Genomic DNA, 69,808 nt, shown 5'->3' on the forward strand with positions numbered 1-69,808 from the left:
GAGGCCGGTCGTAGACACTCACGCTGGCTGGCAGTGCCTGCAGAAGCCAAGCTTGTAGTCTTCCTCCCTGAGGAGTGTGTGAGGGGCTGCCCTGGGCCCTCCAGCTCGTGACCCTCATTGCACTGAGGAGTTGTTCAGAGAAGTCCTGCGCCAACTCCTTGACCCCAGAAACATCAGACGTGATAAAACTGTTTTTATCATGATAAACATCGTGAGGAAAATGATTTTTATTACATTCTGTTGCTGTAACTATCCTGTTTTATTTTTAGCTGTTGTTATCTCTTACTGTGCCTGAGACATTAAAGTTCATCACAGTATTAAAGTTCAACACAGTCCACACGGCCTTTGGTAATCTCCATGGTTTCAGGCGTCCGTGTGGGCCTTGGAGCAGATCTGGGGTGGATTGGCAAGACTCCTGTCCTGTGTCTTCTTGGGTCTGTGTGCCCCTCCTGGCAGGAGGGTTGGCATTTCAACCAGAAACACTATCTGCAGCCAAAGGACTCATTGACCTGGAAGAGGGATTTTTCACACAGCAGGAAACTCTCTGGGAAATGCACAGGGAGTTTGTGGGGAGATCTGGAGTCACGCAAAACTCAGGAGGCGGCACCAACATGGCTGGCATGGAGCCTTCTGCGGAGGGGTCTTAAATAAATGTTTGTTCAACAAATTAACTAGGAAGGAGTAAGACAGGTGGTGGATTGGAGCATGACTGGGTTAAAATTTGGAGAGAGGTTTTCTCGCCATCTGCTGGCTGTTCCTGGAACAACACTTTCCTCTCCATGGCAGAAGATGGAGGTTCCTTTGGGGTGGTGGGCTGTATGTGTCTTCGATGGGGCAGCACCATTATAGACTGGGGGGGGGGACTCCCCCCCAGGGCCAGACCCCTGGAATCAGCACCCTCCCAGCCCTGCCTCCCCCCAGATGTGCCTCCATGCACCCCCTCCTGTGCTCTACTGACAGGGGTAGCCATCCTCACAGTGGGCAGAGCCTCACTCTCCTCACCTAGAAAAATCCATTGCACAAAGGACACTGCAAAGGTAGTGGTCGATCTGACATGTGGGCTCAGGCCTGCTGCAATGGCCAATGGGCTCCCATGCCCCCGTGTGCCTCCCGCCCCAGCCCTGCACTGCCAGGCCTCTGCCTGCTTAGGCTTTGCCCCACAGCTTCCCTCAGCTTCCCCCAGTCCCTCTGTCTTAGGCCCCAGGAGCAGGTAAGAAAGGCAAGCTTGAGTGGTTGGTAAGAACAGACACTTTATTGTACACCATGGTGAGGGAGAGAGGAAAGAGGGGCCCTGGGGGGTGACAGTGCCTCGTCCTCTCCCCTGGGCTGAGTGGTTCTGACCCAGGACTCTGATCAGCCATGGACTTGATCTGTTCTGAACCCAGAGTGATGGCCTGGCAAGTGTGCTTGGGTCTATACAAAGCAGAGCTTGTGATGAGAAGGGAGCCCGGGCTCTCTGCCCCCAGTACCAGGCATCAGGCCCCAGTAAAGGGACACCTGACCCCTGTGTTTCAATGCTGCACGCGGGGCAGGTGCAGTCCAACCTGTTCAGTCTTGCTTCTCTTTTCCACAGTGGGGAGTCCTCGGGCAGGGCGTGTGCAGCTGGGAGCAAGGGCAGAGAGCAGCCCCCTGCCTGGGGATACTGCAGGCCCGCACAGGGCCCAGGACCCCCAGCCTGTGGCCTATGCAGGCTGACTCAAGGGGCGCCCCTGGCACTAGGAAAGCAGCAGTCCGTGCAGATTTATTGCTGGAGGGTAGAAGCCACCCTCCCTGGCATTATCTAGTGTGCCCCACCTGTCTACTCCCCTTACCTCTGGCTCCCTGGGCCAGAAGCTGGTGACTGGGGCTGGAAGGCAGGCAGGGCCAGGGGTCAAGGGTCGGGGCACCCTTTTAGTCCTGGCCCTGTCCCTGCCCTGCCCATGTGGGGTGACACACGACCATGGCATCCCCTCTGCCTCCTGGTTTGCACTGCACGGACAGCACCAAAGCCAGTGGGGCTAGAGGGGACTGGGACAGGGACACAGGAGCCTGGCCCTCCCCGGCCACCTCCTGCCCCTCCAGGATCGCAGCAAGTTGGGTGCCCCCATCTGCCCTGGGCTCCCCTGAAGAACGAGTAGAGCTGTCCACTGAAGGGTCAAGACCGACCCTTTCCTCCCCAAGGGCAGCCTGTGAGTCCACTGGGAACAGCCAAAGGCATTTGGCCACTGCCTGCCAAGGCCCTCCTTCTGGTTTCTGGCACCTCCAGCGAGGTGGAAGGGGACTGGGAGACACTGAGTCACCAGCACAGAGTTCATGCCTCTCCCCATAGCAGGAGCTCCCCCGGGGGACCCCACGCTGAGGTCTCACCCTACCTGGCTGAGAGGAGGAAGAAGGGCAGGAAGGTGGTGAACACAGGGAGTCACAAATCAGCACCCTACACGTAGCCACACCCACATGTGCACACACCATACGCGCACACACACACGCACGCACGCACCCCAAGCTCTGGGCCCTACGTCTAACACATGGCAAAGATGCAGCCAGGACAGGGCCCGGCCCACGGCGAAGGCCTCAACAAGTGCAACAGAGCCCACAGTGAGCAAGCAGGTGGCCCCCGCCCAGCCTCTCCTGCAGGCTGGCGGCTGAGGCCCGGCCCAGCACACGCTACAAAATTAAAAATATATCAAATATACAATGAAAATAGATCTGTACAGCACTGAGGATGAAAATAGTTCACCAGCCACAGTATAATATTGGGTTTGTCATTTAACAGCATTTACACCCACATGTACAGATTGAATATACAATAGAAATAGAATATAGCGAAGAGTATACATAGCAGAGTCTCTCCCGCTGCCTTGCTTTTCCTGTTGCTAATTCTGCCGGGATTAGGCGTGGGGCCCGGTGGGAGGTGTTGGCAGGTGAGGGAGGGGCCCACAGCAGGAGACAGCGCTCCAAGGCAGTGTGGTGACCCTTTTCCCCTTCCCCAATACTCAGGATGGACAGGTGAGGCTGAGAGGGCTGGAGGGGGGAAGGAAGGTATGGGGGAAGGAGGAGCAGGGTGATGGGGGGGCACAAACCCTCCCGGGCTAGGCGAGTGGGGCAAGGGACTCTGGGCTGGGCCTCGTCTCTCCCTCCTGGTGCTGACAGAAGTCAGAGCCACAGCTGTGCCCTTAGTGAGGAGCCCCGGCCTGGCACTGGCCTGTGCTGGCCCTGCCCACCAGAGCTCTCAAAGGTGGAGCTGGCCTGTCTCCCCTCTCCTCTCCTTCCTTCTTCCCTTTTTAACTTCTTTCCTTCCTGTCTTCCTTCCCCCATCCATCCATCCATCGATCTATCCATCTACCTACCTACCCATCCATCCATCTACCCATTCATCCACCCACCTGTCCATCTGTCCATCCATCCATCCATCTGCCCACCCATACGTCTATCCATCCATCCATCCAGCCACCTGTCCATCCATCCATCAGCCCACCCATCCATCAACCCACCCATCCATCTGTCCATCCATCCATCTGCCCACCCATCCGTCTATCCATCCATCCATCCACCCACCTGTCCATCCATCCATCAACCCACCCATCCATCTGTCCATCCATCCATCAGCCCACCCATCCGCCTGTCCATCCATCCATCTATCTCTCCACAGATGCTTCCTCTCAAGTCAGGTTCTGAATCTTCCCAGACGCTCTCCAAGGGCAGCCCCTGCCCCAGGGGAGGCCCTGAAAGTATGAGTGAGTGAAGATGCTGCTAAGTGTAGTCCCCTGCAGGTGCCAGGCCTCGGGGCAGAAGCTGAACCTTTGGCCTGGGCAGCCTCCTGAGCACACAGCACTGCCCAGCGCAGGCGGGGGAGGCTTGGGAAACATTCCCAACGTGCTCGTGTGTCAGGTGCACACCGGGGGTCTGTGCTTGTGCAACAAGAAGAAAGGATGGGACCCCAAAATCTGTCTTTCCCCAGGAGTGAGGCTTCCTGGGATGAGCCCCTGAAAACTCCAGGACTCCCTGTTCCAGGGGAAGCTGCCACTAGAGAGAAAATGGGGCCTGGTGAGGGCAGGGGGCGTGTGCTTCACAGTTGTGCTGCAAAACATCTATGCTGTGCTCGGAACCATCACTCTGTGCTTTGGAAACCTCTCCTCTCTTGGGCTCCAGGCTGGGGGCAGGGACGGGGAGGAAGCCAAGCCCCCACCGAGGTGGGCAAGGACAGAACCTGGCTTCTGCACTCTGACTCTCCAGCCTGAGCCCCACCCCCTGGCACGCCCATCCCCACCCTCGGCCAGTTAAGCAGCCTCTCGGCCCAGGAGTAATCCAGCCAGGTATGGGCAGGGTGATGGTCCCTGTGCTCATCCCGGGCCAGCGGACACCTCTCTGCACCCCACCCCCCATCACAATGGCAGCTCAGGGGTCCCCTCCAGATCTGAGAACCACAAGTGGCAGGTGCAGGGAGAGGGAGAGGGAGAGGGTGGCGTGGCTCCTCAGGGGCCACTTGGAGCCCCGCCCCCACCTCCACTGGGAGCCAGGACTGCTGGACTGCCCACCTTGCATGGCTACAATTTGGTGAGAGGCCCTCAGTGGGGCAGATGGGTCAGGGGCCTGGATAAGGAACGGAGCTGCTCCCTGCCCCTGCTCAGGATTAGAGAGCAGGGTCTGCCAGAGCTGGGGTGGGCAATGGGGCAGGACAGCCCCCCTTTCCTTGGGCAGTGGGCCTGGTGCCCACATTGGAGGAAGAGACCAGGCCCACACAGGGGGGCAGGTTGGGCACGAGGGGAGAGGCAGTGGGGGCAGGATGGGGCAGTGGTCACAGCTCTGACTCAGGGGTGCCAGCCAGGAGGTAGCCGCTCCCGTAGCGTCCGTTGGGGTTGCCGCTGGTCTCCAGGGGTGACGCGCTGCCAGGCCCCAGATAGGAGCGGTGGGTGGGCATGGGGGAAGGCGCCTCGCTGGGCACCTTGCTGAGGATGAAGCGAGTCTCGTCGTTCTCCTCCAGGTTGGAGATGTCCTTCATCATGCGGCCCTTCTTGTAGGACACCGAGAGGGTGTTGGAGCCATCGGACAGCAGGTGGAAGTGCCGCAGCACGAACGCCACCGGGATGGGCAGTGTCGCCACGACGATCAGGGTGATCAGCAGCGCCATGGCCCAGTTGGGGAAATACAGGTAGCGCTCGGCAGCCTGGGGTTGCGGGGGGCGGTGGTGAGGGCTGCCCTGCCCTCGGTGCTGGGCCGGCCTCCACCTTCCCAGCCCCTCCGTGGCAGCCCCTCCCTGCCCTCACCCACACCCATCCACTCCCCTCCCCTCTCGCCATCCTGGCCTGGCGCCAGCAGACGGCAGTCATCGAAGGGGACCACTTGAGTTTAGCTGGTCACTTTGGTCTCTACACCTGTAAGACGGGCAGGCAATTCCTTCCTCTCTCTCTCTCTCTCTCTCTCTCTCTCTCCCTCCCTCCCTGTGTCAATCTTTCTGAGCCTCAGTTCCCCCACTGGAGCTACAGGAATAATGCCATCTCTCTGTGAGTTGGTAAAAGATCACAGATTCAGTGTGCAAAGCCTCTGGCAGGACCTGCCATGTGGCAGCTGCCCTGTCCCTGCCCCCGTCGCGGAGAAGCCTGGGAAGACGAGGGTCCCGGTCCTCACCTCCTCCCTGATCCAGGCACTGTAGCCAGGGGGTGTGACGCCCAGCTGGATGATGCTGGCTGTGGTGAGCACAGCCATGCACAGTGGAGACACAAACTTCCACATGTAGTAATAGAAGCGGTAGGGCCGGAAGCCCAGCATCTCCGTCAGCTCCTGCATGAACCTGCCGGGCACAGCAGAGGGACCCACAGTCAGCATCTCCACCATGCACCTCACTCTTCCCCTATAGCCTCCTCCCGCTGAAAGCCTTCAGTGGCTAGTCCCTCCCACCCCAGCCTCGTCTGTTCCTCGCAGTCAAGTTGTAGAGCCTGGCTGGCCCCGGAAGGCTCTGCTATCCTCCCTGGCCTTCTGTGACTACATCACACCCGCTCTACCCAGAGATGTGATAACCACAGGTCAGACCCACCAGGTCCTCAGGCTCCCTCACAGCGACCTGGTGCGAGACTCCCCCTGCTGGAGAAGGGGTAAAATTGCACCTTCCAAGTCTGCAGCGGTTTCTAACCATGGGGTGGGAGGGAAAAGTCCTGGGGGCATGCAGGCTGTGTGCACTTGAAGAGCAAAAAATAATGATAATAACAATAATAATCATCTTTACCTCAATTACAGCTAACTGAAATCTAGCATTGCTCTCCAAACTATGTACAGACAACCACAGTAGTAGTAACTGCACCTGCAACTTTGTCACCAATACATCAAATCACAGGACAATTGTTGAACACCTAGAGACATCATGTATGCACATCACTGTTTCAAAATCCCCATTGTTATTAGACCCACACCTACAAATTGTCGCTTTAGCCAGTAAAAATAAAGTACCATATCTGGGTTTTTAAATGGCATTTTGCTACTCGCTTCACTGTGATTGGTATCCATGGGAGTTGCTTCTAGAACCCCCAGGGGACATGAGAATCTGAGGGTGCTGAGCCCCTGTACAGACCCCCACACGTCCTCCCAGACACTTAGTTTAAACCGTCTCTAGGTTGTCTGTGGCACCTGGCACAAGGCCAAGGCTCTGAATCGTTTGTTCTGCTGTGCTGTCGCAGGAGTAGCAACCAACCAAACAGTCCATGCACACTCAGAACAGATGCAGCGTTACGATTTGGACCAGAGGACCCGTGGTTGGTTGGATCCATGGGTGAGGAGCCTGTGGATGGAGAGGGCAGGTGCAATTCTCCGTGTGCTCCTGCATACTGTGCCTCATGCGTTCACCCTGGTGTTCTGAGCACAGGCACCGGGGCTGCAGCAGGTGGCTGAAGGTGTCTTTCAGGGAGCCAGAGCCCATCCCAGCAAGGTGCTGCCCCCCACCCCGGCTCCCAGGGTGCACTCAGGGGACAGATGGTTTTCTTAGCACTCCCTGTCCTGCCTGCTCCCTCCTGGGAAGCAGGGAGCTCCCATGGCCAGCCCTGATTCCAACACCAGGTTCAGACATCCTGGAGAGTCACTGGGCCAGTGAGCCCCCAAGAGGCCAAGGACGGCCCAGACTGAGTGAATTGGTGAGTTGGAGGGGCCTGGGCCTTCAGCTTCCAGAGGCACAGATTTGTCCTTGAATGAGGCAAGGAGCTGATGGCGAGTGGAGGTCTGCCCCACGCTCAGGCCATGAGAGCGACCCCTTCTTAGGGCTGAACCCTCCTAGCCTCCATGGCCCCAAACCTGGGACAGAGGCCACGCCTACAAATTGTGACTCCAGGGGCAGGTGCTGCTTGAGACGCCAGCATCCTACATTGGATTCCTGAGTCCTGGCTGCTCTGCTTCCAACCCAGGTCCCGGCTAATGCCCCTGGGAAGGCAGCAGAGGGTGGCCCAAGTCCTTGGGCCCCTGCACCCATGTGGGAGGGACACCTGGATGGGGTTCCTGGCTCCTGGCTTTAGCCTGGCCCAGCCCTGGCTGGTGTGGCTATTTGGCGAGTGAACCAGCAGGTAGAAGATTCTCTCTCTCTCTCTTTTAAATCAACAAATGCTTTTTAAAAATTGTGGGGGCCAGTGCTGTGGCAGAGTGGGTAAAGCCGCTGCCTACAGTGTCAGCATCCCATATGGGCACCAATTCGAGTCCCACCTACTCCACTTCCACTTCTGACCCAGCTCTCTGCTATGGCCTGGGAAAACAGTAGAAGATGGCTCAAGTCCTTGGGCCCCTGCACCTACATGGGAGACCTGGAGGAAGCTGTTGGCTCCTGGCTTCGGACAGGCACAGCTCCAGCCATTGCAGCCAATTGGGGAATGACCAGTGGATGGAAGACCTCTCTCTCTCTCTCTCTCTCTCTCTCTCTGCCTCTCCTCTCTCTGTGTAACTCTGACTTTCAAATAAATAAATAAATAAATAAATCTTTTAAAAATTGTGAATCTCTGGGGTTGGCTCTGTGGCATAGTGGGCCAAGCCTCCGCCTGCAGTGCTGGGATCCCTTATGGGCTCTGGTTCAAGTCCCGGTTGCTCCACTTTCGATCAAGATCTCTGCTGTGGCCTGGGAAAGCAGTGGAAGATGGCCCAAGTCCTTGGGTTCCTGCATCCACATAAGACCCAGAAGAAGCTCCTGGTTCCTGGCTTTGGATTGGCTCAGCTCCAGCCATTGTGGTCATTTGGGGAGTGAACTAGTGGATGGAAGACCTTTCTCTCTCTCTGCCTCTCTGTAACTCTGCCTCTCAAATAAAATAAATTTAAAAATCTTTTTAAAAAACTTGTGAATTGTGCTGCCGACGTCTATGAGATCTTTGAGGGCAGGATCTTCTTGCGCAGCTGCCAAGTGCTCAGCGAGCGCTACAGAATTCTGCAGGGAGCTGGCACCTGGGGCAGGCGCCCGGTTATCTACAGCGATTTGAGATGATGCCAGAGCCAGAACCCAGGATTCCCAGGCCCTCTCGCTGCCTCTCCTTGGCCTTGGCCAGTCGCGTCCGCTCTCCAAACCTCAGCTTCCCGAAGTGATCTAGAAGGGCACTTTGGGCTCGGCCTCTCTGATTCTATGGCTGCCCGTCCCCTTCACAGGCAGCCCTGTGGACACAGGGCCCACCAGGGAGTCCTCACGGGACGACCCCTCCACCGGCCCCTCCTCCTCGCTCCCTGCGCCCCTTACTTCTTGGTGCCGTAGATCCAGGCCACAGCGATGTTCTCAAGGATGACGATGACAGTGAGCGGCAGGGTGGCCGAGTAGTCGTCAAACATGGTGACGAAGTAGTTTCCGGAGCGCTGGACGAACAACAGCCCCACGAAGAATGCAAAGACACAGCAGCCCACTACAGAGAGCCGGGGAGGCCGGTGTAGGGGCAAAGGTGCGGGGTGGGCGGGGCCCCAGGACAGCCCTCCCCCAGCAGGCCTGCAGCCCACCCTCCAGCAGCCGAGCCCTGCACAGGGATTCCCAATCGGCTGGGCAGACAGCACCCTAAAGAAGGCTTTGTCTCTCCTGTCTTCTCCCATGCCCCCCTGCCCCGAGCACAGGGCCTGGCCCATAGCAGGTGCTCCACTTCATGCTCCATTTCATTTAAATGATTCATCTGATGGTTTCCAGTCTTTTTCTCCACCTGGAGAAACCAGTCCCCGACACAGGTGAGGGGCAGCCCCACCTGGAGCCCAGATCAGCCCATGTGGGGCTGCCTAGGCCTGGGAGTGATAGAGGTACAAGGCTGGTGCTAAGACAGGGCACCGTGCCCTTGGAGAGAGGGCGAGTGAACCCTGGACCAAGCCCTGTCTCCTGGCTCCGATTTGGCTCAGATTTCCAAGCGGCTTCCTCCCCCTGGCTCTGCAGGGCTCGTGCCAAGGGGGCCCAGCCAGTTCTGGGGCATGGCCCGGTCAGAACCCAGTCTTTCTACAGGGAGAGCCGCAGCCTGGCCGTTGCCCAAGGGGGCAGCCTGCAGGGAGGGGTTACCTGTGAACATCTCCTTGGGCACCTTGAAGGTGTCGATGATGGGCGTGGTGATGCCCGCCATGGTCCCGATCATGCTGCCCAGGCCCAGGTTGATGAGCATCAGGAAGAACATGACTGACCAGAACGGGGAGGCGGGGAAGTGCGTCATGGCCTCGGTGAAGGCGATGAAAGCCAGGCCTGTGCCCTGCACGGACTGAGGGTGGGGCAGAGTGAGGGCAGCCCCTCCCCAGGACCCTTGCCCCTTCCCTCGCCCTCAGAGCTTCAGAAGTCAACACTCCCTCTCCCAGAGGGAGCCCCACCTCCACCTGAATCCCACTGGTTTTGGCCAGTGGGTCTCAAACTCCGGCGGGCAGCAGAATGCCCTGGGCAGAGCCTGCGCCCAACTTAGGAGTCTCCCAGAGGGGCCGGCGTAGCAAAGCAGGGTGAGCAGCATCCCATGTGGGCACCAGTTCGAGTCCCGGCTGCTTTGCTTCCCATCCAGCTCCCTGCTAATGCTCCTGGGAAAGCAGCAGAGGACGGCCCAAGTGCTTGGGCCCCTGCTACCCATGTGGGAGACCCAGATGGAGTTCTGGGCGCCTGACTTCTGCCTGGTCCAGCCCTGGGTTCTTGTGGCCATTTGGGGGGAGTGAACCAGCAGATGGAAGAGCTCTGTCTTTCCCTCTCTCTGTAGCCCCACCTTTTAAGTAAATAAATACATCTTAAGAGTCTTCCTGGGGTATCTGGAATCTACAGGTTGCACAAAGACCCTGGGATGACTCAGAAACCTGCTCAGCTCAAAATCTTCCTTCTCCAGGATGTCTTCCCTGATTGCTCCAGCCACACTGCGCTCACTCCCAGCTCTGAGCTTCTGAACTCCAGACAGTACTGCAGTGATGGCTCCAATAACTGGGTCTCTACCACCCCTGTGGGAGATCTGGATGGAGCTCCTGGCTCCCGAGTTCCAGCAGCCCCTGGGGCCCCTGGGAGTGAGCCAGCAATAGGGAGTGTGTGATTGCTCTCTCTTTCTCTCCAGCTCTCAACTAAATCCATCACATTCCAAACACAAAAGTGATGCCTGGGTCTCATCCCTAGAAAGTTGATTTGGTGGTTGTGGGTGTTGAGGTTGAATAAAGCACAGCCAAGGTGGACGGCCACGGCTTCAACACTTGGGCCACCACGGCCCTCCCTGCCGTCCCATGAAGCCAGTGACCTTGGGGGACGGTGTCCCAGCCGGGTGAGTGTGGAATTCCCGAGGCCTTGATGCAAAGCAAGGGGACCCTGGGATGGGCTCTTCTGCTCTCGATCCCCTGGGAAGACGTCAGGGGCTCAGGGTGCAGCCCCCCAGCACAAGGTCGGTGCTGGGTCGGTGGAGCTAACTTGTCATAGCACTCAAGCTTCGGCTCAAGGACAGCAGATTCCCCCGGAACAATGGAGAAGGGTGGGGCTGGCCCAGTCTGATGTGAGCTGGCTCCGCCCCCTGTGGGCCCTGGCTCCAGCCAGGTCTCCAGAACCTTCCGGGTGCAATACAAATAGCAGGTGGCCACAACTGGGCCTAGTGTGAAAGACAAGGCAGCTTCTTCTGGCCCCAGCTCAGGGGCTCAAGGTCACTGGGGCAGTGGGTACGGCTGGGGGAGGGGCAGAAGTATGAAGGGGACCAGACTGCCTGGCCTCGAGCTCCGGCCCCTCCACTGGAGACTGTGATCGAACCCCTCCACTTCTAGGCCACTCATGTGTCAGACAGAAAGAACTGAAATGACAGAGCCAGTTGTCAGGAGGGTCAAAGGGCAGACACTTTGCGCATAGTGACCATGGCAGTGAGTGACAGGTGCACAGGAAGCCAGTTCAGTGAAAAGGGTGGTCACTGCATGCAAACTGTCACTCCTCGTGAGACCCACGCGTACCTCGGGCTTGGGCTTTGGCCGGCACCTCGCCTTCCTCCCACCCGCCCTCGGGACACACAGTAGTCCCGTGGGACTCCCTGTGAGTCAGCGTGGCCTGTCCTGTGAAGGGCGGTCTGTGCCCTCACCTTGTCCAGCTCGTCCTCCAGGAGGCAGGGGTCCAGGCCCAGGGCTGAGAACTGGCCCTCCTTCACGGTCTTGATGACGTTGTACATCTCCGCGTAGTCCTTGGTGGTCAGGTGCGAGAAGTTGACGTGGGGCGGGATGAGGTCCCGGCTCAAGACGTTGGAGTTGAGGTACCCCAGGATCTTCTCGGCATTCCTGCAGCGTGAAGCGGGACAGAGCCAGGTGAGACAGTGTGGGGCAGGGTGGGGGGAGGGAGGTGAGCCACCAGAGGTACCCCCAGACACCCAGGCGGGACCCCCACGGGCCAGGCACAGAGCCATCTCTGAACGTGTGGTCCAGGGCTGGAGACGGAGGCTGCTCCTGCAATGTCCACCTGTCAGCCCCACCCCCCCGGGGGGGGGCTCCTCCCTCCATGCACCGCCCACCTGAGCGTGGGGTGTGGGGGCACCTACTCGACCACACACTTCTCGTTCATGATGTTGGCCTTGAAGCCCAGCACAGCGAACACCACGAGGGTGGCCAGCACCGAGGTGAAGAAGTTGATGAAGGACACCAGGGCGGCGTCGAAGTGGCAGTTGTTGTCCTGCTTGTTGTAGCTGGAGAAGGCAATGACGCCGCCGAAGCCCAGCCCCAGGGCGAAGAAGACCTGTGTGGCCGCCTCCCGCCACACCTGCGGGTCCAGCATCTTGTCCAGCTGGGGGGAGGGGGAGGGAAGAGACACAGAGGTGATGGCCCTATCCCGCTGGGGTGGGGGTCCCGCCGCACCCCCTTCCTCAGCCTCAGCAGGGTTCAGAGGCAGCATGGCAGAGCGCCGAGCTCCGGCCGTGTGACCCTGGCTTTCACCTAAGTCCTCAGCTTCCCCCTGCGAGAGACACAGGGGACAGGAGTGCCAGCTGCAGACGCCTCAAGGTGAGGCCCAGGGAGGAGGAGGATACACGCCAAGTGCATACGCGGTGAGATCTCCACGCATCTCAACTGCCGTCATCACTGACTGTGAACTTGCCGCCCAAGGACCATGGTCAAGGCCATCACCTGTGGCTGAGCAGTGCACAGCTCTCGGGAGAGCCTTTCTCCTAGACTGTGTCATGAATGGTGCCTCCCGGAGTTGCACAGTGAGCAGCCCAAACAACAGTGCATGACAGCTCAGAGCCCAGACACACTGACACCTCCCTGCCCCAGATTGTGGGGTAATACACACACACCCTTCTCCCTTCTTCCGGTCTCATCTCTCTTTTCCTGGCACAAAAAAAAGGGGGGGGCCCAAGATTCATTCTCACACGTCCACATGCTCCAGGTCACAGACCCGCCCCTCCGACTCTGCTCCAAGCACAGAACCCAGACACTGCCAGAGAGAGGCGGCTGCCGGCCAGGCCCCCACTGCCCTCAGACCTGAGGACAGCTGGGGCCCCAGCACCTGTAGCGCATGCATTAGCTCCCAGAGCCCTTTTGCATCCACTTCCTTTTCCCTGCTTGTTCCTCGAGGGCAGCAGAGGCAGCAGGTGCCGGCGCTCCGGAAGTTCCGGTCTAGCTGGAGAGATGGACGCTGCTTAAATGATCCCACAAATAGACACTAAGTTGTGACGAGGGCTGTGACGGCCAAGCACGCAGTGCCCATTGTGGAGAGCCTGTCCGGGGCTCGGAGAGGAAGGATCCTGGAGCTGGCACCTGGCAGGTGATGGAAGCCGGGCCACCAGGGAGGGAAGAGGCAGGGGCCGGGGTCGCTGCAGCAGTGAGGATGGGTGGGGTGGCACAGAGGAGGCAGGGGAGGCGGAGGGAGGGCTTGCATGGATCCTTGTCTCCACTCCCAAAAAGACCACTTAATCCGGGAAACCAGCGAGGGGTCTGAAGGAGGGACACATTCAGACGTGCATTTCCTAAAGCAGAGATGCTGCAGGAGCGCAGAGGGAGGGGTCCGGGGGGAGACAATGGTGGTTTTGGTTTTGCCTAGGCTCCAGCAGTACTGAGGGAGAGGCTTTAGCAAGAAAAACCAAGAAGGTAAGGACTGGCACTGTGGTATAGGTTAAGCCTCTGCCTGCAGCACCAGGATCCCATATGGGCACCGGTTTGAGTCCCGGCTGCTCCAGCTCTCTGCTATGGCCTGGGAAAGCAGTAGAAGACAGCCCCAATGCTTGGGTCCCAGCACCCATGTGGGACACCTGGAAGAAGCTCCTTCTGGCTTCGGCCTGGTCCAGCCCCGGCCACTGTGGCAATTTGGAGCATGAACCAGCAGACAGAAGATATCTCCTCTCTCCTTCTCCCTCTGTATCTCTGATATTCAAATAAATAAATCTTAAAAAAAAAAAAAAAGAACAAGAAGGTCTTGGGAATGGGCTGGAAGAGAGGGATGCTGGGGAGGGAGGGGCCAAGGCAATGGCCACATTTCTGGCCTGCACACCTGGGCAGGTTTTGATGGGAGTAGTGGCAGAGGAATGGGTATGTGGACATGAAAGAGAAAGATCAAGACATTAGTTCTTGGGACCAGCATTGTGGCATAATGGCTTAAGCCACGGCGGCTTGCAGCTCCTAGCTGCTCCACTCCCACTAATGCATCTGAGAAAGCAGCAGAAGACGGCACAAGTACTTGGACCCCTGCCACCCATGTGGGAGACCCAGATGAAGCTCCTGGCTCCTGGCTTGGTCCTGGCCCAGCCCTGGCTGTTGTGGCCATTTGAGGAATGAACCAGCAGATGGAAGATTCTGTGTCTCTGTCTCTCTTCCTCTCTCTCTAACACTTTCAAATAAATAACTATTTTAGTTAGTTCCTGCAGGGTGAGCTGAATGGGTCTTCAGGACATTTGGAGGTGATGCTGAGTCTGCAGTGGGCTGGGCTACGGGTGTAACTGGCCAGCAGCGGGAGTGCTGGCGGGAAGAGAGCTGACTGCGGATGTAGAGCAGGGAGAAGCAGAGCCTCGGGCCCAGGTCCGAAGGGAAGAGGAAGAGTCTTCCGCAAGGGAGGAAGGAAGGCCGCAACAGGGGGCAGGAGGCAGCCCCGAGTGGGCTGCGCGGCGGGAGAGGCAGGGCTGCCCAGGCAAGAGCCACAGACAGTACAGGAGGGAGGGAGACAGCAGCCAGGAGGTCTCCGGCGGGCTCAGCGGAGGGGCCACGGTCAGAGGGGGTGAGGAGAGGATGCGAGCAAGAGGAACAGGGCGGGGGCCGTGCGGGCCAGTGCTGGGAGATGCCAGCCTCGTGCTGGGAGGGAACTGGGCGTGGTCAGGAGGCAGCTGTGAGACCCAGGAAGGGCTGCTCTGGCCGTGTTGTCTTGCTTTTAGTGGGGTGACAGGGCCGCATGCAAACATGGATGGAGGACAAGGACACGGTGGCGGTCGGCAGTGGTGGTGGGGGGTTGTCTTCCACGAGAGACCCTGGGGTTGCTCATTTGAGAGAAGTGGGGGCGGGGACAGGATGGGGTATGTCTGCACGTCTGGATTCTGTCTGGAGCCTGACTCTCAGGAGCTTCCGCTTGTGGCTTCTGTGTCCCCATGAAGCAGGAGGTGGAGTCATGTGCTGGGACAGGGTAGGGGGGGTGGGAAGGGGGTCAGGGAGCTCAGGCCACAGTGGCCATCTGAAGGGTCCAGCAAAGCCTGGGAGAGCCCAGCGGCCAGGGAAATGCGGCTGGGCTGACCGGCGCCACTGTGCAGGGCCTGAGGCCCCGTGGCTTGCACAGTGAGAGCTGGTGTTTAAGGTAAGGCGAGGGGCCGGTGCTGTGCTGCAGTGGGTTAGGCAGGTGCTGTGGACACCCACATCTCAAATCTGAGAGCGGTGGGAGTTCTCACTGCTCTGCTTCTGATCCAGCTTCCTGCAATGCTCCTGGGAAGGAAGCAGCTGATGGGTCAAGTGCTTGCCACCCACACGGGAGACCCAGGTGGAGTTCACACTTCCTTTTTTTTTTTTTTTTTTATTTATTTTGACAGGCAGAGTGGACAGTGAGAGAGAGAGACAGAGAGAAAGGTCTTCCTTTGCCGTTGGTTCACCCTCCAGTGGCCGCCGCGGCCGGCGCGCTGCGGCCGGCGCACCGCGCTGATCCGATGGCAGGAGCCAGGAGCCAGGTGCTTTTCCTGGTCTCCCATGGGGTGCAGGGCCCAAGCACTTGGGCCATCCTCCACTGCACTCCCTGGCCACAGCAGAGAGCTGGCCTGGAAGAGGGGCAACCGGGACAGAATCTGGCGCCCCAACCGGGACTAGAACCCGGTGTGCCGGCGCCGCTAGGCGGAGGATTAGCCTAGTGAGCCGCGGCGCCGGCCCGAGTTCACACTTCTGATTACAGCCCCAGCCGTTGTGGCCATTTGCAGAGTGAACCCATGGATGGAAGATTCACTCTCTCTCTCACTCTTTCTCACTCTCAGTCTTTCAAACAAACAAATAAATAATTAATCTTTATAAAAATGTGTAGTCCCTGGCTTCACACAGAGCAGGATTGTACATTCTGATTTTTTTAAAGAACTTCATCTGGGTCTCCCATGTGGGTGCAGGGGCCCAAGTACTTTTTTCCACTGCTTTCCCAGGTGCATTAGCAGGGAGCTGGATGGGAAGTGGAGCAGCTGGGACTCAAACCAGTGTCCATTTGGACTTCTAGCGTCACAAGCAGCATCTTCACCCATTACGTCACAGTGCCGGCCCCAGGGCTGTGCTTTTTAAGGTAAGATGAAAGCTATCGTCTTTACAAAAGTGACATGGGCCACAGTTCCTTATCTAGAAGCCCGGGAGCCAGACTGGCTTTGGAATGCAGGCTTTTGTTTCTAATTTTATTTTAGAATAGATAATATGGCTCATATGCCACCTGATTATCTAACACCCCCGGCGGGGCTGGGGCAGCCCCCGGTTATCAGACACATCAGGATTTTGCTGCGGATATGAATATTCACACCCAGTGCAGCAACAAACTCCATAAATAGCTGCACATCTGCACGGGTCATTTTGTTTCCAAATGAGTCCAGGGGTGGGGGGGAACCAAACCAAGCCAACTTGTGTTTTTTCAGGGTGATTTGGATTTGGCATTGTGGGTAAGGAACCAGGGGCCTGTACTGCATCTAATAGAAACGCGGAGACTATAGAAAAGGAGACAAACACAGTCCCACCAGGACAGAGGTTCTGTAACTTCCCTAAAAATTGTGCCCCCAGAAGGTCTCTAGAAATGGGCGGAGGGGCAACGCGTGCCTGGGTGCCACTGGTGATCACAGGTGCCAATCACGGCTGGGCCCTGGCCACTTCTCTTAGCCTGGACACCAGGACATGGCGGGAGAGCTCTGGGCAGCCGGGTGAGTCCCACCGAGCAGGAAGTACCGGAACTGGGAGGAGGGCAGGTTGAGATGGACCAGCTCTGATCATGTCGCTTGCACGATGAGAGTGACGGCTCCCCTCTGCCCTCTGGAAAATCACTGGCACTCCTCTGTGTTCTCCACACTCTAAAGGCAGGAGCTTCCTCCTCTTCAGAGGCACCAGGGTCCTGCACACGACTCGCCTCTGCCCAGGCTGTCCCCTCCACCTTGAATCCCCTTCCTCCAGCTCACTTCCAGTGAACGCCTCTATTTCTCAAAATGCAGCGGACTGTCACCTCGTCCTTGAGGCTTTTATCACCCTGTTTTTGAGGCTTTCGTGGACGGCCTCTGGCAGAGCTAGTCCTGGATCCCGGTCTCACCCAGCTTGACTTCAGCACTTACAGCACAGGTTTCTGTGTCTGACTTTTCAACACTGTGCTTGGGGGTGGGGCTTCTAGCACATGAAAGAGAAGGAGAGTGGGAAGCTAGAGAGAGAGACAGACAGACAGACAGACAGACAAAGCCGACCTGTGTCCTCAAGGTTTGAGCAGAGCAGGAAGGACCAGACAATCGGCAGTGGGTTTGTACACATGCTGCGCTGAGATCTGATCTTTTAGAACAAGATCTATAGCACTCTAAAGTTCTACTTTCTGAGGCCGGGGCTGTGGCGTAGTGGGCTAAGCCTCCACCTGCAGCACCGGCATTTCATTTGGGCGCTTGTTCAGGTCCCGTCTGCTCCTCTTCTGATCCAGCTCTCTGCATATGGACTGGGAAAGCAGTGGGAGATAACACAAATGCTTAGGCCCCTGCACCCACGAGGGAGACCTGGAAGACGCTCCTGGCTCCTGGCTTCAGATCAGCTCAGCTCCAGCTGTTTCAGCCATCTGGGGAATGAACAAGCAGACGGAGGACTTTTCTCTCTGACTCTCCCTCTCTGTGTCTGTAGCTCTACCTCCCAAATAAACAAATAAGTAAATCTTTTATTAAAAAAGTTCTACTTTCTAAAACATGAATACTTTAATGCTGGCTTTTCTCTCCTCTCTCTGGTAATTATTTCTTTTTTGATGTACATCAAACACATTGGAGTCCAGACTACCTGTGTGAGCCAAACACTTGCCATCACTGGGATGACTTTTTTTTTTTTTTTTGATAGGCAGAGTGGGCAGTGAGAGAGAAAGACAGAGAGAAAGGTCTTCCTTTGCCATTGGTTCACCCCACACACACACACAATGGCTGCTGCAGCTGGCGCCCTGCGCTGATCCAAAGCCAGGAGCCAGGTGCTTCTCCTGGTCTTCCATGCGGGTGCAGGGCCCAAGCACTTGGGCCATCCTCCACTGCACTCCCAGGCCACAGCAGAGACTGGCCTGGAAGAGGGACAACCGGGACAGAATCTGGCGCCCCGACTGGTACTAGAACCCGGGGTGCCGGTGCCGCAGGCGGAGGATTAGCCTATTGAGCCGTGGCGCCACCATCACTGGGATTCTTAGCACTACCTAAACCTAGAGCCAGGATGTGGATCCGATCCTTGGACCCACGGCTGCTCAGGGACAAAGTTCAAACATGGAGGCAGCCACACCAGGAAGAACAGCACAGCCCCAAAGCATGCCATCAGAGCTGGCCCCGCAGCCTGGGGTATTTCTCAGAGGACAGGGCGGAACTGCCACATCAGCAACGACGTGGGGTAGAAACAAATGGTTTTCGTTCGGACTGTTTTTCCACTTTTAAAAATTATGGACTATTTAGTGTGAAAAGTGAAAGGAGAAGGTAATGAACTCGCATGGGCCCATCACTCAGCTTCAACACCTGTCACACGTGGCCCACCTTGTTTCTGCCATGTTCCACCCTAGACTATTATGACGACTGTTCGTGGAACCAGTGGATCCGGATGTGAGATTAGTGAGGCCCCACCCAGGAGAACCCCCGAGAGCCCTCGCGCTCGGTCTCTGAGCGCAGCCCCTCACTTCCTGCCCGCATCTTGCTGGTGGAGCTGAATGCAAAGACCCAATGCAGTTGTGGGGAAAACAGAGTCAGGCACCCCTTGTTCCTCGAATTTAAAGGGGGCTCTTCCCAGGACCCCTGGGGGCACAACATCCACAGGTGTTAACAGAGGATGAACCCATGGCCAGACGTCGTGCTGCACGTCCCTTCCAGACATCGGGCTGTGACTGCAAGAGAAGCGATGGGAAATCAGCTTTGCCCACAGAAGGTAAGACGCAAGGTGCCCGCTCTGGAGCACCGCGGCGCTTCCTGCCATTTCTGGGGTGTGACGGCTGAGTCACTTCCTCCCGCGGGGGAGCAAGGTGCTCCACGGCATTTGACTCACGGGCCGGAAGATGCTTTTGGAATCCACCAGCAGCGGCTGGGCCCTCGCCCGAGCCGGCACGTGACGATGACACACACCTCACTTCTCGGCACTGCTGCAGCGCCTGCTAACGTACAGCCTTGGGCCACGAGACGCCAGACGGCACTGCAGTGCCGGGCTCCCGCTGCCCTTCACAAGGGACAGGATAAGAATAGCAAACGCTCATCACGCACCCTGCTGACAACCGCGCCGGAGGTGCCAGCGCTGCCATCCTGCACCTGAGGAAGCTCAAGCCCTGTCCACCGCCCAGTGCTGAGTGATGAGCTGGGCTCTGAAGAGGTGGGCTGGGCCACCTTACCCTCCTGCCCAGAGACCCTCATTCTGCCAGCTGGGAGTCCCAGAAGTTCCACCAGTAACCCCCACGCCTGAGGGAACCCACCTTTCTCTCCCAGGGTTAACGCACACCTGGCACCTTGCCCCTTGCCCCAGACACCCCATGCCCCTTCCCAGACAGAACCAGGACATCAGCAAAGCTGCACATGCCAGCAACAGATGCACATACATGCATTACATGTGTGTGTGTGTGTGTGCGTGTGTGTGGCTGCCACCTTGGGGGTGTGTCTCCAGCCTTGACACTTTCTTACATGCCGAGTGAAGGATGCACAGGGCCCCAGAGCTCCGGCAAGCTGCCTGCTCTGCCCTTGCCTCATCCCTGCAGCCCGACCTCTCTGTGAAATGGCCATGATATGAATGCCTGCCTCTAGGGTCGGTCGGTGGTTTAAATGCACTAATATGTGGAGGGTGCTTCTAACAGCCCCTGGCACACAGACAGCTCTATTCATTGTAAAACCAACGAGTGTCTAAGTACCTCGCTGCTTTCAGGGATGCTCAAATATGGACAACTGGGGCCAGGGTTGTGACACAGTGGGTTAAGCTGCCACTTGTGATGCCTCCATGCCATATATCAGAGAGCCAGTTTGAGTCCCAGCTGCTCTGCTTCCGATCCAGCTTCCTGCTAATGCACCTGGGAAGGCAGTAGGAGATGGCACAAGTACTTTTTAAAAAAGATTTATTTGAAAGGCAGAGTTGGGGTGGCGCTGTGGAGTAGTGGGTAAAGCCGCCGCTTGGAGTGCCAGCATCCCATACGGTTGCAGTCCCTGCAGCTCCACTTCCGATCCAGCTCTCTGCTGTGGCCTGGGAAAGCAGTGGAAGATGGCCCAAGTCCTTGGGCCCCTGTACCTACATGGGAGACCTGGAAGAAGCTTCTGGATCCTGGCTTTGGATTGGCCCAGCTCCAGCCATTGTGACCATTTGGGGAGTGAACCAGTGGATGGAGGACCTCTCTCTCTGCCTCTATGTAACTCTGCCTTTCAAATAATAAATAAATAATTATTTTTAAAAAGAACTGATTAAAAAGATTTATTTGAAAGGCAGAGTTATGGGAGCCAGGAGTTGGTGGGGAGAGATCTTCCATCTGCTGGTTCACTCCCCAAATGGCTGCAACAGCCAGGACTAGGCCAGGCTAAAGCCAGAAGCCGGGAGCTTCATTGGATCTCGCACACAGGTGCAGGGGCCCAAGCAGCTGGGCCATCCTCGGCTGCTTTCCCAGGTGCATTAACAGAGAGCTGGATTGGAAGTGGTGCAGCCAGGACTCAAACTAGTGCCCATAGGGGATGCCAGCACTACAGGTGGCAGCTTTATCCACTACACCACAGCGCCAGCCCCAATAAATCTTTTTTGTTAAAAACCTGTCACTGGGGCTGGTGCTGTGGCATAGAGGGTGAAGCTGTTGCCTGCAGTGCTGGCATCCCATGTGGGTACCAGTTTGAGGCCAGCTGCACCACTTCCGGTCCAGCTCTCTGCTGTGGCCTGGGAAAGCAATAGAAAGAAGATGGCCCATGTCCTTGGGCCCCTGTACCTGCATGAGAGACCCAGAGGAGGCTCCTGGCTTCTGGCTTCAGATCCGCTCAGCTCTGGCCATCGCAGCCAGTTGGGGAATGAACCAGCGGATGGAAGACCTTTCTCTCTCTCTCTTTCTCTCTCTCTCTCTCTCTCTCTGCCTTCCCTTCTCTCTTTGTGTAACTCTGACTTTCAAATAAATAAATAAATCTTTAAAAAAAAAAAAAAAAAAAAAAAACCTGTCCCTGACGTGTTAACCATGGCCACACAGGCTTTGCCTTCAGACTCTCAACCCCTGACCTCCTCGGGCCCTGACCACTGCCCCTGTCTCCTTGTCCCCTGGTGTCACGATTACATCATACTCACTCACCTGAGGCCCGCAGCCCCTCCTCCTCCACTACTGCCCTCAGCTGATTGTCTTGCGTCCTACTTCTTTGAGAAAAATGATGCGATCAGGCGAGAACTCCCCAATGGGAACTCCTCCCCAGAGCCAGCAGCGTGCCCGGGACCAGGCCTGCCCCAGCCCCTAAGGACCACCCGAGCTCCCAGTCCACGCCACCTGCCCCACTCAGCACGGAAGCCCAGGGCTCCTCAGCCCTCCTCTCTGATGGCATCAAGTTCCCCCTCTTTTTTGCGATTTCTTTTAATTCACAATTGAATTATTTTGAGTGTTACATAGAGATATAAAACTGTCACCACACATCAATGTTATAGCGTCCTCAGCACCTCAAATAGGAAGCCTACAGCCATGGACAGCCACTGCCCTGAGCTTCCCACAATCCCCTTCTGTCGCTAGGGATTGAGCTATTCTGCACCCTCCACATGGCTGGAATCCTACAGTGCGTGGTGGTCTCCTGTACCTGGCTTCTTTCACTCGGCTTAGCGTTTTCCAGGGTTCCGTACCATGGCACGCACCCGTGCTTCACTCCTCTTCATGGCTGCGTGATACTCCACAGGGTGGACACAGCACATCTGCTTATCCACCCATCAGCTGCTGGACAGCTGGGTCATTTCCACTTTGGGGCTGTTAGGAATCACGCTGCCCTGTGAACATTCGTGTTCAGGTGTTGGTATGAGCCTGTGTTCTCAGTTCTCTCGATGTGTGCAGGAGTAGAACAGCAAATTCCACCTAACCTTCAGAGGAACTGCCGGCTGCTTCCAGTGCCACTCACCGTCTTCCCTTCCCGCCCGTGGTATACAAATCTGAAATCCTAAAACAGCATCCAGACACCTCCCGGCCCCTGCAGCTACCAGTGCATCTCCCATTTCTGTGCTCAATTCTCAGCAGGACTCCTAGAAATACGTGGTCTCTATGGCGCGAGTTAATGCCTCACTTCCGGTTTCCCCTTCAACCCATCACTCTCATCCTTGTCCCCAGCACTCCCCCAGAGCAGCTCCCTCCCATCACAGTCACCAGCGGCCCCTCCGTTAGCAAGGAGTTGGTTACTTCTCAGTCCTCCTCACCTGGCTTCAAGCAGCTTTGGGCGCAGGTGACTACTTCCTCTTTCCTAGTGAGTTTAAGCACTCTGCCTCTGGGATGGATATGCCCTTCCTCCTCCTCCTCCTCCTCCTCCACCTCTCCCCCCCCCACTCCTTCCCCCTCCGCCAGCCGTCGCTCCCACAGCCTCTGAACTCTGAGCACCCAGAGCTCAGTGCTCCGTGCTCGCCTCTGGCCCATCCACTCTGCAGTGGTTATAAACCAATGCATGGCTTCCCATTCTAGAACCCCCATGCCCCCACCCACACCTCCTCCCCGACCTCCACACACACAGCCCCTGCATACTCAGTGCCTCCCCTCCAGTACCCACTTGACATTTCAAACCTGCCACGGCCCAAACAGTGCTCTTCCCACCGCCTGCCCCGCGTCTGTGAATGACAACCCTGACCCTAAGTTGCTCGGGCAAAGACCTCGACGCCCCGCCTGCTCTCACAGCCCAGGTCCACTCCACCTGCAGCCCTGTTGACACTGCCTCCAGGAAGCCTTCAGTCTCACCGCTTCCTGTCACTCCCACCGCCACGCGGCTCGAGCTCGGCCTCCGCTCGCCTCGACCTCCCAGCAGGTCTCCCTGTTCTGCCCTTGCCGCCCTGGGTTCTCTACGGCAGTCTCTCCCGAGGCTCCGCGTGATCCTCCTGGGTCAGCAGTCAGATTGTGCGGCAATGTCCCAGTCCCCCCACCCGGACCTACGGAGCCCCTCATGATCCGGCTGTCACCACCCCCTCCCCCGTGACTCAGCTCACCCCATCCCGCTCCAGTCACTCACGGCAGACTCCGTGCCTGTCCCAGACTCGTCCGATCTCGAGCCCTTTACGTCACTGCTCCCTCTGTGTGGAACCTCTGCATGCTGCCCCAAACCTCCACGTGCCTGCGTGCCGGCTCCCTCAGCTCCCCCAGGCCTTCGCTTAAGCCCCGCTCTCTGGGTGAGGCCTCCCTCCATCATGCTGTTGAGAACTGCGGCTCTCCTGCCCCAGCGCCCTAATCCCCTCTCTGCTTTACTCTCCTTGGCAACACCAGCCAGCAATTCCCTCCCTCCACCGGAACCTAAGCGGGTACCAGAAAGTGGGTCTCCCTTGTTTACTGCTGGATTGGAGGACCCATGACAGCCGTTCAGTGTACCCTTGCTAAATGATTGACTAAATGACTGATGGGCATTTGGGTTCTTTTCAGCCCTTTGGTACGAGAACAAATGCTCTGATGACAACATTGTACAGGGATCATTTTGCCTACGTGGAAATAGAATTGTTAGGCCAAAGGACACGAACTGCTGTTGTTTGGATAAACGTTCCCTGAAAGTTGTGGTGGGTAGAAAACCTATCGTTAAGGGCAGGCATTTTGCACAGTGGTCAGAGACACCGCTTGGGACGCCCACATCCCATATCTAGAAGCCAGAGTTCAGGTCCCAGCTCTACTTCCTATTGCAGCTTCCTGTTAATATACACCCTGGGAGGAGGTGGTGAAGGCTCGGGTAGATGGGTCCCCGCCATGCACATGGGAGGCCTGGGGTGAGTTCCTGGATTCTAGCTTTGGCCTGGCCCAGCCCTGGCCAAAGCAAGCATTTGAGTAAGTGAACCAGCCAACAGAAGGTTTCTGTCACTCTCTCTCTCTCTCTCTCTCTCTCTCTCATCTGTCTATACATCTATCATCTATCTCTGCCTTTTTTTTTTTACAGGCAGAGTGGACAGTGAGAGAGAGAGACAGGGAGAAAGGTCTTCCTTTACCGTTGGTTCACCCTCCAATGGCCGCTGCGGCCGGCGCGCTGCGGCCGGTGCACCGCGCTGATCCGAAGCCAGGAGCCAGGTGCTTCTCCTGGTCTCCCATGGGGTGCAGGGCCCAAGCACGTGGGCCATCCCCCACTGCACTCCCGGGCCACAGCAGAGAGCTGGCCTGGAAGAGGGGCAACCGGGACAGAATCCGGCGCCCCGACTGGGACTAGAACCTGGTGTGCCGGCGCCACAGGTGGAGGATTAGCCTATTGAGCCGCGGCGCTGGCCTATCTCTGCTTTTCAAACACGTAAAAATGAGTAAGTAGACAAACAAATAAATAAGACCACAACTTCCTGTAAAAGAGAAAGCCTATCACAGCCCAGCACTTTCTGTTGAGCAAATCCCAGGATTGGCTGCCTGGTACTCCCATGCTGGCCTGGGTTTTTAGCAGAAAGTAACCGGGAGAAAAGCTGCCCAGGGAATTCACAAATTCATTAGTCAGGAGCATGACTTGCTGCTGCATCGAAGATGCTCCTGGGTCATCCTTGTATCTGGACCACACTGCTCCCCTCACACCCGCTAACCATCTGCTTGAAGGCACAGACAGTCTCGGTCCCACAGCCTGAATTACTTCTGATGCTGGAAGACTTGAGGAGAGGGAGCCCTTCCAGGTCATTTAGCATAATTAGTAAAGAGTCTATGCTTCTCCCACATGGGTTTGGAGATGCTCTGGCCAAAAATTTGCTTGGGCTCTGCCTGGGCTACCAACTGGAATGAGCCCTAGGTATGGCATGCACACTGTGGTCCATCTGAATGGAACAGTGCACAGCTCAAGCAGCTGTGGGCAATGACCTGCCTTCTATAGCACCATTCTAGGGAAAAACTTGAAACAGCTCCCAGGGCCCTTCCTCCCTCCTGCCTCCCATGCTGGGGCAGTCACGGGGCTGCAACAGTGCCAACTGGCAGACCACTGCTTTGCAGAGTGGAGTCACACTTCATGCAGGTGACTTGGGGGATGGGTGAATAAGAGCCTCCCCCCAGCTTCAACACTGGCCTCACCAGCCTCAAGTGATGAGTGGCGTAAGTGGGTCAGAGGTTCCTCGGTGGAGGAGCTGGGCCTCTGAGGCCCCCTTAGCCTCCGTCCCTGCTCTAAAGATCAAGAGCAGGAGCCGCCCCATGGAACTGCCCAGTGAACAAGGTCTCAGCGGCTGTACCCAAACCTGAGCCTCAAAGAGCTGGACAAGCCTGGTGACTGGACCCCTCGAGGGCCTTGGTTTGTCACAGCCTCAGCTCCTGAAGACTCTGGCCTCTGTTCAGAGGCTAAAGAGGATCCACATGGCTCCTGGGACATCCAGGAAGAGCTTTGGAAAGAAGTGCACATCAACCATTTTGCATCCACCTGAGTGGTAAAAATTGAAGTCGGACAAAGGTGAAGCACCTGGGACTCCCATATAAACTGCTGGAATGTTAACGGATGCAACCACTGTGGAGAGCAATTTCGCCAACATCTAGTAAAACTGCATACCCTGTGAGACAGCAATTCCATCCTCATATGGGTGTGTGTGTGTGTGTGTGTGTGTACCCTAGTGAAATCTGTGCACATGACACACTGTGTAATAACGTTTATTGTGGCATTATTGGCAATGGTGAAAACTGGGGACAATGCAAATGGTCATCAGCTAGAGGCTGAATAAAGGAATTTTAGTTTAGTTTTGGAGTGGAATACTATACAGCAGTGACCATGGCATGTACTAGAGCTATGTATATCAATACAGGTAAATCTGAGAAAAATAGTGCTAAGCAAACTAAAACCAGTCACGGAAGGGTCCACACAATATGATGGCATTTATGTAAAGTTGAAGAGTTTACACGAATGCTGTACTTTGGATACACATAAACGTGCAACAAATGTCAAAATGTATTGGCAGGATAAAGCCCAAAGTCGGAATGGCGCTGTCCATGGCCTGAATGTCAGTGTCTCCCTTCAGGAGCTAATATATGTATGACAGTACGTGAGGGCGTGAGGAGGCGGGGCCTTGGGGAAGTGAGTAAGCGAAGAGGGTGGAGCCTCATGGACGGGGTGAGTGGCCTTATGAAAGAGGTCCAAGCCAGCTCCTGTGCCCTTCAGGCGGAACAAGAAAGTGCTGCCATGTAAGTTTTAGTATTCTTATTCTTTGTCTTATTCTTATTATTTGAAAGGCAGCACGAAACAAAGAGAAAGAGGGCAGGAGTGGGGAGATCCTCCTTCTGCTGATTCACTCCCCAACTGCCTGCAACAGCCAGGGCTGGGCCAGGCCGAACCCAGGGCACCATGTCTTCCACGTACTTAAGTCACCATCTGCTGCCTCTCAGGTGCGTTAGCAGGGAGCTGGGTTGCAAGCAGAGCAGGGATTTGAACCCACACCCTCTGATATGGGTTGCGGGTGTCCCAAGTGTCTTTGTAACTGCTGAACCCAGCACTCACCCAAGAAAGTGCTGTCTCCAACCCGGGGAGCAAATCACTGACACTGGCCTCCCCAGGCTCCCGACTGTGAGCAGCGCATGTCTCCATCGCCACTATTTGTAAGTGGTGCACGGCAATTCTGCTACAGCAGCGGGAGCCGACCCAGACAGTGCCCCCCACCAGGCACTTCATCGGCACCGGTGCTATTTTACTTCAGTGTTTCCTGTATGACTAGATATGGTTTTATGCCTGCGATATCCCATAATTGAACAGGTGTTTAAAGATCTGAATCCAGCAGGGGTGGGGGGTGGGGTGAATCTGCTCCGCTTGCTCCTGCAGTCACATTCTGAGGACTCCCGACAGTGCAGGGGCCCACCCAGACGCCTCTGCGCTGCTGCACTCCCGTGGGCATGGCCGAGCGTGCCGATTCCTCACTCAGCTCAGGAAGGCGCGACCCACAGGCCCAAGTGGCCCCTTCATACTCATCACGACTGCAGAGCACAGCCGAAGAGCAGCTGGCTTTCCACTCACGGCCCTCTCCCCCCAGACAGACCCAGGGTGCCTTTGTCCTTCTCTGCCAGACATCACGTGTTGACAACAACCCCACGGCCAGCCACGGGGCCGGGGATTCCCATGCGAGCCTTGGGAGACTCGCTGAGTGTGGCACAAAGAGGACTTTTGTGATTGTTCACGCAGAAACTCAGCTGCTCCACCCAGGAATGCCTGTGGCCAGTTCAGGCACTGTCTGCTGACCATGGCGTGGTATGCGCCAGGGCTGCTGCCGGCCCCCAAACACCAGGAGCCTACACACAGCAGCAGAGCAGGGCAGCCAGGCGGGGATGGGAATTCAAACTCTGTTCGATCTGTTTCCTCTCCCAGTGTCATCCTGGGGGAACTCTGTGCATGCGTGCGTGCTATGTACATGTGTGTGCACATGCACATGTGTGTTGTGCATGTGTGTATTTTGTGTGCCATGTATATACATGTATGTATGCATGTGCCTACGTGTGTGTACATGTGTGTACTGTGCATGTGTGCTTGTGTGTGTGTGTGCAATCACAGGTGATGTGACACTACTGAGCACCAAGGCCTCAGGCTGGCCTGGCCGAGCTCTGACCCCATGCCTGTGAGCTGGAGACCCCGCAGGTCCCTGCTGGTGGCTTAGTCATCAGCTGGCGTTCGGAGGTGGACTTCTCAGCCTGAGCAGCTGGGGCTGCTAACGTACACTGCCTGGGGCAACGTGAAGGGCATGTGGCTCTGCACTTGAAATTCTCTCATTTCTCAGGGGACTGATTCACGGCAGCTGTGCCCAGTGGTCTGTGGTCCTGGGGGTCAAGGCCATGGAGAGGGACAGACTCCTTGGGGAAAGCTGGGCACGCAGCTTTGGGACACTTGTGCCTCTGCTGTGCCCTCTGAGGCGTGAACAGAGATCCTGTTCAGGTCCCTCACTGAGCTACTAAGACAGTTGATGGGGTCAGGGTAGAATCAAATCCACATGGGGCCGGTGCTGTGGCGTATTGGGTAAAGCCGCTGCCTACAGGGCCAGCATCCCATAGGGGCACAAATTCAAGTCCCAGCTGCTCCATTTCTGATCCAGCTCCCTGCTAAGGCCTGGGAAAGGAGTGGAAGATGGCCCAAGACCTTGGGCCTCTGCACTAATAAGGGAGACCTGGAAGAAGCTCCTGGCTCCTGGCTTCAGAATGGCACAGCTCCAGCCGAAGCAGCCATTTGGGGAGTGAACCAGCGGATGGAAGACCTCACTCTCTGTGTGTCTCTCTCTGCCTCTCTGTAACTCTGCCTTTCAAATAAATAAATAAATCTTAAAAAGTCAGATCCACGTGATTCACCACTTCCCCCAGACTTGGGTACGAAGTGGGAATTCCAGGGGGAGCTTTCTTCTCTTGGGCATTTTCTTGGTTCCTGCTATCACAGGTCCACACAGGAAACCCCATGAATGAAGATCCCTGCCCCCACGTGCCAGCCACACTTGACTCCTCACCATGGCCTCAAGCACATCCAGTACTTTTCCACACCCTTGCTCACGCGGTCCCCTTTGATGACCACAGCCTCTGGTGCTCACTGAGCTCCTACCTGCTCCCAGAGGCTCATTTCAGAAGTCACATCCCCCTGAACCATTTTCCAGTGTCGCTCAACTTGCTGTGTGTCCCTGTCCTTGGAAACTTGAGGGCAGGGCCCGTGGGAAGCCCAACACACAGGTGCTGCATGTTTATCCCATTTCATGGGACCAGAATGGCCCGTGGACCCGTGCATGGGCCCTGGCGTGTATGGGAGTCCCAAACGCTTACCTTGGGAGTGAACATGTGCAAGATGCCGTCTACCGCCCCTCGCAGCAGCAGCCCCCGGACCAGAAAGCAGGCCAGCACCACGTAGGGGAAGAGAGAGCTGAAGTACATCACCTGCGGAGAGCACAGGGACCCACGGTCAGCAGGGCCCCTCCTGCAGCTGGCACCCCCTCGCTGCTCACAGCCGGGACCCCGGAGCCTCTTCTGATACCAGGCAGCAGAAATCAGAGCCCTGGAACCACCAGGCACGAGGCCAAACCCAGCATGCATCTGGGCGTCTGGCCCTGAGTCAAGACAGAGACAAGGGCAGGACACGCTGGAGCCAGCATGGCTGTGCCTGGGGTGTTTCCCTCTCCAGCTCCCCACCTCCAGGGGCTGCTGACGGGGTGAGGGAACACTTGGCTCTCCCCTCCTCATTTTCTCCCCGCAGGTCCTTTCCTGTCCCCAGAACTCCTTCAACAGAAACATGCAAGTCATGGAGTCAGGGCTGCTCACAGAAAACACCAAGAGGGTTCCAGCCCCCGGGGACCTCAGAGCGTGTGCTGTGCCCCAGCAGAGGCGTCGTCTGCAGCCCGGGTGCCTGATCCAGAGCCGCACATGCAGGAGGTGCTCACAAACTGTCTGCTGCACCAGGACTGACCCTGGGGGCTGCTGGGGCAGGATGGCGCTGAGGTGTGAGCGGGCGATCAGGCTCCTGCCTCTGCCAGCTGCCAGCCATGCGGCCTCGGGCTGTTAGCCTCGATGTGCCCCCAGCTCCTCATCTACTAAATGGAGGTCCTAATTCCTAGCTCTCAAGGTCAAAGTGGCCCAGATGTGTCCCCACGTGTGGCAGAACCTGCAAACGCCACAATGTGCCAGCTACGACTGGGCCCCTGGAGAGAGCAAGGCTCGTCACTGGAGGTCCCTATCTAGCTTGGCTTCCTCACTCGAGTGCTGTCATGCAGACCAGGCAAACAGCCGCGGTCTCCTGCCAGTGTGACGTCAGCACAGGGGCTTCCTCAGCCCTGGGCCTCGCCTTCCTCCTCCGTGCAAGGATGGGTGGGCTGCGGGCCCCGGGGCAGTCGGTGACACTGGTGAGTGACAACCAAGGAAGGGGCCTGTCTGCTGGGGAAAGGTGAGGGGGCCTTGGCAGAGTGCCCACAGCCGCCCCCGCCCACAGCCCCCTGTTGCAGGCCTGGGACGCTGCCGGTTTTCCCCACAAGGTGCTCAGAGCAGGCTCTGTAGAGCTTTGGTTTGGGAACTGGAGGGGCTGGAATCCACACAGACGTGCCTGGGTCGGTACCGTAGTTCTGAACATGGACAGAGCAGGCAGCTGGGGGCCAGGGCAACAGCTTCCCAGCAAAGCCACTGCAGGTGGGGCAGCCATGCTCCCTCCCAACCCTCCCTCTGGGGGCCTGTGTCACCGCCCTGAGCCACCAAAGGGCCCTGCCGAGGGGGGCCCAGAATTCTCCGCTCTCTGCCGTCTGGGCCTCCGTGCCGCCCCTCCCCAGCGTGGGTCTTGGGCGCGCGCCGCCCACTCACCTTCCCTGAGGACTGGATGCCCTTCACCACAGCCATGCCCACGATGCTCCAGGCCACGAGGAGGCACAGGGTCATCTTCCAGTTGAGGCCGCCGCTCTCGGAGATGGAGTCGGAGATATCCAAGGCCTCCCGGTACCAGAAGTAGGTGGTGGCTGAGCTCTTCTCACACTCTGCCTCCACCACTGAAACACCAGCGGCCGGGGCCTCAGCACACGTCCCGCGGGGCCGCCCTCCCAGGCAGCAGTGCGGGGGAGCGCGGGTGGACCGCTGGGAGGGCTGTGCTCACTCTAGATGACAGCCCGAGGAATCTGCAGCTCCCCACGGGCCTGGAGGCTTGGGACACACTGACCAGGCTGAATTCGCACCCATGGCAACCCCCCTGGCACCCTCTGCCACCGCCCATCACCGGAAGGTAGGAGGGATTAGTCTGAGTTGGCCTCAAGGTCCTTGGGGAAGGTCTTGACCTGGGAGCTGCAGACCTGGATTCTCATCCCAGATCACCAGTTAAATGGGTAGCATGGGTGTGGGTGATTGCTTCTGGGCCTCAGTTTTGCTGTCTGTGAAGTGGGCAATCAGCCAGCCCTCTATGAGCCTGGCACGCATGGGGAGATTGTTCCCAGACAGTGCAGTGTGAGAACAGCATGGAGTGCTTCGTAACAATTAAATAAAAGTGACAGTTTGCAGGGTTCTCCCTAGGCTAGCGATGTTATCCAACCCTGCAGGAGCGCAGGGAAGCGAGGCTCAGGGATGCCACGCACACATAGGCCGTGAAATCCCGCATCCCCAGGCTATGCCTGCCAGGCTCCCTCCTGGGCCAGGGCTGGCAGAGATGCCCGCTGGGGTCCCTCAGGCCCCCCGACTTGCCTGCCATGGTCCCGTTCCTGACAACAGGACACTCGCTCCAGGGCAGCGGGTACTGGAAGGACTTGAAGAAGTAGAAGATGCTCCAACCAATGATCACGTTGTAGTACAGCCCAACAAAGAGGCAGACCTGAGGACACGGCCCAGGCGGGGTCACGGCCGCTGCCCCCAGCCCCACCCACGCCCGGCTCTGCAACCCAGGCCCAGCCGCCCGGCCTTGAAGGAAGCTGCTGAGGGCTGCACGGAGCCTCCAGGCATCCCCTAGAGGAATTCTTCAGATACTGAAGTTCTGTCCCTTAAGCTACAAACGCTTACAATGCTAAGCCCTTCCCGCTGGAAAGGCCGCTGAGATACCCGAGGGCTGCCCCATCATCCCCTGATGACTCAGGATGGCGGTTACAGCGATGCCCTCACAGTGAGCAGCCCCGGGCTGCTGGGTGATTTGAGATTTGGGGGCTGCTGCTTCCGGCGTTCTGGGTCCTCCCTTCTCAGGATACTACTCTGTCTTCAGTACACTAGCAGCCTACCTCAAGAAAGACATCACTTTCATTTCTTGGCTCTGCAACAGCTAACGCTGACAGAATTTTAGTCAAAATAGGAATACATGGGGCAGGTGTCTGGCACATTAGCTAAGATGCCAGGTGGAGGGGCTGGTGCTGTGGTGTCGTGGGTAAAGTTGCCACCTGCAGTGCCGGTATCCCATATGGGCACCGGTTCGAATCCCGGCTGCTCCACTTCCGATCCAGCTCTCTGTGATGGCCTGGGAAGGCAGTGGAAGATGGTCCAAGTCCTTGTGCCCTACACACTCTTGGGAGGCCCAGAGGAAGCTCCTGGCTCCTGGCTTCAGATGCGCCCAGATCTGGCTGTTGCAGCCTTCTGGGGAGTGGACCAGCAGGTGGAAGACCTCTCTCTCTCTCTCTCTCTCTCTCTCTCTCTGCCTCTACCCCTCTCTGTGACTCTGTCTTTCAAATAAATTAAAAAAAAAAAAAAGATGCCAGATGGAGACACCTGCATCCCATGTCACAAGACCTGAGTTCGAGTCTTGGCTCTGCTCCCAATTCCAGCTCCCTGCTAATGGGCATCCTGGGAGAGAGTGGGTGATGGCTCATGTAGTTGGGGGTCTGCCACTCCTGTAAGAGACCTAGACTGAGGTCCTGCTTCATGGCTTTGGCTGGGCCAGCCCTGGAAATTGTGAGCATGTGGGGAGTGAATCAAACTGTCAGTCAGTCTCTGTCTCTCTGTCTTCCCCTCTCTTGCAGAAAAATAAATATTTTTAAAAATAATATATGAGTACATGGAGTCTGAGAGTTCAAGGAGCTCGTTGTGAATTTTTTATTATTTTATTGTTTCCTGAGAGAGAGGGAGAGTTCCCATTTACAGATCCACTCCCCAAATGCCCCCAATGGCCAGGGCCAGGCCAGGGTTGGGGCTGGGAGCCAGAGCTCTATCCAAGTCTCAACATGGGTATCAGGGATCCGACTGCTTGAGCCGTCGCCCCTGCCTCCCAGGGCCTGCATCAGCAGGAAGCTGGAGTCAGGAGCCAGAGCTGGGGATCCAACCCAGGCACCCTGGCGTGGGACGTAAGCTCCTCAAGGGGCTTCTTTGAAAGTCGTTTTCACACGAAGAGAGATTTGCTGCCCCCACCAGGGATCCTGAGAGCTCCCCCACAGGGGCCCGGCTGCCTCACACCCCACTGAGACTCCTGCACTGTGACAGCTGGGAGCCCTGGCTTCATCCGTTTCCCCCGAGCACCTGTGTGCAGGAGCGGATGCTCCGACATCAGTGCTTACGGGGAGTACAGACAGAGAGAGACACCTGCTTCCTGTTCTAGGGTACTTTCGGTCCCCCGGGAGAGCAGGCACACACAGCCAGCCCTGGCACGGTGTGCTGCCTTTGGCAAAGGTGATGCCTTGCACGAGAGCAGAGGGCTGAACCCCTTCTCCCAGTCGCTGCCTGGGGCGGGTGTGGGCTGGCCGGGCTGCCAGGCTGACAGCACTCCTGGTCCCTTCCAGGAGCAGGTGCCAGTCTTCTTCATCCCCGGTGTGAGCACAGGCAGTTGTGGTCTCCGGCCCAGCGGGTACTCAGTCGCCTCGCCCATTGCTCTAAGCAAGGCTTCCTCTACCTGTGCCCGGAGCTGGAGTTCCCAGCCAGGGCCAGTGGGTCACCCTGTCTCCCATTGTTCTGAAGCCCTCACCCCTCCTGGGGTTGACCTCCTGGGTGGTCTGAATCCTCCAATTGTGCTCATTCCCACAGCAAAATGTCAAGGAGACCCTGGGCCCCAGGACTGCCTTTACAAATAGAATGGCTACTTGCCCAATTAAAACACCCTCTGCCCAAGGAAAGAGGAAGGACGTCTCTAGTCGGAGAGCCAATAGGCTGGGAAGCAGAGAGCGGTGGCCACACCAGCTCCAGGGGAATCCTGGCTCAGTTGCCCTGGGCCTCCCTCGAGAGCATATCCCAGCTTTTCCTCCTCACACCACCTGCCAACATCACGCACCCTTGCAGGCAGTGCGGTCAGCTGGCAGCCTGGGATAGGTGACTGTGGCCCCGACACACCAGCTGGAAGCGAGTCTCACGTTGAGGGTCCCCTTGCTGCCCCTGTCCTGGCCCAGCCCCCTAGCCCGTACACTGGCAACCCTGTCCCTGGCAGCCACAAGGGGCCTCACCTCCCACCCAGCCCTGGACTCACAATGCAGCTGGAGAAGCCGATGCCACCCAGGCGGGGGCACACGTAGTGCCACACCCCGATGCTGCCCCGGCGGATCCTCTGGCCCACGGCCAGCTCCAGGAAGAAGAGGGGGATCCCGATGATGATCAGCAGCACCAGGTAGGGCACCAGGTACGCACCTGGAGGAGGAGGGGGGATATCAGAGGGTGTCTAGAGCATGCAACAGGGCGAGGGAGAGGTGGCTGCATGTCCTGCAGTCTCAGCCACATCTCGGATCATCCAGCCATTGTCACCATCCTAAGGCTCCTCCATGACGGAGCCAGATCACACACGTGACCATGCTACCCCGATCCAGGCAGACACTCGTCTCTCCCATGATTGCCCTGACATGAAATGCTAAGAAAGGAAGTGCATGACCGCCAATGGCTCCTGCCCACAAGGCTAAGCTCCAAGACAGACAGACATTGCACTGCCTCTGGAACCCACACGTTAGATCCCACGCAGGCGGATGTGGTCGTCAGTGAACACCTGTTCACAGCCTCCAGCCACCCACAGAGAAGCAGCCCCAGATGGCGTTGGCCTGGCCCCTGCCCCCGCTAGCTCTGCCTCCTCCACGCCTGAGCGAAACGCTCACACAGCAGACTGGGCAGCTCCATGAGAGAGGAGGTCTGACCAGCACCACCATTAATCCATAGCTAATTGGGAGGAACGGGTGAGACATTAGCGGTGCAGGAAAGCGTAGCCAGGAGGATCATAAAGGATAAAACGGATCTCGCTAAAGATTCCGGGTGATAAATGAGTCTGTCCTGAGCCTCACTGAGACACGGTCTCAAGTCCGAGTGACAGGGCATTTAGCAGGAGAATTAAAGCCACGCCTGGACACAGACGAGTGCGCCCCGCTGACAGCCATGCCAACAACCTAGTCCCGTTAGCAACACTGTCAGCACGGCCCTGCCTGCCTGTCAAAAGGCCAGCCCTGGCCACCAGGGCCCCGAGGCTCACCCGGCACCCCCAGGACAAGGCTAGCAAATGTGGGGCTCTGCCATATTCCCCAAGTGCCAGAACATCACATCCCACATGCCGCCAGGCATTCCTGGGCATGAATCCTGGCACTTAGCCACAGTGAGCTGTCCACTGCAGGCCTGCTTGTGCCAGACAAGGGCAGCAGTGACAGAAGGCACAGCCACCATCTGGGGGGGCTCACGATCTGAGGAGGCAGACCCTCAGCCTCCCACGAGCAGTGCACCTGCACTGCACCCACGAACACAGCCACACAGGGTGACTGAGCGCACGGTGCATGCCGAGGGAGGGGCTGGGCCCAGTGGAGCTGAGCAGGGTGAGGCAACCCACCAAACCTCACACCGAGCCTACTCCCTAAACGCACATGCATGGCCTGGTTCAATTTGCCACTCACAAGCAGTGCTCAGAGAGCGAGAGCCTGAGAGACCACATGCTTAGACCCCGGGGACTATCTCTAACTCCGCCTCCTGGTCTCACACGCGGGGAAATCTAAGAGGAGAAAAGTGATCTGCTGCAGGGAGGTGAGAGGAGACAGATTCGCTGGGTTTGCATTTTGCCTGTGTCCATGGGTGGGGCAGGATGCACAGGCAGATGGACATAGGGCGTTGGCAAAGCAGGTTGGCATCTTCTGTGGATGCTGCTCCCCTCCCCCCCCAGAGAACCCGGGAAAGCCTCCAAGCAGGTGCAGCCAGGCAGGTGCAGCCAAGAATGATCCTGGGCGACGTCCAGGTGGGGCAGCCGCCACTGGCCCCATCCACAGGGCGCTGGCTGAACAGCAGTTTGTCAACTAGACCAAGGCCAGGCTAAGCAGTGCTCAGGGGTCTTCAGGCTACATGAGCAGGTCGTGCGCTTAATCAGAGGCAGGAGCAGGGAACGGGGAGCCCAGAGCCTGAGGGTGGATGAGGCTTTCCTCATGGGGGTTGTTCATGGTGTCCGATGCCTTGGCAATGGCCTGCTGACCCAATGGCCGGGCAGTGTGTGGCAGGAACACTGCCCTGTGTGTGCATGCGTGTGTGGGGTAGAGAGGGTGCTCTGTGATTCTGAGCCAAAGAGGATGAAGCCAGAGGTTGCTGTTAAGTCCCCAAACGTCACATGTCCTCAGGCTGTCTGTGTGCCCTGGCACGCTCAACACCTCCTGGAGTTTAAGGAAACCACACGCCTATGTCTATGCCTTCGCTTCGCGGGTCTGACAGCAGCTCAGCAACCATGCTGTGCAGACCAGAGCTCTGATTGGCAGTTACTTATTGGGGTTGGGGGGAAATCCAGCAAAGCAAGGTGCCCATCTAACTTACACCGTGCTACGGCAGAGAGACGGAAGCCCCTGGCCTCTTGATCATCCAGGCTCCCTGCTCCTCAATAGAAACTGGGGAGCAGAAGCCCCAAGCAGGTGTCCTGCGTGCAGCAGGGAGAGGCAGGAGCACCTCTGAACGGGGCTGTGTCTTTGGGAGCCCCGCAGAGCAGGGAGGGAAGCAAAGCCAGGGCCCCGCCACAGGCTGGAGTGTGGTGATCCCAGGGCACAGAGCTCTCTGCAGCTTTCCCAGGACCACAGGGCTGGGCTGGCAAACCCCGGCTCCAGCCTGTCAGGATTTTCTTTCTCAGTTAGTGGTCCCCTGGCTTCAGAGCCAGTTGCCTTTGCAAATTCCAACCTACCTCAGAGGTGCAGGAGAGACATCCCTGGGGGGCTTCTGCCCACCATGGAGGGGGGGGCTGCAAATGGTGGCAGCAGTTTGATGCTGGGCCAGGGCCCCTCCCTCAGGGAGCCATGGGGCTGGTAAAGGCCTAGGGGCCAGGCTGGAGCTGGACTTGACCACCAGCTGTCGACCTGGATCACACACGACCTTGAACAAGGCACCCAACCAATGTGTGCCTTGGTTTACACTCAAAAACGAGAGTGAGAACGACACCTCCCTCACCTAGGGTTGTGGGGAGATTTGAACGTGGGACCAGATGAAACTAGTGCTTTGGTTGTCTGTCCCGAGATGCTCACCTCTCTGCACTTCCAGATATTCAACATCTGTCAACTGCTCAGAGCAACTCCCAGCACCTCGAAGGTATCTGATCATAACGGCCAACATCACCTTTACTGTGTCAGCCATTCTACGGGTATAGCTCATTTAACCCTCCCAGCCACCCCGTGAGGCGGGAGCTACTCTTACCCCCATTTCACAGATGAGGAACATGGAGGCTTCCTGTGGGCTCTCAGCAGTGGTTACAGCTCTTCCCAGGCAGTTCTACCCTGGAGGCCTGAGCTTCAGCTACAAGGGCTCCCATTCTGCCCGCCCCACTTCCAGGGCACACCCAGGGGCACACAGGGCCGGCACTCACCACCTCCATTCTTCTGGCACAGGTAGGGGAACCTCCAGATGTTCCCGAGGCCCACAGAGAAGCCAATCTGGGCCAGGATGTACTGCAGCTTGCTGTTCCAGGCCGGCCGGTCCTCGGCGTCCAGCTCCTCCTCCGCTGCCTTCTGCTTGCTGCCCGCCTCACTGGCCACATTCAGCACGCTCTGCTTATAGTCCACGGGCTCCTCGAGGGCCAGCAGGTCGGCCACCGACTCGGTGACATGCTCATTGCTGTGTTCCCGCTGGGTCACTTTGCTGTTCTTCGGCATTAGTGCCACCTGGGCCACGCAGCCCTGCTCCCCCGAGCACAGAGAAGGTGGGACCCAGCCGCCGTCAGCTCCTTCTCATCCAGGGACCTGCGAAGCCAGGTGAGCAGGGGTCCATGAGCTGGCCACACAGGGGAGGAGGGGAGGCCAAAAGGGACCTACCCCAATCCACTCCCTGTGGCCCACCCCGAGGCAGAGCAGGGGCTTCAAGCAGTGAGCTTGCCTTCCCCCTGCAGCCGGGATACCCGCTTGGGAGTCAAGGTCTACAAACTCGGTTCTCCTAGAGGCCTGACCTGCACAGCCACAGAAAGGTAAACCCAACAGGGAGGAAGAGGCAAAACCCTATGCCACCCCCAAGTGACAGGCCACCTGCCTCCATGCTGTTTCTCCCTGTCTGCAGAGCCCAGAGAGTTCCCGACCCTCCGAAAGTCCCCACGGCCCTCCCTTTCCAGGGCAGCCGGGGCTTAGCGGACAAGACCAAGCCCCTTGGGTTCTCTTTAGCTCAGCCACTTGGCAGGACGCAGAGAAGCCAGTGTCTGCCTTCCCTAGGGTCTCTCCACTAAAACCGCATTTGTGTCCAATAGCAAGCCCACCCCAGGCCTACTGGACCACTCTCCGCCTTTTTCCAGGGTCCTCGGGGGCTTCAACAGGACACTAACATTAACAGAAGCTCTGGAGCCCTCCTGCCCATGGGCCTCCTTCCCCCTGGCAGCTGCACACTGACCAGGCTCAGCTAACTCAGGATTCTGGCAGCAGCCGCCTAGAAAGGGCTGCTCAGTGCCAACGGATCCCAGGCCATCGCTCAGCGCTGACATTATCTGAGGGCCACTGCAGCCAAGAACCGGTTCTCCATCCTCCAGCGACAGCTTTACAGCAGATAATGCCTGCACAACACGGGCGGGGGAGGCAAAGCCGCCCCTGCTCCTGCCACTCCTCATCTGTCTCTCCTGCTTCCCCTTAAAGAAATAAAGCGCCGAGAAAGTGAAGCCTTTGAAGAATCCCAGGATTCTGTTGTACTTCAAGGCACCTCCTCATTAGGAGGAGGTTGGAGGAGATAAAATTAAACACACGCACACCCCGGCCTGCGGTCGCCCCGCATCTTTCTAGGGATGCAAATTAGCCAGCTCCGTAATTACTTTATTAAGGGAAGGAGCTGCCTCCGGAAGCCGGGCTCCCTGCTTGCTCCCCTCCTGTGTCTGTCCCACCTGAATGGTACGGGCAAGGCCACCAGGCAGCAGAAGGGCTCAGGGCTGCCCTTCCTGCTGGGTTGGACCCAGACTTCCTGGCTGACTCCAGCAAAGGCCTGACCTTTGAGGGGACTGGGCCAGCCGGATGCTCTCATACATGCCAGGAGACGGGGAGGCCGAGTGGAAGGGCCCGGCTGACCTCACTGGTGTGTGTGGTTGGCTAGCCCTTCCCAGGCCTTGCAAACCCTGTGCCAGATGAGTGCCTCCCTGCCGGCCTCGTCCCAGGCAGCCAGCATCTTCAGTGACTTCCCTCTCCCATGCCAGGAACACACCGGTCCTGGGCTTTGGAGTAACTAGGACTGAGCCAGCCTGCCTAGGAGACCTAGGGTCCCCTACAAGGTGCTCTGTTGGGACTCCACTCTGCAGCAGGTCTGCTGAACAGCCCACTGGGTCCTGGAGGCACTTGTGTGTCTGTGGACCCTTTGGCTCCCGGCTTCCCCCTAGGGAGCTGCTGTGTTGCTCATGCTACACAAATTAAGGGTGAGAGTGCTGCTTAGCCTAGCAGTTATTACACCACTTGGGACACCCTTGTCCCATATCAGAGTGCCTGGGTTCAATACCTGGCAGCAGCTCCTAACTCTAGCTCCCTGCTAATGCAGACCCTGGGAGGCAGCAGGCAATGGCTCAAAGTATTTGGGTTCTTGCCACTCACATGTGGGACCTGGATTGAGTTCCGAGCTCCTGGCTTTGACCTGGCCCAGCCCCAGCCACGTGGGCCAACTGGAGTGAGTAAACCAGTAGATGGGAGCACTCTCCCTACCCCCTGCCCCCACCTCTCAGATAAATGAAGAAAGAAACTTTAAAAAGTTGTTTCCTTTCAGAGGCAGAGGGACAGAGAGAGATCTTCTGTCTGCTGGCTCACTCCCTTAATGCCTAAAACAAAAAAACAGGGTTCAGCCAGATTGAAGCCAGGAGCCCAGAATTCCATCCACGTCTCCCATGTTGGGGGCAGGGACTCAAGTTCTTTTTTCTTTCTTTTTTTTTTTTTTTTTTTTTTTTTTTTGACAGGCAGAGTGGATAGTGTGAGAGAGACAGAGAGAAAGGTCTTCCTTTTTGCCGTTGGTTCACCCTCTAATGGCCACTGCTGCCGGCGCGCTGCGGCCGGCGCATCGCGCTGATCCGAAGCCAGGAGCCAGGTGCTTCTCCTGGTCTCCCATGCGGGTGTAGGGCCCAAGCACTTGGGCCATCCTCCACTGCACTCCCGAGCCCCAGCAGAGAGCTGGCCTGGAAGAGGGGCAACCAGGACAGAATCCGGCACCCCGACCGGGACTAGAACCTGGTGTGCCGGCGCTGCTAGGCGGAGGATTAGCCTATTGAGCCACGGCGCTGGCCGGGACTCAAGTTCTTGAGCCAACATCCACGCCTCCCAGGATGCACATAGCAGGAACTGGAACAAGGCACTTTGATATGGGATGCAGGCGTCCCAGGCAGCAACTTGACTGCTGTACAAAACACCTGCCCAAAATAAACACTCCTTTAAAATTATAAATAAATGAAGGGTACCCCCTGAGCATTACACAGCAGGAAGGTTGGTGTTCTTGCCCAGGCCACCAGGTGAGGCTCCCCTGGCCCTCACAGGTCTCTGGAAACCTCAGGTGCACGTACTGGCTGCTTGTCTAGGCCGAGGCACCTCATCTCCCCTACAGCTCACATCAGGAGCTTTTGCTAAAGAACGGAGCTGGGCAGAAGGGTCAGGGTCCCCATGAGGACAGGAAACACCAAGGTGCTTTGGCCCAGAACCTCTCTCCAGCTCCACCACCCGCAGCAGGATTTGATCAGAGCAATCCGCAATGTATTAGGGGTGACTTACTGATCATCAGGTCACAACTGGAGAAACCCACAAGGATACCCACAAATCTGCAGAGTACATCTTGATGCTGTCCGGCCGGGATACGCATTTCCCCATAAATAGCCCAGGGAGTGGCAGCTCTGGTCACCAGCATGAGAAAGGGCTCAGAGGACAAAGCCATCATTTTAAAAGAGGAGAACTCGGGGACACAGTGGGCACTGAATGGTAACGCCAGAGAAGGATGCGTCCAGCAGCTGCTGTCCAGAGAGGAGGTGACCCTTGCCTCTGGTGAGTGCTGGCAGGGGAGCAGCGGACACAGGGCTCTTGGGAAGTCCAGGAAGAGCAAGGAGGCCTGAGAGGCAGGAGCAGAGCGAGAGAGGGGAGCGAGTGTATGGGGATGGGGGTGGGGTAGGCTCAGGCTCTAAGGCCTCGGGCTGGCACCGAACAAGGTGCCGGCCACCTGAGCACTTGCCCACACCCTGGACAAGGCACCTTGACCATGTGAGCTTCCGCCTCCTCGTGGTAACAGGAGGAGGGCAGCTCCCGTCTCGCAGAAGGGCCACCATGGGGAACCGATGGTTGTCACGCAGGAAGGGTCTGCTGTGGGGCTTGGTACCCAGGGAGGAGCCGAACGGTAGCAGCTGTGCCCAGGAAGCCTTGTACTGCTTGCCTTTCGTATTTCACAACACACAGGCCCCCAGGCTCTCATTTGGTCCCACACACACACACACACACACCCGTTTCTCCTAGTGGGGAGCAAAGTGAGCTCTGGGCGGAGTGCTAGGGTGGGGCAGATGGGACCTTTGGCACCAGCTCAGAAAGGATTCCGGGGTCCCCGGCCACGCCACCCTGAACACACCCGCTCTCGTCTGCTCTCGTCCAGCCTGGTTAGTACTTGGACAGGAGACAGGGCCCTGGAAGAGGCTTCCTCCCAAGGCTGCTGTGCAGGGCCCCTACTCCCTTTCCACCCCCTTGGCCCCGCACTCAGCATGCTCTGAGTCCCAGGAAGCCAGGAGAAGGCCACATGGCTCCAGGCTTGGGTCAAATGCCCAGCAAGATCATCTCAACTTACTGTGATGTTAGTAATCCATCATTTTCCTTATTAAAAAAGTCAGGGCCATGAGTGGACAGCTTAGCATTACTGTTAATATGAAATAGAGCTCTGTGAAGTTGGCGCCATCTGCAAGCGTGAAAAACCAATGCCTGGTAATTGCACTCAGGAGGCAGGCGGCCTGGGTTTAAATGCCAGCTTCCCTGCACCCGGGCTGCCCGCCGAGCTTCGGCTTCCTCACCTGGCAGGGCTGGGCGCCGACAGCGCTGTGAGGAGGGGCGGTCCTGCCGGTCTCAGCCCTCGCCGGCCCCAGAGGCACTCACAAATGGCGCCTCAGCTTGCGTCCCGCCCAAGGAAGTGAGTTGGCAGCTACCATCCCTCCAGGTTGCAGATGGAGGCCCCGAGACCCAGGCATGGCTTCTGGCCTCCCGGCCTCTCCACTCCCCTGCACCCTGCAGGCTGAGGCTTTCCTGAAGAAGGGAAGCGACTTGGAGCAAGCTCCCCTCCTCCAGTCCCCTGAGGTCCGAAAGGCAACAGGCCAGTTCGCAGACCGTGGCGTGGGAGCCCACAGTGGACCCAGCCACGACCCCAGAGCATTGCTCAGATCAAGAGCCAGGACCAGAGACGGACCGAGGCGGGGGCCACTCCTCTCTGCCTCTGCCCGTGCATCCCATGGAGCACGGCATGATCCAGGCTGGCAGGTGCTGGTCCCCCACCGACCTCCAAACAACTGCAAATGGGTGTCACTGCCCTGGCCTCCCTGGGGTCTCCGCGTCCCCGGGTGTGAAGCGCCTGGGTCTGGATCATCTGTGAGGCTCCTCTGAGCCTGTGCACTTATCCAGCAAGTGGGGTGGGCAGAGCCTGACCTGGCCCAGGCACCAGCGAGGCACATCCTGCAGGCTGCAGACTGCCACCTCCACCAGCCCAGAGCCTGCGGGGCAACTTGGAGATGTGTGAACAGGCAGCCCAGCCGCACTCTATGCATCGCCCTGTAGTAGCTACGGTGGGCGGTGACACTGCTTTCGCTAGCAAACGCAGCAAGTGACGAAGGTGCACGCTGAACCTGGAAGGAGGGTCTCGACAGCTGACAGTCGGTGCTGAGGGGCTAGAGCGCCGAGCTGGCCCTGGGTGCCCGCCTGTCACTTAGCAACGCAGGCGGCTTTGAGCTCAGAATAGCTCATGTGAAAGAAATGAGTGAGGGAACCGGGAATCTTCTTAAAAGGAGAAAAAAAAATTAGTGCAGCTAGGAGGCAGACAGGTAAAAATATCTCCTGCCACACTGTGGATGGCTCTACCAGGATTTTTCCAGCAAGCAGAGCGGCTGGCGATGAGCTCCAGGGCGGGGCGTGCAGCTCTCACCCCGTGACCAGGGCCAAGCCTGGTGCCCCTGCATGCTACGGCAGCCGGAGAGGCAGTGAGGGGCCCTGCCTTGATGCTGAACTCTGCCCTGCCAAGCCCTTGCCTCTCGGGCCTGGGGGGCCCTCTTGCTCAAGTAGGTGGCTGTAGGTCACTCGGGGACAGACAGGAGTCAGACCCCCAGGGGAGCCAGTGGAGAGGCGTGTATCTTCGGAGAAAGAGCAGTCATGTGACTGCAGAGCCCGCGCTGCCCTGTCTTGCCCATCCCCGGGATGTGCCTGACTCAAAGGTCTTGTGGCCCTGACAGGAGCGCTGTGACCGAGCCCTTCCTTGCAGAGAAGCCTCTGGGATGGAACAGCCCCAGAGAGGCCCCTCAGAGGAGCAGAGGAGAGTGCCCAGCTCCTAGTGCCTCCACGACAAGGTCATGTTCAAGATCACTGGTGGTGAGAACACCTGACAACTTCCTGGTCTCCGTGTGACAAGGGCGTGGCCCAAACACTCCTAATTACCCCAGAGCCTCTGGGCTTCCACTGAGCCCAAAACAGATCTGACTCTTCGCAGAGACACAAAGTGGCCTTCAAATCATTTTGAACTTTTTAAAAAAGATTTATTTATGGGGGCGATACTGTGGCATAGCTGGTAAAACCGCCACCTGCGACGCTGGCATCCCATTAGGGCACCGGTTTGAGTTCTGGCTGCTCCACTTCCGATCTAGCTCCCTGCTGATGCACCTGGGAAAGCAGCAGAAGATGATTCAAGTCCTTGGGACCCTACACTCATGTGAGAGACTCCAAGGAAGCCCCTGGTTCCTGGCTTTGGCCTGGCCCAGCCCCTGGCTATTGTAGCCATTTGGGGAGTGAATCAGTGGATGGAAGACCTCTCCTCCTGCCCCCCCCCCAACTCTGCCTTTCAAATAAATCAACAGGCAGAGTTACAGAGTGATGCAGATGGTAACTTAACCCATTGTGCCACAAAGCTGGCCCCAGTTATTTTATTAAAATGTCTGACGGTCACCTGGGCAACCACTCCTGCAGGGCCTGGCCTTGACTTGGCAGCTGCTCTCTTTGGACTTTCCAGTCCAGGACACACAGGCAGGGGGCCCAGCATCATTCTTGGCCGTTCTCCCCTTCACCCCACCCAAGTGCCCCGGAGCCCTGTGACCACATCCAGCTCTGTCTTACCCCCACCCCTCGTGCTCTGGTCCAGGCCTTCTCTCTGGCTAGACACCCACAGCAGGCTCCCAGCTCACTTCCCCTCTAGGCCAGCCAAATGTTGCCTTCAGAAATACCAGGTCTCCCCACACCCACCACCTACTGCAGAGAGCCCGCGGTGACCCTTTGCAAGGCCTGTGGATTTTCTCCACCCCCAGAAGCCTTGTGGGCTCATGCCCCACCTCTGGGATGCCCTCCATGATTTCTTGAGTATTAACGTCCCTCCCTTTTCTCTCCCCTTCTCAGCACATCCCTGCAAAATTACTGGACTCTTTAACCATCTGGCTTTCTGGGATCACTGGTTGTTCACATGCCAGATTCCCTTTCTGAACAGAAGATTCCCTGCAGGCAGGAGCTGAGGTGTAGCCGGGATCTCCCCCAGCCCCTTCCCCGCTCTCTGCCCAGCCAGAGCTGGGCACATACCAGGCATCTGACAGATTTCCATGGGCAAATCACAAGACGCGTGGATGTTCCAGAGGCCCTGCCTTCCCCACCATCCGAGAACAACCTGCTTCCCATGTTGAACTCCTAAACACCACCTTCGCTTTGAAGCAAAGAGACAGGGGTGGGAATCTGAGCGAGGCGAATGCAGAGACGCTGAAGCCTAGTGCGGGCTGTGTGCCCCAGCGGGGGCTCTGAGCTGGAGCAGCCCTGCAGCCCTGCAGTACGCATGGGGAGGAGCCAGGACCTGCACGCCAGCTGGCTGCTCCTCATTCGTCTGGAGCAGTGCTTCCCTACCTGCTGTATCTGGCTACCACGGGGACCCACGAGCAGGAGAAGAAAAGCTCAGTGAGAAGTCAGATAAGCAGGGTGGAAATTTTCTAACTCCACCTTGCAGCTCTGTTGGGTTGGGGTTTTGGTCTTTCACTTCATGCCTCAGTGGACGCCAGCTTGGCTGCTGCAAGGCCTTCCTGGTGCCTTCCTATTTCATGCTATCGGTCAGTAACAGAACACGCATGTATGGAACGAGTGTATGGATGGATGGATGCATTCTGAGCCCTCCCCCCAAATATTTAGAGTCTCTTGTATTCTTCCACCTTCCAGGTTCTCCTGTCTTCTGGTTCAGCATGTCTGATAATTGCAGGACGCCACAAGTGACCGTTGGAAAACTGGGAACACCACGAAGCCCGACCGGTACTCGGTGACTCTGTCTCTTAAGGAAGCCGGGCTTTGTTCCCCACTTCCCGGCTTCACCACAGGGGCCCGCCCTCACCTCAAGGACAAAATGTGAACAGGCGCTGTCTTGGCACAACGCACGCCGTGGCACTGGTGGCAGCGTTCTCAACCACAGATCAGGCCCAGGAGCCTTCCTTGTGCCTGTGCTGAGCGTTTGTTTTCTCTGTCAGGAGGGAAAAGCAGCAGGAAAGGGGGCAGATGGTCCAGAACGGGAGGAACTGGCCCTGCAAAGTGTGGGCGTGGCCAGTGCAGCCCACACTTTCGGGTCTGTTTGGCCATTTCCTGTGAGGGGACAGGAGGGTACAGTGGGTGATAAGCAAAGGCAGCACTGCGGCCCCCACACCCAGCACATGCGGCTCCCTTGTATGAGGATTCTGGGGCTGGGGGACCCCCTGGGGGCGCTCTGCAGGCAGGGTGGGGTGAAGTAATGATAGCAATGACAGAAAGAGCCTCCGGCCACTGCTGTGCTGAGGGTGTTCAAACAGTAGCTCCATCCATCCCATCAATAATCGCACTGGATTGGTGCCACGATTATCCCCATTTTACAAATGAAGAAGTGGAGGCTCAGGGCGAGTCATTACTCGGGTATATTTCATTGAACTCAAGATCCTTGGATCAACAGCTGTTGATTGCATGCAAGTCTTGATTTTACGACAAAGGCAACGTGCAAAAATATGCAGTTTGGAATCCCTGTATTAGGTAACTCATGCATGCATACGTAGTCAGAAAGCGGACGCTCCTGGGTCCATGACATTGCAGTTTGTCCGGGGAACCTAATGCTCAACCCCGATTCGACCTGTGCTCGTCAGCTTTTCCTCTCTACAGCCAAAGCCCGAAGACAAGCTACCTCTGAAGGAGGCATTTATCCCAGCTCATGGCTCACAGTCTGAGGCTGGGCAGGCCCCTGGGTTCGGCCATCTGGTGAGGTCGGAGGATGGAAAAGGTGGAGTGTGTGTGGAGGGGAGGTCACGTGGTAAGCTGGCAAGCAGAGAGGCTACGCCCGACTCAGGCTTCTATAACCAACCCTCGTGAGGACAGCTATCCAGTGGACCCAAGGACCTCCCACTGGCCCCACCTTTGGGACACTATAATTGGATCAAGCCTCCACCCTCTTTGTACCATTGGTTCATGACTCTGGGGCTTAACTGTCTGCCTGAGTTCCAGAGCCACGTCCTGTTCAAGCCACAGGAGCATCGTGGAATGAGCAAAGCCCTAAGGGTCCGGACAACCTGAACGTGAGTCCTGCTCTGCTCTCGGGAAGTCTTTGGGAAACCAGACAACCTCTCTAGGTTTCAGCTTCGGGACCTGAGATGCAGGCCCCAACCTCATGAGTGTGATATAAGACAACATGAGGGCTGCACTCAACCCAGGCCAGGCCATGACAAGGCACTCTGTAGAGGAACACAGAACACGGGAACGTGGCTCAGGCCGAAGAGCGGTGCCACAGCTGCTGTCCGCAATGCTCTGGGCCTGGTGTGCAAGGAGCACACAGAAGCCCAGAGATGTGATGGGATGGTGGGGGGGGGGGGGGTGTGCAGGTGCTTGGCACACCAGGGCACTCCCCACTCTCCTCCGGGGCCACAAAGGAGAACAGAGCCCAGAGACTCTCGTGAACTGCAGACACACACGATAAAATGTGAAAGTCTAAGAAATGCCTCTGGCTCATTGATTTCCTCTCCCCACTTCCTTCCCTTTACTTCCTTCAACAAATCATCTACCAAGCCCTGTGTGCCAGGCCCCATTCCAGTGCAGCAGCGCTGTCCTGCCCTGTGGTGGTAATATTGTCCTGCAGGGGGGCCAATTCAGAGCCAGAAAAAATACATAATTTGCAGTAAAATGTAGACATATCTACATGTATATGTCCTATATCTATAATCTATAACATACCAAATACATATTTAATATATAGTTAATACAAAGTATGAGAGGATGGAGTGAGGCAGGGAGGTTACAATAGCTAGGAGGCTAAAGAAGCATCCTCTGATAAGGTGACACAAAAATTTGAACAGAGTGAGAGAATGAGCCATGTGGATGCCCTGGGGAGGCATTCGGGGCAGACAGAGTGGAAAGTGCAAAGGCCCTGAGGCAGGATCTGCATGCAAGGGGAGTACAGGAAAGAGGAAAAAGGGCCACCTGCCCAGAGCACCCTGAGCAAGGGGAGAACGAGAGGTGCTCAGGTCCACAGCCAGCAGGACTCACAGGCCACAGAAAGCAGCCTGGGTTTTCTTTCAAGGCTAACAGGAAGCTGTTGGGGGCTCGCAGACGCAGAGTGAAATGATCTGTTTCAGAAGGGCCCTGGGCTGCCCAGAGGCCATGTGAGGAGGTGGGGAGGACAGCTCACAGCAGTGCTGACCTGGATCAGGCTGCTGGGTGGGGGTTAGGTCTTGAGGATAGACAGACACAGAGGGGCCCAGTGACCTGAAAGTTCACCAGGTGCACCTGTGAGAGTTTGCCGATTTAGAAAAGGGACTCGCGTTTTTTAAGAGTCAGATTTGAAAACAAAAGTTTGGAGCAATTGGCAAAGGCTTCACCCCTTTCTTTTCTCACCCATGGGTGCTCAGGGGTGACGGACAGATCCTCCCAGCACCTGCCCACATCCTCTGAGCTAGGTTTCCTTAAAGCCACTGTTTTCTCTTGTCTCACAGACAGACGGGGGAACCAAGAGGGCCCAATTACCTGAGTTACTGAAGGCCTGCAGCAGAGCACTTGAAGGTGTGGTGATCAGAAACCCTTCATTACAGCCCAACAGGACGCCACTTTCCACAGGAGAGGAAGGCTGGTGTCTTTTTATCGCCAGCCTTCACTGCTTCCATGGAGGGGAGGGCTAGGCAGGAAAGCTCCCCAGTTGGCAACAAGTCACAGCGACTGCTCCCCCCGCAAAGACCCTCTGGTTCTATGAGCACAGGGTATGCCGTCTACGCTCCAACAACCCGAGATATGATCTAATTCTCACGGCGCCGACGGAGAAGCCTGGGCTAGGAGGACATAATGATCAAGTACAAGATGACCCAGTCACGAAGTGGAACAGTGGGGACTCAAACTTGGCAGCCTATATTTCTCCCAATGCCCTGGGGTTTTCCAAGCATGTCGTGACACAGAGAAGCCAACAACAGTGTGGCGTCCAGGGACATCTGGGGGAGGCTCACCACCCAAGGCCACCCCAGGACACTCCAGGGGATGATGGCATTGTGATCTGGGGCCCACACGCTGCCCCATCTGTGGCCCAGGTTGGGAAGTCCTGCCACATGCCCTGGTGCCTTGCAAAATGATACACCTGAATCTCATTCAAGTCAGCGGCGGGACAAGCCCATCCATCACCACTTCAGTCCCCACTCAGCTGATGCCTCACTCGGCCAGGTGCTTTCCTGAAACTACAACATAAAGCAATGTGGGAGCCTGGTCAAGTGGACTCCTTCCAGCTGTTCCAAAGGAGGCCCCAAACTACTAACAAGTAGGCGACCCCCGTGGTGTGGCAGGACCGCGGACAGCGCCCACTGTGCCATTCCAGGAAGCAGCAGGGCTGCCCCGCATCTGGACATCTGCTGCCCTTCCTCCCCGGAACACGCGCCAGGCAGCACCTGCGAGGAACCCCCCACTTGGTGACTGCTCACATCTCTTACAAGGTAACACTGGCAAACAGCACTCCTTCCCCGTGTACAGCTGGTGTGGGCTCTAAAACCACAGGAGTCCAGGAGTTTTCATAATTAAAGAAAAATTCAAGTGGCAGGATTTTTGGGGTGTGGATGGGTGAATTCCATTTACAAGCAAAAGGTGGTAAATTAGCAGTGCAAAGAATCCAGCTGAAAACCTAATTAAACCACTAATTAGAAATGATGGAGTAGGGCAAGAGGCAACTTGTTGCCTTCAAATGAACTGCTCGGGAGGCTGTGGAGGGCAGAGTGGCAGCTCCGTGGGACAAGGGCAGCTGAGGAGATGACCCCAGGGCCTTGGAGCTGGGCCCTTAGCTCTGGCTGTGTGCCCCACTCCCACCCCACAAGAGGTTGCTGTGCAAACAGGGCTGGAAGTCAACTCCGACTCTGGGGACTCAGGTAGCTCAGGCTCACCTGACGCGGAAACACTCTCCAGCAAAACATACCTAGTTCTGCCCATGAGAATAATTTTTTTCTAGAAATTCATTTCATTTATCTGAAAGACAGAGTTACAGAGAGAGAGGGAGAGAAAGGGAGAGAGAGAGGTCTTCCACCCGCTGGTTACTCTCCAAATGGCAGCAACAGTTGGGGATGGCCCAGACCAAAACCAGGAGCTTTTTCCAGGTCTCCCACATGGGTGCAGGGGCCCAAGCAGTTGGGCCATCCTCCACTGCTTTCCCAGGCCACAGCAGAGAACTGGATCGGAAATGGAGTGGCCAGGACTCAGCACACTTGAGCTTCTGGTCTCACATGTGAGAGTTTTCTGCACAGTAAATACCTAATTATATATTTTAAAATAACTGGATTTTCCCATAGATTAACAATGCTTTAATAAATTTTTTACTCATGGGAGGAAATAAAGGGAGAGAATTATCAGAGAATTATGCACAAAATGGCTGCTCGTGGAGCAAGGGCTTCTGGGAAGGCCTCTCGGCCCGCTGGGAGTGGGAGCATTGGTGTTGCTTTCCAGTCATCCTCCCCCACTTGCAGGAACTCCCCCACTGAGTTCTGGGGTGGCTTGGAGCTGGCAGGCAGGCGAGGACAGCATGGGCCTGTTCCTCGGGGAGGAGGATGTCTCAGAGAAAGAAGAGCCAGAGAAGCAGGAAGAATCAGACACCAGGGTTCCCAGAGCAGCCTCGAACACAAGTGGCAGTGCCCAGGAGGGGAGCAGGCGGGCTCTCCACGGGACAGGCCCAGGGAGCAGGCAGCAGCCCTCCAAGCGGCCCTACCAGCAGCGGCCGTGCATCGCCTGCAAGGAATGGCAGCTTTGCTCTGGGGCCTGGGGCCTCCCCAGAACCTGCGGCAAATCCTGGCTCGCCCTCTCAGCAGAGAAACCTGACACAGCAGCATGGCCACCACCACCTGCAACGGGCCGTCCTCGAGTCTGCAGACGTGGAAATTCTCGGGGCAACACCAACCTGTGCTGAGACTCCTCTCGCGGCCCCAGGCCCCAGCCCCTGACCAGGACAAACTTTCAGAACACGAGGTCAGAGGTGGCAGGGGTCAGGAAGAGAAAGGCCAGGGCAGGACAACACAGCGCTAAGATGGGGCTTGGGCTCTTCTTCCAGATCCCAGCCCAACTGGAACCAAACACATTCCCCAAACCTTGGCAACATGGCTGAGTTCATTTTCTACCAGTTTCTCAGTCATAGAGCCCCCCGTCCCTGTTCCCAGGCCACTGGCTTAAAGAGCAGGACCTGCAGGTTCAGACAGCTTCATTTGTGTAAGTGCCTAGACCAGCAGCAGAGATTCATTAAGAACTTATTACAGAAACATATCACACAGTGGGGCCAGTGCTGTGGCGTAGTGGGTAGAGCCACCGCCTTCAATGTCAGCATCCCATGTGGGCACCAGATCAAGTCCTGGCTGCTCCACTTCCAATCCAGCTCTCTGCTATGGCCTGGGAGGGTGGTAGAGGATGGCCTGGATCCTTGGACCCCTGCACCTGCATGGGGGACCCGGAGGAAGCTCCTGGTTCCTGGCTTCGGATCGGCGCAGCTCTGGCCGTTGCAGCCATCTGGGGAGTGAACAAGCAGATGGAAGATCTTTCTCTCTCTCTCTCTCTCTCTCTCTCTCTCTCTCTGTAACTCTGCCTCTCTGTAGCTCTGCCTTTCAAATAGATAAATCTTAAAAAAAAAAAAAAATCCCACAGCAGCCATGATCATGAAGCTGGGCATCTGGCAGGACTGAGTTCTGATTCGCAACTTGCTACCCACTGCCTGTGTGGCCTTCAGCAAGTTACTTAACTTCTCTGAACTTCAATCTGCACAGTTATAAACTGCACATCTGAACCACCAACTCCACACCTACTGCTACAGATGGCGATAGCTGCCTCCTGGGGTTGTGGTGAGGATTAAACAAGATGGCCCGTGAATAAAGCACCTCGCACGGCCTTCCATACAAAGCTGCAGGTTATCACCGAGCACCAAGCATGGTGTGAGCTGCTGGAATCCAGAACTGCACAGGTCTCCCAGGGAAAGTGGGAGAAACGGGCTTTCCCCACCAACACTGCCCTGCTCCGGGATCCACGTCTACCCACGGCACTGGCTTGCCGGCCTGACTTGGAGTTCCAGCTGTTGGGTTGCGGGACTTCTTGCAGCCTCATCTGGGAGTGAATGATAATGTAGACCTGGTTCCAGGAAATGATACTCAAGTCTCTCTTCCCTTTAAACCCTTCTGCAGCTTAACTTAGCAGCTTTAAGGGGATTTATGACAAATGGCCCTGCCGCGGTGAAACTGGACGGAAAGGCGTACCGGGTGGGGGACAGTGCACAGGCAGAAGGGCTCTGCTTCTCCGGCGTCCGCTCATCTGTGTCTCCATCATCCTTGGACTGTGCTCCCAGGCACAGCTGGGGAGGGCATCCATTCCAGGGTGAATGGTGAATGCAACACACACACACACACACACACACACACACACACAGCCAACCTGAGCCAGTGTGTGGCCTCTTTCTTGTAGCATTGGAGACCCCCTCATTTCCTGCACTCTGGAGACCCCGATATCTGAGCCCAGCATTGTGTCCACACACAATGCAGAGCAGAGAGCAAGGGGCTCGGGGTCTTCAAGCAAGCAGCACACATGCTCCCTACTGTCTTCTCCGGGAAGGGCTGGCCTCACCCTACCTGGACACTCCTCTTGCAGCTTCCAACTCTATTGTGGATAGGATGGGCAGGGAGCAAGGCAACAAGACCTGATCACAGGGAAGGGACCCAGCAGGTGCCATGGTCATGAGCAATCCCAAGGAGTCAGGGTCTGTGCCGCAGCCTCACCTAGAGCTACTGCAGGTAGCTGTGGGCACCCAGCACAGCCAGACCCCACCTGGAACACTAGCCCTGCTCTCACCATGGCTTCTCCATTCAGGGTCTCACAGGGAGACCTGAGGGCTGGGCATGGGCTCCTCTGAAGCTGGGCTATGGATCCACTTTCACTACCTGGGAAGCCCCATCACCTTCCTTTGTCTCCACACCCCCCTGGTACCCCAGGAGAAGGTTCAGGGAGACAAAGAATTGCCTCTGCATCAGGCCCATACAGAAGAGGCAGGGAACTAACACCTAATGAGCACCTGCTACAGGTCCTGGGCTCAAAGCGAGCTTGCAGGAGCAGCCCTTTGGCCTGGTGGTTAAGACAGCATTAAGCTGCCCATGTTTCATATCAATAGAGTGGCCTGGGTTCGATATCCAGCTCTGGCTGCTGACTCCAGCTCCCTGCTAATGCAAACCCTGGGAGGCAGCAGGGAATGGCTGTGTGCTTGGGTTCCTGACACCCCTGTGGGAAATCTCGATTGAGTTCCTGGCTTCTGGCTTCAGCCCCTCAACCATCGCTGGCATTTGGGGAGCAGATGGTATCTGTGTTTCTTTGCCTCTCAAATTAATGAATTTAAAGAATGAGCCTGCAGAAAAGGTACCATAGATGCTCCTATTCTGCAGTCAAGGAAATGGAGCCCCCAGGGGGTGAGGCAACACCCAAGGTCACCCTGCAAGCCCAAGACAGACACTGGGCCCAGCTGAGACCACAGCCAAAAGGCATCTTCCCAGCCTCCACGTCAGTGCCCCTCCTGCCCCCAGCCTGTCCTGCTCACTCTCCTCAGGGGGACCGGAGCTCTAGAACCCGTACCCAGCAGCCAGGCAGCCTGAGCTCTGCTTGGCTCGCTCTCAAGATTGCCCACCTCTGGTCAGCGGCCCCCAAACACTTGGGGCTCAGGTCGTTCCTGCCCACGCGTCCTACTAAAGCACTCCATTCAGAAAGCCGACGCACGACTCTGCACGTGACTCAGCGCCAAGCAAACTCACTCCAATCAGAGCCGGTGGGCACGATCTGCCTCCTGCACTGAGTCACCTCCAGCCGGGCTGCACAGAGCACTGAAACTCAACCACCTACTTAGCCACAGCTGCTCCATTAGAGGAAAAAGCCAGCAGAGGAGCTCAAGCCTCTGCCCGTCCCCACAGATGGGCCACGGCCAAGGGCATTCAGGTATGACCTCGGAGCCCTTGCTGCCCAGGAGATGGCCCAGTGCGAGACACAGGATGCCCCAGCTGCTGACCTCAGCACACTTGGACTTGTCCCCAGATGCCCATCAGCCGGGCGGCACAGCCTAACAGACTCTCAGTCAAGTCTTGCTTGCATTTGCTGGGAACCATTACAGGATTCTATTAGTTCCCGAAAGTTCCTGTTAACACAGGCAGCGCCTCCCGAAGCATCTTCCTTCTCTACCCCACTCCTCCATTTCTCCAGTCCGACTCTACCTGCCTCTCGTTCACAGCTGATTTGCCCCAAAGGTAGCTCTGGGTAGAAATTTCCTAATCGTCCTCTCCCCCCCCCCCAAAAAAAGCCTGCTTAAATATTTATCAAAGAAATAAAAAAGGAAAAAAGGAATGGGATCAAACCTTTAAGAAAATCCCACTTGACAGCAGTCATGTCCTGTAAGGTGACCTCGGGATTTCTGAACTTGGAGCCCTGACAGGGCTGTTGGGGCTTTAAAAGGAAACACCAGGCTTCCTTCCAGGGCGGCTGGGCCCCTGGGGGAGCTGCCCTCCCCCGTGAACAGCGAGCATCGCTTCAGAGCTCGGGCAGGCGCGCACAGGTATAAATGTGGCAGAAGCCACTGTCCCTGAGAGGTGCCACCTCCGGATTCACACCCTGTGCACGCCGTCCCCTCTCTTTGCTATCCCCGTTCCTAGACGCGCTTCCCTAGAGGGTGGAAGAGTTCCTCTCCAGCTCTGAATTCGGTGAGGACTAGCCCCAGGACTGGGAATTAAACCTTCATCTCGGGCGTGAGCGCTCTGCTTCTCTTGCCAATGTTACTGTCAAGGTCACGGGCCTGAAGCAGAGCGGCTGGGTCTAGGGTCCCCAGTCGTGCAGGATCCTCCCGGGGGAATTGCGCCCTGGGCGCGCTGCTCCAGACCGCGAGTCGAATCCGGAGGGCCTCCGCGGGCGCTTGCCTTGGCGGCTCTGCCCGGTTACCTCCAGAGTTCTCGGGCCCTCCTGAGCCCCAGAAGCTGAAACCAGGTGTCCAGCCCGTGCAAAAGCCGCAGGGAACCCGGGATGCGCCGGAGGAGCGCCCGGCCCCTCCCCACCCCGCTTCGTCGCCAAGCAACAGAGGTTGGGCGGCGGGAGGAGCCCCGAACCCTTGTAGGATCGGGCGGATACCAGGGCAGCGTCGCCTCGAACCTCGGTCCTTAGGCCTCCCTGGCTGGGGCGGGGCCGGAACAGGCAAAGTTGCGGCGGCTGGCCCAGTAGAACCGGGCGGGGCGCGGCCGGCGACTCACCTGTCCGGCGTCGTGGGCCGCCGCGCGAACTCGGTCCCTGCGCTCCGGCCGAGTGGCTGCGGTTCCCGACGGGTCGAGGGCGCACAGCCCGTCCTACGGCAGTCCGAATTGGCAGTGGCAGGCCCCGGCCGAGGTTGTTGTTGTTGGAGGGGGGGACCTGGTGCCGCGCGCCGGCGCACGCCACTCCTCTTCTTCCTAGGTCGTTCCTTCGCTGCCAGTCCCGAACCGGCTCCCAGCCCGCCGCGCCGCGCGCTCCGGGCTCTGAGGAGCGGCCCGGGGACCCTGGTCCCGCGGCTGAGAAGGCCCGCGCCGAGCGCTGCCCTCCCTGCGCCCTAGTCGCGCCGGCTCTGCGGAGCGGAACGGAGCTGGGCGGAGCGCGGCGCGCACTGTTCCCTCGCTTTCCGAAAGGCCACCCTGGCGGCGGGGCGCCGTGACGCAGGCTTGACTCACGCGCGGGCCCGCGTCAATGCGAGGCTCTCGGGCAGTGAGCGAGGCTCTGATGGCCGACGCAGGCGGGGAAGGAGCGGGGGACGGGCAGCGGGGGAGGGCGTTGCAGGGGACACAGCTTCTTGAGGCTTCCGGGGAGGGCACCCAGACCCGGGAGTCCTCACCAGGGTTCCAGCCTCAGAGGGGCTGGGGCCCCAGTAGCCAAGGCTCTCCGAGTCCTGGACCTTGCCTCTTTTCGAACTCAGCTCTTGGGGCCTCCTTCATGCTCGCGGTGCCACCCAAAGTGGTTACTCGCCCTGCCCTAGATGTGCCGCATGCTCGCGTTTGTTCTCTCTGTGCCCTTGCGTGGGGTGGCTTGTCCACTGTGCTGTCCCCCCAACTCTAGCATCCTGCAAGACCATGCCTTGTGTGGCTCCACTCCTCTGTGGAGCTCCTGCTGTATGCCAGGTCATGGGGAGGGAGGAGCAGACACTCTGGGAGAGGCAGAGCCGCCTTCGCCCAGGCAGTCACAAGTAGGCGGAAGGGACAGAGAGGGACATTGTCACTGGGCTCTGGACAAGCATCTGGGAGGACACCGGCCTCTCAGGATGCACAGAGAGAAAGGGACAAGGAAGGCCCTGGGCGGGGGACAGCATGGTAAGGGCACAGATGCAAGAGATTGGAGGAGAAGTACAGCTCTGGAGGTGATGAGAGGAGGTGGTGAGGAGCTGGCACCTCCTGCCAGGGCCTTGAGGCCGGCTGGGGAATCTGGAGTGATCTCTCTCTGCTCTGAGGGATAGCAAGGGAAGCCTTGCACCAGAGGCAGGTGCTTGTGGGGAACAGGAGGTAGAGGCCATCTCAGCTGTCCTGGTGAAAGTCTCTGAGATCTCCGCACGGGCTGGGACTTTTCCCTTGCAGTTTAACAAGTTAGTCTGCCACGCGTTCATGGACGCTGGCAGAAGACAGGAGACTCCCAGGCCAGAGACAGAGAACTTCTATCACCCATCACACAGCAGGCAGCATGAGGTTCATAAGATCCAAGGCGGAGGTGTAAATGGGGCTGGACCTGGGTGACACTACGTGTCACAACTTGGGACTTCCAGGCTCAGGAAACCCCAACCTTTAACCTTTTACAAAGCGCTGCAAGAAAAACTGCCCAGCGTTTGCTGTAGGCGGTACCTTTACTACAATGCACAGCTAACGAAACTGCCCTCCACCAGAGGGAGGCGCTGTCTCCACCTTCCAAGGCTGATCGCTATGCCTATGTCTCCAAAGGAGAGTTCGAAACAGGAAGCTTCCGTGCCCCTGCCCACAGCGCTGGCAGAAAGGCAAGACAGCGGCTGGCGCCGGAGCTCACTAGGCTAATCCTCTACCTGTGGCGCCGGTACTCCGGGTTCTAGTCCTGGTCGAGGCGCCGGTTCTGTCCTGGTTGCCCCTCTTCCAGGCCAGCTCTCTGCTGTGGCCTGGGAGTGCAGTGGAGGATGGCCCAAGTGCTTGGGCCCTGCACCCCATGGGAGACCAGGAGAAGCACCTGGCTCCTGGCTTCGGCTCGCTCGGCGTGGCGGCCATTTGGGGGGTGAACCAGCAGAAAGAAGACCTTTCTCTCTGACTCTGTGTCTCTCTCTCACTAACTCTGTCTGTCTAACTCTGCCTGTCAAAAGAAAAATAAAAAGAAAAAAAGACAAGACAGCACAGAGAATCCTCTCCTGTACACAAGGATCCTTTCACGCAATAAGCATCTGGCGAGCCTGGTGCTTACGTGACAGTGTAAGCCCTGAGACACAGCAGAAAGCGAGACAGCTGTGGACCCCGGCCTGAGGGAGCTTTCATTGTGCTGGGACCAGACTAGGAAGCAGCCCGAGGTGGAGAGGCATGGCAGGAAGGAGCCAGGGACGCAGAAACCATGATGGAGGTGAACAAGCAGAATGTGACAGCTGACGTGGTACAGGAGAAGGTCAGAGACAGGTTGCTTTAAGGCAGGGAAGCTTGAAGTGGTGTGGTGATGGGAAGGGGGTAGGCTTTGGAGCCTGACACACCTGAGTTTTCATCCTGATGGCCATTTCCTGGAGATCTTTTTTTTTTTTTAATTTTTTTTGACAGGCAGAGTGGACAGTGAGATGGCCGCCACGGTTGGCGCACTGCGGCTGATCCGATGGCAGGAGCCAGGTGCTTCTCCTGGTCTCCCATGGGGTGCAGGGCCCAAGCACTTGGGCCATCCTCCACTGCCTTCCCGGGCCACAGCAGAGAGCTGGCCTGGAAGAGGGGCAACCGGGACAGAATCTGGCGCCCCGACCAGGACTAGAACCCGGTGTGCCGGCGCCGCTAGGGGGAGGATTAGCCTAGTGAGCCGTGGCGCCGGCCCCATTTCCTGGAGATATTGGGCAAGTTACATAACCTCTCTGGACCTCAGTTTCCACATCTGTACAATGGGTAACATATATACCCCTTCTGTTGTTATGATCAGAGGAGGATTCTTTTCTGATATCTGGTACCATGTCTTACATAACATGGGCTAACTAAATGACTGATATTAGTGGTATTATTAGATGCTATTTATTTTTTAATATTTACTGACTTATTTTCATATACTTGAAAGAGAGAGAGATTTCCGATCTGCTGGTTCACTCCTCAAATACCTGTAACAACCAGGGCTGGAAGAAACTGATACCAGGAGCCTGGAACTCCACCCCAGTCTCCCACAGGGGTAGCAGGGGGCCGAGCACTTTAGCCATCATCTGCTGCCCCCCAGAATGCATTCACTGGAAGCCAGATTCAAAGCAGAGGTGCTGGAACTCAAACCAGCACTCCGATATGGGATGGGGGTGTCCCAAGTGGCAGCTTAGTCCACTGCGCCACAAAGCCTGCCCTTTATGTTGTTATTAAACAAGACAGGGAGTCCAGAAAGAAGAGCAGACTTGGGTAAGAGGACAGAGACAACGGATTTGGAACGTGTTGAGAACAGCAAGTCCGCGAGACATCAAGGCAACCTCCAGGACATGGCCTTGCCCCCCTGCCCTCGGGTCACTTCTGCCCAGTGAAGCCCCAGCCTTGAAGGAACTCAATACCTGGTTTCTCTGTGCCAAGTTCTCTAGAGAAAACGGCATTGTGGATGGGTCTCCATTGGCCTTCACGGTCACCAACCTCAGTGGGCTCCTCACGCCTCTGGCCAGTTTGCTTCCCCGCTCTAATCAAGGCCCTCCCAACTTTGCTGGACTCAAACACCCACCCTGACAGCCCCACCCAGTGCTCTGGCTCCCTGGGGGGGCCGCCTTCCTTCCATCAGAAGTTCCCTTGGTTTCCCCTGAGAACAATTACACTTGTCCCTGTCGGCCCCTACGTCTGCACCTGCACTCCCTCCCTTCCCCCCCAGTACAGTCGGGAGCCTCTCCTGCTCTCTGAGAGCAGCCCCCGGCCTGTTCCCATGGCCCCCCATCTTCTTGAGAGCCTCAAGCACCAGCAGGTACCCCCGCTTCTCCTGTCTCATCAACCTTTCCCTCTCTCCTGGGTCCTCATAGCAGCTTCCTTTACAACAGTTGCTAGGTTCTCATCCCCACCTTCCCATTTCCTCTGCCTCCATCACACACACACACACACACACACACACACACACAGAGTGCTAAACCCGCTCTGCCCCACTGTGCTGCCAACATGCCCTCATTAGGCTCACCAGTGACCTCTGTGACTCTGAATCCAAAGACCTTTCCCAGACCTCATCCACCGGCCTCTGTGATCTGTGCCTTGGGTGTCCCCTCCTTCCTGCCAACGCTCTCCTCCTCTCCCGGGGCTCCAGCCTCCCTGATTTTCCTCCTGCCCTGTCAGCCACCCTTCAGTTTCCCTTGCTGGTTTTAAGTAGAACTTGTCAGAGCCTGCCTGTCTCTCAGTGTCCATTCCTCTTCTGTCCCAGTGAGTCCCACATTCGCCTCTCCCGTCCCAGGCAGTCTTCCCCGCTCATCCTCCTGTCCCGCCTGTCCACCTGGCTCTGCTCACACTCCTCCAACACACGTCTTCAAGCAGCAAATTCAACATTCAAAGGGCTACCCTGTGAAGTGCTCCACATTTTCTTCGTGCTCCTTCCACGGTGCTCCCTGGCTCCATCACTAGCTGAGCCAACCAGAAACCCAATAATCGCCAGGAGATCGCTCCTTTCTCCCCCTTCACGAAATCGATCACCAATGCCCAGACACCTCCCCTGTAAATCACCCCTAGAATCCAGCCACTTCTCTCTCATTGCTGCTGCCACCATCCCAACTCAAACCGCAATAACTGCTCACCTGGCCTCGCCCTTGCGCCCTCTCTTCAGCCCCAGTCCTGCCCCCTTCTCTGCACATAGCAACAGGAGCGATAGTTGAGAATTTCAAATGTCATTGCACACTTCGCAAGCTGTTGGAGTTGCACCCACGTCATCAAGGCCTTTCCTTGTCTCTGTGCCTCCTGTCACACCCTTCTCCCCCCTGTCCTCCCCACAGCCCACAGTGGCACAGACTCTCCTCCCCGCTCCCGCCATGCTCCCCTCCTTCCTGACCCGGGTTCGGTGCACTCGCTCTCTCTGCCAGGAGTGCATTAAGTGCCCTCCTCCTACTCTCCCTGCCCACTCACCCAACAGGGTTCTCCTCGGCCCCAGACCCTTCGATGCCTCCCTGGCTCTCATCTGAATGAATGAAGTCCAAATCCTATGTGGCCTTTCTTCTTTGTGGCCTTCTCGTGACTGACAAAGCACTGAATCGTGTGTCAGCTGCCGAGCGGTGGTCTCCGGGTTGATGTGGAAGTACCATGTCTACTCCCACACACAGCGAACTCCCCGTAAAGATCTGCTGAAAGAACAAAGTGTGGCTAGAAAGATGGGTTCAGGGGCCGGCGCTGTGGCACTGCAGGTTAAGCTGCAGCCTGCAGTGCTGGCATCCCTTATGAGCACAGGTTCAAGTCCTGGCTACTACACTTCTGATCCAGGTCCCTGCTAATGCATGGTGGATGGCCCAAGTGCTTGGGACTCTGCCATGCACATGGGAAACCCAGATGAAGCCCCAGGCTCCTAGACTTCAGCCTGGCCCAGCCTAAAGCCAGTCATTCTGGCCGCTTAGGGAGTGAACCAGCAGATGAAAATCTCTCTCTCTCTTCCCCCCATCTCTCCCTCTCTCCCTTCCTGTGTAACTCTGCCTTTCAAATAAATATAATAATAAATTGAGGGTGAGGTTGTCCAGAGGAAGCCTGTAGAAGGTGGCCCTGGAGACAGAAATGCGTGGCAGTGATAACATCTAAGGGGCAGAAGAGGAGTTAAGGGCCCTGGGAAGAGGCAGGAGAAGTCACGAGGAGAGAGGACATCGTGCATCCCGGGAGGAAGATGGGCTTCCAAGCAGAGGGCAGTCCCGGGGGAGGCTCGGCAGTGACGTCAGAGAAGCCCAGGGCCAGGAGCTCCCCCTGCTGACAGCACTCACGGTGTGGTGGGCACGAAGCCATCCGAAGGCACTGAGATAGAAATCAGAAGTAAGGCTTCCACCGTGAAGTTCTCCTGAACACTCCGGCTGCCAATGAACATCTCTCTTCTGAGCATCTAGAAAACAGATTTCCCGTTGACGTGGCAGATAGAGACTAAAACGGCACGGCATGTTATGACGAGGCCAGTGCTAGTCCCGTCGCCGTCTTACTTGCGGGAAACAGAGGCTCAGTGTGCTTAGACACTCTGTCCAACTAACGCCTGGGGTCCGTCCTGGCTCTGAGGTCCCTGTTCTTAGTGTGGATGTTTAAGGTCTTAGTGTAGCTCCCCCTTGCTGGACTGTGACTGCTTCTGGGACAGGGACCTCTGCCGGTTCACGTCTGTGTGCCTCCCATCCGCGGCACAGCAGCTTCTGCCCGGCAGGCCCGGCCCCACCCTCGCCGGCCTCCCTGGAGGCAGGCGCTGCAGTGACACTCCCCTTGCTCCTCTCCCTGCGCGTGACTGACGGATGCCACTCCCAGATCCACTGAGACGCAGGACACAGGAGGGAGCGCTGGCCACGGCTTTCCCCCAGGACTCACAGGAACAACCCAGGGCGCAGTTCATCTCAGTTATGCCTGTGTTTCTGAGCATCACGCAGATGCTAAAACGTGACTTTTTTTTTTTTTTTTTTTTGACAGGCAGAGTGGACAGTGAGAGAGAGACAGAGAGAAAGGTCTTCCTTTGCCCTTGGTTCACCCTCCAATGGCCGCCGCAGCCAGCACACCACACTGATCCGAAGCCAGGAGCCAGGTACTTCTCCTGGTCTCCCATGGGGTGCAGGGCCCAAGCACTTGGGCCATCCTCCACTGCACTCCCTGGCCACAGCAGAGAGCTGGCCTGGAAGAGGGGCAACCGGGACAGAATCCGGCGCCCCGACCGGGACTAGAACCCGGTGTACCGGCACCGCAAGGCGGAGGATTAGCCTAGTGAGCCACGGAGCCGGCCTAAAACATGACCTTTCCTTTGTTGGCACAACGACACAACACTTAAAGTGGCCCTGGTGCGGATATTTTAAAATATAGCACCCCAATTCTTTGACAATACCCCTTCCCTTTGAGTCTGAGCCCTCTTGAGTTCCTGAACAAGCAGCATATTAGCATGCCTGTTTCTGGATGCAGGCCATAGAAAATGATAACTTCCATTAGCTCTGTCTGGGATCCTGGTCCTTAAAGCCTAACTACCATCCCGGGAGGAAGCCCATGCAGAGGAACTGAGGCCCCCAGCCCGTGGCCCCCGCTGAGCTGCTGCTCTACAGCCATCTCCAGCTTGCCAGCTGTGTGAGTGAGTCATCTGGAAGCAGACACGCCAGCTCCAGCCAGACGGCTAAGGTGGCCCTGCGCCGGGCAGACAGCAGCTCAGCTGCCCCTTCCTGCCAGGAATCCAAGAGAGAGAGAGAGCGGTTGTTGTCTGAAGCCACCATATTTTAGGATGATTGGTTAGACAACACTAAATAACCAGAACTTCCAATGCCATCTGAGTGAGGACGGAGGCAGGAAGATGATCAGGAACCGGGGCCGGCGCCGTGGCACAGAGGATTAAGCCACTGCCTTCGACACAGGCATAGCAGAACACCCATTGGAGTCCTGACTGCTCTGCTTCTTGCCCAGCTCCCTGCAGGTGCACCTGGGAAGGCAGCAGAAGACGGCCCGAGTACTTGGGCCTGTAACACCCCGGTGGGAGACCCTGATGGAGTTCCTACTCCTGGCTGCAGCCTGCCCTAGCCAGGCATTTAGGAAACAAACCAGAGGATGGAGTATCTCTCTCTCTCTCTCTCTCTCTCTCTCTCTCTCCTTCTCCCTCTCTCTCTCTCTCTCTCTCTGTCTCTGTCTCTCTCTCCTACTACTCTGCCTTTGAAATAAGTAAAATAAATCTTTAAAAAACATTATTAAATCACACCAAAATAAACTTATCTTTTAATTCCTTATGTCCACACATCAGAAGTACCCTTGGATGCTCAGTTCCATCCGAGGCCACACGAAAAATATGCAGAGTTTTAGTTGGTGTAGAGATTTTAAAAAGGCAAGGTGGGGGTGGGGGGCGGGGGCATGCAGCAATGTGAAGCGCCGCTGAAACAGCTCACTGGCATTCCAACCACGCTGGTTCGGTTCCAGCTTGCACGAGAAAGTGCGCCTGGGACAAGCCTGCCTGCCTGGCTTCCTACGCAGAGCTGGGACAACGAGCTCGTGATGGCGCCCACACGTCCTGCGCCTCACAGACGGAGGTCTGGCCCCGGCTGTAGGCTCTGAGGACCCCGGGAGGTGCTGCAGCAAGGGGAGTCTGATCGTCTGAGGCAGAGGCTGACCCGTCCCCTGTGTCGGGAGAAGGCGGGCAGCCATGGACGGTTCGGGAGCGTGACAGTGACCTCCAGAGCCTTTCAGAAGCACCCCTCCTCCCCGAGGGGAGGCCCCGATGTCTAGCCCCCCCTCACAGCAACTTCTAGAGAATTCCGCCTGCCTGGCCTTGGCACCTCGGTGGGGAGAGAGAGAGGCAGACTCACTGCAGGCATGGGAGGGATTCCTGAGGCCAGTAGGGAAATGGCTCAGGGAGGTGGGCGGAGAAACGGGAGGGGAGGGGACAGAGAGGCCCTGCTGGGCCAGAGGGGGACTTCAAATATCTCCTGTCCCCACCACTCGTCTTCCTCTGCCGTGGCTCAGACTCGCCTCTGAGTGGCTTTGTTCTCATCTCCTCTGGTGATGCGAGGCAGGCCACGGAGCTCTGTGTCGGAGGCCACCAATGATTCTCTCTCTCCTTGCGAATCTGATTTCGTGGGATCCTCACCCGGCATGGAGGGCTCTCCCCAAATCGCCACGCTGGGGGTGCACTTCAGAATCCGGCACATGCAGGCCCCCAGAAGGAGCGATTCGAGGTCTCCTTCACCTGCCCAGAGGTCTACCTGCCAGAGGTCCGCTTCTCTTTCTCCAGGTCAGCTCAGGTTCTGATCCCAGCTCTACCCTGACAGGTGACCTTGGACACGTCCTTTCCTGTCTCTGATTCTTTATCTGGAAAGTGGAATAATAATCTCTCCTCCAACCTCTTGGAGTAGTTTAAGACTTAAGTGAGAGGAAAGTGTGTGAAGCCAAGGCAGCCAGCGCTGCTCTAAGTGGCCTACATTTATTAGCGCCTTAAATCGTTAAATAGCCATTTTCCCTGGGGGATTTTAAATATGCTATCCATTCTCTCCTTAACGCCTGAAAACTTCCTTTAGAAAACAATTTACCTCTAGGCAACTTAAACAATAAGATAATTCAGTACCTCCTTGGATGCAAAATTAACATGTTAAGTGTATAACTTTCAGATGCACAATGACCAGGAAGAAGATAAAAGAAATGATTCTGTTAGAGGCCAGCGCTGCGGCTCACTAGGCTAATCCTCCACCTGCGGCGCCGACTTCCCGGGTTCTAGTCCCGGTTGGGGCGTCGGACACTAGTCCCAGTTGCTTCTCTTCCAGGCCAGCTCTCTGCTATGGCCCGGGAGTGCAGTGGAGGATGGCCCAAGTCCTTAGGTCCTGCACCCGCATGGGAGACTGGGAGGAAGCACCCGGCTTCTGGCTTCAGACTGGCGCAGCACCGGCCATGGCGGCCATTAGGGGAGTTAACCAACCGAAGGAAGACCTAGCTCTCTCTCATTGTCTACAACTCTACCCGTCTAATAAAAAAAAGAAAAAAAGAAAGAAATGATTCCATTAGAATAGCAACAGCAGCAGCAGCAAGCAACATGCTTAGGAATAAACTTTAAACGACAGAAAAATCTATGTGAAGAAAGCTTCCAGATGCTGCGGATTCAAAGGAAGCTTTGAACATCAGAAAAGGAATGACATGTTTTCAGAGTGGAAGAGAAAGCATCACAAGTGTGTTGGTTAAATTAATCCACAATTTAAAAATGATCTGGGCCAGTGCTGCGGCTTAGTGGGTAAAGCCACCGCCTGCAGCACCGGCATCCCAAACAGGTGGCCTGGGAAAGCAATAGAGGATGGCCCTGCACCCACCTAGGGAGACTGGGAAGAAGCTTCTGGCTCCTGGCTTCAGATTGGTGCAGCTCTGGCCAGGGAAATGAGGAAAAGGGGAGCTTAATGGGTAAAGTGTGAGGAGTTAACCAACCAGGTGGTAAAGCATACTATAAATCTTCAAGGTTATATATATTTTTTAAAGATTTATTTTCTTGGGTCAGCGCTATGGCATAGCAGGTAAAGCCACCGCCTGCAGTGCGGCATCCCATATGAGCACCAGTTCAAGTCCTAGTTGCTCCACTTCTGATCCAGCTCTCTGCTATGGCCTGGGAAAGTAGTGGAAGAGGGCCCAAGTCCTTGGGCCCCTACACCCATGTGGGAAGACCTGGAGTAAGCTCCTGGCTCCTGGCTTCAGATCAGCACAGCTCCAGCCATTGCGACCATTTGGGGAGTGAACCAGCAGATGGTAGACATCTCTCTCTCTCTGTCCCTCTGTCTGTAACTCTGCCTCTCAAATTAATTAATTAATTAATTAAATCTTTAAAAAAAAAAAAAGAATGCCCCAATCCCACATCAAGTGCCTGTGTTTGATTCCTGACTAGTTTCCCACCAGTGCTCACCCTGGGAGGCAGCAGATGATGGCTCAAGTAGTTGGGTCCCCGTTACCAATGTGTGAGATCTAGGCTCTTGGGTTTGGCCCCAGACCACCCCTGGCCATTGCAGGCATTTGGGGAGTAAACCAGTAGTTGGGAGCTCCTTGTCTGTCTGTCTGTCTCTCTCTTTCTCCTCCCCTTCTACCCCCCCAAACTGTATCTCAAATAAATAAATAACTTCATTAAAAAAATTAGTGGGGGGCCAGCACAGTGGCATAGAAGGTTAAGTCTCTACCTGCAGCGTCGGCATCACATATAGGCACTGGTTCAAGTCCTGGCTGCTTCACTTCTGATCCAGCTCCCTGCTAATGTGCCTGGGAAAGCAGCATAGGATGGCCCAAGTGCTTGGGCCCCTGCACCCACATGGGAGACCTGGAAGAAACTTCTGGCTCCTGGCTTCAGCCTGGCCCAGCTCTGGTCTTTTCAACCACTTGGGGAGTAAACCAGCGAATAAAAAGATTTCTCTCTCTCTCTCTCCTTTTTTCTTTCCTTCTCTCTCTGTATCTCTGCCTTTCAAATAAATAAATAAAACTTTTTTTAAAAAAGAGTTAGAATTTTTAATAAATAAATAAACAAACCAGTAAGAAAAAGAAAAGGATGTGAATAGGAAGTTCATGGAAATATATAAGCAGTTCTTACACATGTGAAAAGATGCTCAATTTCACTCCTAGTGGGAAAAATGCAAAGCGAGGACTAATGCGATACCTTTTTAAACCTACTGGCAAATAACTAAAACAGATGGAAAAAAAAATGCTGACCACACACAGGCTGTCGCTAACGGGAGAAGAGTTACGTGGCGTGCTCTCTGCGGAGGCTGAGCAGGTCTCTGGATTTACTAAAATCAGGCAGGCACAGCCTGCTTGATGGCTCTGCCATCTCCATCAAAAGCACGAACACAGGCTGGCCTTGCACACGTGTTGGTTTAAAGCCATTCATTTAAAGACACTCCTCGCGGCAGTGTTTGTAATAAAAAAAATGGAAACAATTTAGATGCCTATCGACAGGGAACTGTTTAAATAATTTATGGTACCTCCATGCAATGAAATTCTTTGCAGCCATTAAAACGAGCAAGCCTGTTCTTTATATTCCTATTTGGAAATGTCTCCAAGATGCGTTTTGCTAAATGATAAAAAGCTGCCGAAGAGTGTGGCGAGGGTGAAACCATTTGTGTACCTTACATATGCTTGTAGAGCACCAGATATTTCTGGAATGATACACAAAAAACTGGCAATGAGGCTTGCATCTCGGTGAGGATCCACAAGTGCCTGTGTGGGGACAATCCCGGGAGAAAGGTTTCCTTAGCATCGGGCATGCGAGAACCTTATCCACGTGCCTGAGTCTATTCCAGCTTCTACAGGCGTGTGAGATCTCTACTAAGGGACGCTTGAAGCTAGCTGTCCATCGCAACAGCCGGATGCACTTCCCTGCACAGCGCCTCCTGCTGTCTGTGCAGGCCACCGCAGGAAGAGCATGGACTGGAACCCGGCGTCTGAGCTTCCCCCTCCTCATCTGTAGTACCAGACTCACAGTGGCTTCTGTGCTGTTGGGTGTGCTGAGGATGGAGTGAGAAAGTACAAGCTGAGGGCTCAGGACGCAGCAGGGAACGAGACTTGCCTTGCTGGCCCTTGGATGGAACGTCCGTGATGCGTGGAGCCCCGTCGGCGGACGCTCCCTCCCCTCGCCGCCGCCCAGACCTCTAAGGAAGAACGTGATAAGAGCATCTCCTAACATCGACTGACAGCAGCAAGGACATCTGGGCAGGAGGGTGAGGGAGGAGGCTGTCCTAAACTGCCCACATGGCTGGCATCCCGGGGTCCCAAGCCCCAAGCCCCAGGCTACAGGCAGGGCAGGGTGGGACGGGGGAGGGGAGAAGACAGTGTTCATGTAAACAGAGCAAGAGTTGGCTGTGGCAGGACCAGCATCACCCGGCAGTGGGGGTGGGAGAAGGTGCCAGGATATCAGGAGGGGGGAGGGCCCGTTTGCGAGGAGGGAGAATCGGATGCAAGGCCCGCCTCGCCCCAGGGACAGCCTGGAGGTTTCAGAACAGAGTCAAATATAGGCCCGTTTCCATAAAGGCACCAGCCGCTGCTTCTATAAATACCTCAGCCAGTTTTCCGGGGTTCTCATGTGACTTTGATGCCTACCTCGGCTGCGGGGATCCGTCGCCATGGTGACGGGCCCCGTGACCAGCCGCTCTTCATTCATGGCAGGGTGCAGCGGCCTGGACTGGGGGTGGGGTGGGGTGAGGAGGGCTGAGGGGAGGCAGAGGGGTACGAACAATGGATAGGATAAGTTTCCAGCCCCGGGGGAGACTGCGGATGCCCGGCTTCGCTGCGAGGCGGCTCTGACGGCAGTATTGATCTTCCGAGGCTGGCTGTCAGGGGAGGAACATTTTCATTCGAGCAGCAGTAGACATTCTTGTCTTTGAGTCAGAGAATCAAAGGCTCAGAGGAAGGTATCTCAGCAGTCCTCCAGGCCACCCCCTTTGCTTGTTCAGGTGAAGAACAACATGGCCCAGAAAGGTAGAGTGACTTGTCCAAGGTCACACAGCAAGTCGCTTGCAGAACTGGGGCAGGAACCACACTGCCAGTGTTGTTCGCAGATTCCTCTCCATCTAAGAAGGACTCGGCTCCAGGCTGGGGTCTGCAGCGGGACTCGGACGAGGAGAACTTCAGTACCTTTGCAGCCAGCTTATTCCACCTGACTGGAGTCACAGGTCCTCCAAGGGAGGGGGAAGCACAGCCCATTTAGTCTGTGCCCAGGCTCAGCCCTGGCCCCTGGCTAACAACTGTGGGTGGGAGTGGCTAATACAGCATGAGAGGCCTGCAGTGCCCAGCAAGGTCAGGCGCTGTCCTTGGTCCTCCGCGGAAATCTCAGAGTGATCAGAAGCTCCCAGATCTGCCCCTTATCCCGCTGAATTCTTCCAGCACCCCCAGGTCCTGGGCCCTTGCTGGGATGAGATAAACAGCAGGAAAAGAAGGCTTCCGGCCGTCTCCCAGCTGCCACACTCAAGGCAAGAAGGGAATCTCATTAACAAACGAGCTGTGCACCCAGGACGTTCTCAGGACTAGACACAGGGTGGGCCACCAGAGTCAGAGCAGGTGTCGGGGAAGAGGTGGAGAGGAGGACGTAGCCTGACAGGTGGCCAGGAGCATCACTCTTAGGGGTACTGGGAGGGGCAGGACCCCGATGTGTGGAGCAGAGGAGCGTGCTCTGTCGGAGGTGGGCGAGTCCTCAGGCAGGGCAGGTGCGGACCCCACAGCTGACTCACGTGGTTCCATCAACAGGCAGCTGGCAGGGAGGGTCTGAGAGACAGACTCAGAGCGCACAGACCCTGGTGACGTCGTGTTCCTGCAAGAGGCCAAGAACCAAAGCAGACAGCAGCGCAGGGCTGGAAGCCCAGCAGCAGCAGGAGCGGATGTGGGTCCTGCCACCACCCGGCCCCGGGACAGATGTTCAGCAGGCTCCAGGCAGGTTCATAGCCCCCATGCTGGGGCCTGGTAGCAGCCGGAATGGTCCAGGCTGAGGCTCTGTCCCTCTTGTTCTTCAGTAAGGCCATCTTGGTGGGGCTTGGGCTGTCCTTCAAAGCCTCATCTCGAGGTCACTCCTGTCTTGTCTGATCACCTCCCCAGCCCACAGCGACACTCCTCAGGCCGGCCCTGCCAGCACTTCCAAGGGGCTGTAGTTCTGGCCTTCAGCACAGAACACCTCCACCTTTAATAGCAATAATGACAGCCATGCTGGGAACAGCAATCCTGTGCACCAAGAGCCCAGCGTACAAGTACTTCAGAAAGGTCATGGAAAATGGAATTAAAAGTAAGTTTATTAGCACAGGTTTTTTTTTTTTTTTAAAGAGAGCTTTATTTTATTTATTTGAAAGGCAGAGCTAGAGAGAGGGGAAGAGGCAGAGAGAAAGAGATCTTCCATTCATGGGTTCACTCCCCAAATGGCTGCTGGTTCACTCCATAAATGGCTGCAACAGCTGAGCCTGGGCCAGGTCAAAGCCAGGAGCCTGGAACTCCATCCGAGTCTCCCACATGGGTGGCAGGGATCCAAGTACTTGGACCATCTTCTACTGCCTTCCTAGGTGCATTTGCAGGGAGCTGGATTGGAAGCAGAGCAGCTGGGACTTGAACTGGCACTCCAACACGGGATCCAGCATCTCGGGTACAGTTTAACCCCTGCGCCACATCACTGGCCCTAGGGTAGGTGTTTGGCACAGCAAATAAGTCACCACCAGGTACTCACCTTGTAGTGCCTGGTTTGAGTCCCAGACCCTCTGTGTCTGCTCCAGCTTCCTGCTAATGCATACTCTGGGAGGCAGCAGATGATGGCTCAAATACTTGGGTCTCTACCATCCATGTGGGAGACTCAGACTGAGTTCCCAGCTTCTGGCTTCTGCCTGGCCCAGCCCTGACTATCGCAGGCATTTGGGGAGTGAGCCAACTGATGGGAAACCTCTCTCCATCTGACTGGCTCTCTGCTTTCTAGTTTAAAAAATAAATTAACTGTTAACAAAAAA

General features: G+C 56.7%; 1 protein-coding gene across 2 annotated transcripts; it reads right to left on the reverse strand.

The window, feature by feature from the left end:
- Window positions 1–1,230: 1,230 nt before the first annotated feature.
- Window positions 1,231–55,251, reverse strand: SLC6A17 (solute carrier family 6 member 17). Of its 2 annotated transcripts, none has more exons than XM_008264719.5 (12): window positions 54,789–55,251; window positions 37,260–37,632; window positions 33,936–34,093; window positions 31,250–31,376; window positions 30,386–30,567; window positions 28,868–28,978; window positions 11,913–12,154; window positions 11,463–11,655; window positions 9,458–9,650; window positions 8,669–8,828; window positions 5,605–5,767; window positions 1,231–5,143 (listed from the first exon to the last, which is right to left on the reverse strand). In XM_008264719.5, exons 2-12 carry the CDS (start codon window positions 37,543–37,545, stop codon window positions 4,775–4,777), a joined length of 2,184 nt encoding a protein of 727 aa, XP_008262941.2. In that variant the 5' UTR covers window positions 37,546–37,632; window positions 54,789–55,251; the 3' UTR covers window positions 1,231–4,774. The 2 variants fall into 2 exon arrangements, with proteins under 2 accessions (XP_008262941.2, XP_089193129.1); XM_089337003.1 differs by lacking the exon at window positions 54,789–55,251 and adding an exon at window positions 38,267–38,288.
- Window positions 55,252–69,808: the final 14,557 nt, after the last annotated feature.

This window comes from Oryctolagus cuniculus, chromosome 7 (assembly GCF_051225735.1).
Source record: "Oryctolagus cuniculus isolate XC-2025 breed Fujian yellow rabbit chromosome 7, ASM5122573v1, whole genome shotgun sequence".
Lineage (NCBI taxonomy): Eukaryota > Metazoa > Chordata > Mammalia > Lagomorpha > Leporidae > Oryctolagus > Oryctolagus cuniculus.

Coding starts and splice junctions, on each gene's coding strand:
- SLC6A17 (XM_008264719.5), bottom strand. CDS start 37,545: ATGCCGAAGAACAGCAAAGTGACCCAGCGGGAACACAGCAATGAGCAT. Junction 30,568..31,249: donor CAGGAACGGGACCATGGCAG/GCAAGTCGGGGG, acceptor CTGGTGTTTCAG/TGGTGGAGGCAGAGTGTGAG. Junction 5,768..8,668: donor TGGATCTACGGCACCAAGAA/GTAAGGGGCGCA, acceptor TGTGCCCGGCAG/GTTCATGCAGGAGCTGACGG.